Here is a 56,012-nt window from a genome sequence, read left to right as displayed (position 1 = left end):
TGTCAATCTTAGCTGCAGATATGTGTGGTTGAATTCCTGATTCCAAGTGCGGTGGAACCAGGCTTTGGCAGTTTGGGAAAACAGGGTTTCATTAAGTAGAGGGTTAAATTACACAATTGTATGCTGGATTGGACTGGATTTGAGCGTAATTCTAGTGGATAAATTGCAGTGAAAGTTTAATGCGGCGTTGTTCAAGGGAAGGTTCGTTAGCCAGCTCTGCATATAGACTGGGTCTGGGCACCTGAGAGGTCCGGAAAGCTCCCAGGCAGAGCCTCCTCATGCCTTGGTGGTGGATAGGAATCTATTTTTTCTAAATTGCGCTTTTTGCAGGCTCCACCCATAAATGCTCACCGGAGCCGTAGTCTGGGGTTTAGAGCGAACCAGAAGATCTGTACAAGTGAAGGAGTGTAATCTGGATCCCTCCTCACTCTGTATTTGAAACGACTTTTAGTAAATCCAGAGCCTTCAAGCACTTTGTTTTTCAAATATTTTATGTGTTGTGTAAGAATGTCGGGTTGACCGTCGAATATGAGTCCCAGGAATTTGGCCTCTTCTACTACCTTGATGGGAGAGATAGTACCCATCTAAAGACAGGTCGGATCTTTGTGTGGTTTGTATTTACGTAGTGACAAAAGTGAACTACAATTTGTTTTCATGATTTTGAAAACTGAAAGCCATTTCCTGGCCATTTGGCCCATTTTTTGATTTTGTTAAGACAGAGTTGTAGCTGCCTTTTCTATTGCGTATGGCATGTTCTTACCATTGGCATGAAATATTGAAATCGAAAGCGACACATCAACACAACTGTTCAAGACGTTCATGAGGCTGTTAATTTTGATGCTAAAAAGGGATGCTGCCATGAGATAGTTAAAATTGACTGATTTCAGGTGCATTCAGGTTATGCATAGTAGGGTGTTGTCGGAAGTATTTGTCTGCCTTCTTCCTATTTCTCATGGCTTGTTTGCAGTTTGTATCTAACCATGGTTTGCATATGTGCGGGTTTGTGTGAGGACTTAGAAATGGTTTCGTCTCCGATAGTATGTAACATAACAGAAACTAGTTCCATTGAATCGGAACATTTTCTGAAGTTGTCCGGCATAAGTTTTTCAGACCAGAGAGTTTAAATAATGGGCAATTGGCCTTAGTGTAAAATTCCATCTTGTTGAAGGTGGTTCATCCGGCCTGATTGTTAGGAGTAAGAATAGTTGGGAAGTGGTCACTCTTGGCCAAAGGTCATCGTGGACCGACCATTCAAACTCGTTTAAGAGATTAGAATCCATAAGTGATAGATCAAGTACAGAGTATGTTCCAGGTGGCTGGATGGAGATAAGTGTGGCGTTGAGCCATCGTTGAAGATTTATGATCATTATTGGAGAGAAAATCTTCAAGGACTTTTCCTTTATATTTGTATCAGTACTACCCCATAGAGGGTTATGGCCGTTCAAGTCGCCCATGATTATACAGGGCTTTGGGAGTCGATCATACAAGTTCTGAAGATATTATAGGCGGACAGTTGAGGAGAGAGAAGAAGATGAGTGAACATAGTGTAAACCCTATGTCCAGAGTCAGCGTGTGACAGCAACAGTTTGTAAGTTGGTGCTAAGTGCAACAGGGCTATGGAGGATGCCCTGCCTCACCAGGATAGGAGTGCCTCCTATAGCCTTTCCTCCTTCCTGGCACAATGCCATTATCATCCCTATACCAAAACCTGGCCGGGATCATACTGATCCCTCAAACTACTGTCCCATATCACTAACTAGCTGTGTTTGTAAAACCAACAATCGATTAATCTGGTACTTGGAGACCAATTACCTCCTTAGTGACCTCCAATGTGGTTTCCGAAAGAACAGAAGTACCATTGACCATCTGGTGCGTTTGGAATCTTTTATAAAAAGTCCATTGTAAAACAAACAGCATACTGTATCTATCTTTTTATTTAGATTAGACAGCATACGATACAACGTGGCAACATTGTATCTTAATGGATTTACATGAGTTTGGATTGAGGGGTCAGATTACCCTCAGTCTATATCTCAGTTTTTAAACAAATAGACACTCTCAAGTACGGGTAGGTTCCACATTATCTGATTATTTCCACCAGGATCAGTGTCCCTCAAGGCAGCATCCTGTCTGTCACCTCTTTTAGCATCAACCTTAACAGCCTCTCACTCAAAGTCTTGAACAGTTGTGTTGATGGGTCCCTTTTCGTGGACGATTTTAATATTTCATGTCGTGGTAAGAACATGCACGCAATAGAAAGGTAGCTATAATTCTGTCTTAACAAAATCCAAAAATGGGCCAATGAAAATGCCTTTAAGTTTTCAAAATACAAAACAAATTGTATTCACTTTTGGCGTAAATACAAACAACACAAGGATCCAGACCTGTCTTTAGATGGTACTCTCATCATGGTAGTAGAAGAGGCCAAATTCCTGGGACTCATATTCGACCGTCACCTGACATTCTTACAACACATAAAATATTTGAAAACAAAGTGCTTGAAGGCTCTGGACTAAAAGTCGTTTCAAATACAGAGTGTGGAGGGGATCAGACTACCCCTCCTCTTCTTGTACAGATCTTTGGTTCGCTCTAAACTAGACTATGGCTCCATTGTTTATGGTGGAGCTGGCAAAAGCAATTTAGAAAAAATAGATTCTATCCACCACCAAGGCATGAGGCTCTGCCTGGGAGCTTTTAGGACCTCTCAGGTAGACAATCTATATGCAGAGGCTAACGAACCTTCCCTTGAACAACGCCGCATTAAACTTTCACTGCAATATATCACTAAATTACGTTCACATCAGTCCAATCCAGCATATTATGTTTTCAACCTTCTCTATGAAAACCTGTTTCCCAAACTGCCAAGCCTGGTTCCACCACTTGGAATCAGAATTCAACCACACATATCTGCAGCTTAAATTGATCTCAATAGGATAGCACCTTACCGACTCTGTCTTCACTCACACCCTGGCAGATGGTGAAACCACAGGTCGACCTTGGTCTCCTCACCAAAACTCAAAAAGTCTGAAAACAAATCCTTTGGTGTTCCAGCACGAATACAACTAGTTACGTTCCAAGTATGACACCCATAGATCCATTTTCACAGACGGTTCCAAGGATAGCTGTCGCCAGTGCTACAGTCATTGATCTAAGAGAACTGTCTCCTCTAGGCTTCCCTGACAACAGTTCCATTTTCACTGCCGAGGCCAAAGCTATCTTTTCAGCTCTGACCTACATTAAACAGCAGAATCATTCCAAAAACTTCATCGTTTTCACAGATTCATTATCCTGCCTTCAAGCACTTGAAAATGTTACTTCAAGTCATCCAATCATTCTGGACATTTTAGAACTTTACAACGACCTTTCTACTGGCCAATGTGACATCGTCCTCTGCTGGTTGCCGGGTCACGTTGGCATAGCAGGTATCACAAAGCCGATGCTGTGCTAAAGCAGCTCTTGACAAGCCCCCATCTCCACTGATCCTGATCCCGTACAGTGATTTCAAACCCATTATCAAAAGCTATACTCGGGACTCACACAAAAGAGGTTGACACTCAAGTAGGGAAATATACTGTATTAACTTCAGAAGCCAACAATTAAAGATTATACCTACTTGGGTTGTCAATCAAGACGTGATGAGGGTAATTTTACGACGATGTCGTATTGGCTACAATCGGTTTTACACATGACTATCTGCTATATATGGGGATGGACCCCCGTAAAGTGTCTCTTGGCGATGAGGTTTTTGCACCATCAAGCATATTCTGCTTGATTGTGTGGACTTATATCGTCTGCAAGGGACTCACATTATGATGCAACAAATCTAAAAGATCTGTTCTCCCGCACAGAGTGCTCATCTGATAGTGAACTACCTGAGGGAAGTTGATCTGTATCATAAATTGTAACTTTGTAATGTGACTATCAAATTGCCTGCCTTTAGATTTAGTGCTCTGCCTTTTCTGTCTATAAATGACAATGTAATGAATATATGTTTTTATTTTATTAATGCAGACTTGTTCTCGTCACTATATGGCTGGAATAATGCCGATGTGACCTAAAGCCCAACTCAACCCAACTCACTGAAGATCAATTATAACCCGAACCTTCACGCGTCTTCTTTCCCCTGTAAGATTAAGCACAACAGAAGCGCTCAAAATATCTTTTAGTATAAAAGTTCAAGGAAGAAACACAAATTGTAACTAGAATTTTTGTTTTAAAAATTGAAGTCATGACTTAATATTTGAACCATATTGTGACTGTAACATTTGTACCCATTAACCCTCTACCGCATACCCTGGGTCTTGGAGGCCTGTCTAGGTGTACCTTCATGTATACAAACACTTCAATGTTAGAAGCATGTTAATGTAGCTTCATGTATTCCTCTAAAAGGTGAAAATCGTTCATTCATCAAAACTAATGGCAGTAGATGTCAAAAGTTTCAGAATCATCTAACAAATTGTTTGCTTTAAATATAAGAAAGAGGTATACCCTGGGCCTCCCACGTGTATGTTGTTTTTCAAAGAACCAGATGATGTAATTGCGTCAGTAGCACTTCGCAATGAGCAAGTCACAATGAGGGGGGAAGGGAGGGTGTGTGTGTGTGTGTGTGTTAAGGTAAAAGTAACGTAGAGGAAAGTGATATTTACCTTTCTGACGACAGTTCATCCGATAGTGATTTTGTTCCTTTAGACTCTTCCGGTGATTCCAGATTCTGAATCTACAGAAACATCTGATGATGATTCAATGCATTCGTCTCAATCAGAAGACCAAGTATTTGTTCTTGGAAAAGACAGGCAAAGATAGTTGAAAACTCCTCCTCTTGTCGTACTACTCTACGTAATATAAAGAGTAACAAATGGTGACAACGTTATCCGTGAAGAAGACATGTTCACAAAATATCTTACAGAAAAACTGTTGGACACCATTGTGAAATTTACTAACATCAAAGGAAAGAATGTAATTACAGTTTAGGGAACAGACGATGCATAATGAAAAGATACAGAAAGGGCACAAATTTTCGCACTCATAGGAATTCTACTGACATGTGGACATCTGAAACAAAACATGGTAGACACCAATGTTTTATGGGATAAAAAGTATGGAGTTCCTACTGTGAGGGGTACCATATCTCAAACAGATTCAAGTCTCTGATGAGTACATTGAGTTTGATGACAAGGAAGCAAGAAGTTTCAGACGTGCAAAAGACAAATTGGCCCTAATCAGAGATGTGTGGGATGATTTTGAAAATACTCTGAGAAATCATTATATTCCGGGTGAAAACCTCACTGTTGACAAGCAGCTTGTACCGTTCCGTGATCAATGTTCCTCCATCCAGTACATGCCAGCAAAACCAGACAAGTATAGACTTAAGATTTTCTGGATAGTAGATTCTAACAACAGCTACCCCCTCAGAGGAATTCCATATCTTGGGAAAGAGGGTCGAACCGTTCATGTTGAATTGGGAAAAACAGATGACGCTGAATCTGTGCCGTCCATTCTTTGGGTCCAGCCGAAATATAACTGCTGACTACTTCTAGTCCGCTAGAGTAAGCGCTTCACTTGCCTCCAGAGTTCATTTCAAAGCCAAGAAAGGAAGAGATGTGAACACATCAATCTTTGGATTCCTGGGCTCTCCTACTCTCCACTCAGTACTACAAACAACACAACAGTTATATGGTATGTCATGTGCGGTGCACTCTTGTTTATTTCCACTAAACTCCATCATCATCATCATCATCATCATCATTGCCATCAACATTAACTCTACATCATACAAACTCAATCAACATATCATAATGATCATTGTAATATATACAACTTATGACACTGTCATTCGTGTGATATACAAACAGGATCACGTATTATCAGCTCACACCTTATACAAATGCTCGACGTTTTATCTCGTCAGCGCTCACAATATGCCAATACTCACACGTATTATCATGGCTCGTCAGCACGCACAATATGCCAATACTCACACGTATTATCACGGCTCGACAGCACGCACAATATGCCAATACTCACACGTATTATCATGGCTCGTCAGCACGCACAATATGCCAATACTCACACGTATTATCATGGCTCGTCAGCACGCACAATATGCCAATACTCACACGTATTATCATGGCTCGTCAGCACATACAATATACATATTCTCACACGTATTATCATGGCTCGTCAGCACATACAATATGCCAGTACTCACACGTATTATCATGGCTCGTCAGCACATACAATATACACATTCTCACACGTATTAACATGGCTCGTTGACACGTACAATATGCCTGTACACAACATCAAACAGTGAAAGCAAAATCACTGAACACAAATGAACACATTTCATTCAGATGATAAAAAACATACCATAAACCGACCACAGGTTAATACTAGACTCGAGCGCACCGCAACTGAGAATGCACTTCGAACTCCCGCCTTTCCTTATAAACCCATAACAGAGCCATCTAGCGGACATTCTTACATCAACAAGTAGTACTTTCCTACGCAAGGAGAAAATAATTTCAATCTTATTCGTTCCTCAAACGAAAGAAATTATATTTCTCCTACTCTCCACTCAGTACTACAAACAACACAACAGTTATATGGTATGTCATGTGCGGTGCACTCTTGAGACCAAAAGAACGGGGGCTTAAAGACCCAAAGAAAGAGACACTTTCAATCTGTTTTCTACACTGTCCTTTACATAGCCATCTTTAGCCCCTTCGCTCCTCCACCGTCCATGCCGTTTGAAAAGCCTATCAGGAATTCCCCGATTTGCAGCAACACTCGCCCCACCTGATCTCAAACTGTGCAAACCATAGCATTTAATGTCAGGCACATATGGTTTAAAGGCCTCAATAAACACTTCTCGTAGCCGAGTATATGACATTGATTTGTTATCTGATCTAAAACAATAACTTTCTTTTGTTTTGCACATATTCCTAAACACAAAGGAATCAGAGTCAGCGTTTTTGCAAAATGAAGATATTTCCAAATACCTTTCCAAGCACTTTACAGGACACATTTTTGTATTGGTTCTACCAATAACCAGCCAGGCTCCATCCCGATACACATCTGTTTTGAACTCTCGATGAAAACTGTCATATAAGCATCATAGAAGATGAGATCGTCATATTTCACATTCAGTAATTCAGAGGAACGTAAGAAACCAGCAAAAGCAAGAAGACACATAGATACAGTTCTCAAATTATATACACTAGGCTCACGCATTTTATCATCAAACATCTTTTCAAGCAATTCTAACGTGATAGGCTCCTTCTTCTTCACGGGTTTCGATAATTTTCGCTTGGCTGCTTCTAGTACATTAACAACTAGGGCATTATCAGTAGGAGACGATAGCCCAATAATATTATGAAAGTGCCTAATGCTATAAAAGGCATTTTGCACCGGCGAATAAGATTCTGATCTTTGTATCACGGATAAAAGATATACAGCACTATGCAAGGGACTTAACGGTAACACGGTTGGCATACCGTTAGTAATCGCCCATTCTTTCCATGCACGGAATCCATACTCGTACTTTTTTGCACGTGGACGACGCTCTAGCATGAGACAAAAGAACCGGCACATCTCCAGCTAGCTGTCTCACACTCGGGGGGTAGCGTCCCTATCTCCTCGGAAAACACGTGCAAAAATACATCTGTAAACACAAAATTCAATATTGAACACAAAGCGCCAACATTTGGAAATTTAAATTGCTCATACCAAACAAACCATTTCCTTGTCTACTCGGCACATATGCCTCTTTACAAGTGGGTAAATACACAATGTCCTTCACTTGTGAAATGAACGAACCCCCGGGACACAATAAAGGCCAAAAGTTTGCAGAATACCATTGAGGTACTATCAATGTGGCTTTACAGTGGCCTCTAGCCAAATGTTTTAACACCCTGGCCACTAAATACACTGGCGGTACTATCCAGTTATTTCCTTCCGTCCAGCTCATAGTAAATGCATCGACTCCTCGTGAACCCGGATTCCAAAACCTTGAATAAAACCTGGCGACTTTGTTGTTATAATATGAAGCAAACAGGTCTACCTCATATGGGCCCCACATGGAACTAAGGTGTTGAAAAACATAGTCAGCTATACCCCAATCGTCTGTGTCTATGATTTTACTGAGGTAATCAGCTCTCTCGTTCTCAGAGCGAGGTAACCACTGCATTTCTAAGTGAATCTGGCATTCAATACACAAGTGGAATATCTTCAAAGCAATGTTCTGCAAATGCTTCTTCATAGATCCTTTGGATACAATAATGTCAACATTCTTGTTGTCGGTAAACCATTTGACTCTCTGCGATTTCAACTTGGACACAATACTCTGCATAACCATATACACAGCCTTTATCTCTCGATAGGTAGAGCTCGCTTTAGCCTCATCAGGAGACCACTGACCATGTGACTGAACGTCACCAAATTGAACACAGTATCCACCATACCCGACATTACTTGCATCACTATATACAACCCGTGTAACAGTATTCTGCTCTATCAAACACTTCTCAGTATAGTTGTTTATGTTGCTTAACCAAAACTGAAGCTGTTGGATGCTTAGTTCAGAGAGAAGTACACTGTCATTCCATGATACAATATCAACAGTTTGCATGGACAACGACCTCGTCATAAGCTGAGCAACAGATCCGAGCACAATACTCATGCTTATTATCTGCCCCACTACAGAAGCAACTTTTCTAACTGGTACAGTCCCGTTAACCGACAACAATCCTTCAACACACTGCATAAGTTTGTCCACTTTCCTCTGTGGTATAGACAAAGCCATTAAACGTGTATCAATGATAAGCCCCAACCATTCTAAACATTGGCACGGCTCCCACAGTGATTTTTCTACCTTAGGCACGAAGCCCGAAGAAATGATATCCTGCTTTACAATATTCGCAACATCTGCGGTATTGTATTTAGAGTCACAGGCAAGGAGGCCATCATCTAAGAAGGTAACGATGTTATAACCCTTACTCCTCCAATGCTTTACTAACTGCCGAATTACCTTTGTAAATACATATGGTGCTGAGGACAACCCAAAAGGTAGTACAAGAAACTTATAAAACTTTCTAACCGTGCCTTCCTTCCATGCAAATCCCAAAAAACTGAGTATGATCTTCAAGTATATCTAAATGATGGTAGGCAGAATGAATATCGAATTTAACAATCCAATCATTTTTCTGTATATATAACAAAGCTGTCCTCCAGTCTTCATATTTGACCGATTCCTTCCATATATGTGTATTCACCACCGAGAGATCCAGGATCAATCTCTTTTTACCTGAAGACTGAACGGAAACAGAGAGGGGGTTTACGACTGTAGGTTTTTTGAGAGCATTCAACAACCAAACCTTTTCGTACCAAATCAGCTATAGCCCCCGCTACAAAATCTTTATGCATTATTGCTGACTTATTGTTGTTTAAATCCATATCAGGTGGAGTAGAATAAAAGGGAATCTTGTAACCATTTTCTAGAATGTCAAGCACAAAGTTGGAGCAACCTATATTTCTCCAAAATTGTACACTGTCCTTTAATCTATTCTTCACTATGATTTCGGCATGGCCCTGCTCGTATTCAAAATAATCATGAGTCAGCGCGATCTGACCTACTTCATCAAAAACACCATACTTAACTTTGGTGTGCTCACTAGTATTGTCCTCCACTCCCTGAAGTGCGTCCCGCTGTGGATGATTGCTGCTGTCCGCTTGTAAAGGGACAATGACGTCGCCAGTGTTCAAAGCTTCCACACGAGAAACATGCCCCGCTGGAAGAACTCCTCCGAAAGGGCTGATTGACGCTAGGTACAGATTCAGCAGAAGTAACAGTAGCAGAAGCTGCACGACCACCTCGAGGCCTGCTGTAGGGACTCCGTGTGAAACGCGCATTCCTTGCCTTGAATTTCCGAACAGCTTTACTCTCAGCCCTTGAAATTCGCTTGTCGTCGTCTGAGTCAGATGCAAGATCTCGGGAAACATAATTTTTCACAGTTTCCCATCCACCATCAGAAGTGTCGGCAATCCTTATCAGTTTATTACGCTGCTGAATACGTAGTACTTCTGTATCTACCAGATCTGAGGCGTAATCCAACTTATTGTATTCAAGAGCAAACTTAATCTGCTCCAAGCTATCCAAAGTCTCAGAATTGAAACTATGTTGAATTTTATTACCTTCTTTTTTCCAAACTATGTCCTTAGCAGCCTTCAACTTCGTGAGTTCTTTAGACGTCTTTAGAAATTCGCCACGAAAACTCTCCAATCTATTTTCCACAGACTTAGCAATTTCTGCTTTAGATTGGTCCAACTTCAACCAAATCTCGTCTAGCTTGTCAGAGATAGGTTTGTTTTGATCCATGTTATAACTGATAGGTTAATACTAGACTCGAGCGCACCGCAACTGAGAATGCACTTCGAACTCCCGCCTTTCCTTATAAACCCATAACAGAGCCATCTAGCGGACATTCTTACATCAACAAGTAGTACTTTCCTACGCAAGGAGAAAATAATTTCAATCTTATTCGTTCCTCAAACGAAAGAAATTATATTTCTCCCTACAGGGAGGCTCAATACTCACCACAGGAAGGCTCTATACTCGCTACAGGAAGGCTCACCACAGGAAGGCTCTATACTCACTACAGGAAGGCTCTATACTCACTACAGGGAGGCTCAATACTCACCACAGGAAGGCTCTATACTCACCGCAGGGAGGCTCTATACTCACTACAGGGAGGCTCAATACTCACCACAGGGAGGCTCTATACTCACTACAGGGAGGCTCAATACTCACCACAGGAAGGCTCTATACTCGGTACAGGAAGGCTCTATACTCACTACAGGGAGGCTCAATACTCACCACAGGAAGGCTCTATACTCACCACAGGAAGGCTCTATACTCGGTACAGGAAAGCTCTATACTCACCACAGGTAGGTTCTATACTCACCACAGGGAGGTTCTATACTCACCACTTGAAGGCTCTATACTCACCAAAGTGAAAGCTCTATACTCACCACAGGGAGGCTCTATACTCACCACAGGAAGGCTCTGTAATCACCACAGGGAGGATCTATACTCACAACAGGGAGGCTCTATACTCAATACAGGGAGGCTCTATACTGGCTACAGGGAGGCTCTATACTCACCACAGGAAGGCTCTGTAATCACCACAGGGAGGATCTATACTCACAACAGGGAGGCTCTATACTCAATACAGGGAGGCTCTATACTGGCTACAGGGAGGCTCTATACTCACCACAGGAAGGCTATATACTCACCACAGGAAGGCTCTATACTCACGAAAGGGAGGCTCTATACTCAGCTCAGGGAAGCTCTATACTCACCACAGGAAGGCTCTATACTCACCACAGGGAAGCTCTATACTCACCACAGGAAGGCTCTATACTCTGCTCAGGGAAGCTCTATACTCACCACAGGACGGCTCTATACTCACCACAGGGAGGCTCTATACTCAGGGAAGCTTTATACTCACCCCAGTGCATTCTTCGCATACATGGCAAACCCTGTCAGCACAGCTACGCTCATCACCATGAGAGACCCCCTCAAGATCCACGTCTCCATGTCCACGCCAGGCTGACTTGTGACCACTGGAACAGCAAATACTGATCTCTTGCTCTCACTATAACCATCTGTTATTACCACTCTTCTTTACTACTTTTAGCGCGACGGGCAGCTTAGTGGTTCGATCGTCAAGCCGGGTTCGATTCCGCACATGGGGGCAATGTGTGCAATGTGTGAAGCCCATTTCAGGTGTCCCTCCCGCGATACTGCTGGAGTTTTTTTCAAAGCAGCTAAAACCCATGCTCATTCATTGATACTACCACCAACATTTCCTGCTGGAAGCTCTACAGCAGGTGCTTGTTGTTAGGGGCCTTTAACGGGATCGGTCGGTCAGGATGGTTGACGTGGTTGATGACTGTAGTCGTATCCTAAATGGTCATGCTATCAACCACTGGCCCAGACAGGCCGCCATCATACGATATTTCAAACAAACTTCCTAGGAACCGGATCCAACTCTGCGTTAATCATTTCATAACTTGACTGGTTTGTTTGCTCTGCGACCAACACTACTCAACCCTATCATTACGGCAGCCTTCAAATAAATGGATAGTCGCCACATCCACTATAGTGAGTGAGTATGGTTTTACACCGCTTCTAGCAATATTCCAGCAACATCACGGCAGGGGGATACCAGAAATGGGCTTGTACCCATGTGGGGAATCGAACCCGGGCCATGGGCGTGACGAGCGAACGCTTGAACCATTACTCTACCACAGTGACCCCACATCAACTATACTAACCAACGCCGTCGGGGCGGTGGGGTAGTCTAGTGGTTAAAGCGTACGCTCGTCACGCCGAAGACCCGGATTCGATTCCCCACATGGGTACAATGTGCGAAGCCTATTTGTGGTGTCCCTCGCCGTGATATTGCTCGAATAATTATTGCTGAAGCTGGGTAAAACTTACTGACTTTTCTACAAAACGGTAGACTTACCTGGGTCATTTGACTCAATATTGATGGTGACCGTGGCGGTGGTGGAACGAGGAGTGTCACCAGTATCAGAAGCAGCGACGGCAACCTCGTAGTAGGACACGCTATCTGCATCCAACTTTGACGACGTGTACAACCCACCGACGCCGTCACTTTCCCGCATCGTCAACACACCCGGCTCTTGAATGCCATTACCTTGTAGTAACAAGAAAACACAGTCATCCAAACACAAGCGCTGTAAAGGAAGATAGTCGTAAGTGCCATACATTAACATTAATTTACGACTATCTTAGCGCTAAGAGAGCTTCGAAAATCTAGGCCCAGGGTATCTATTTTGAATGTATGCGAGTGAGTGAATATTGCATGGCGGCGCATCAGCAATTTTGCAGCTATTCGCAGCAACGTGTATGTGAAAGAAACGGTAATATCTAAAATACTTTTTTTAAATCGCACATCAAAAGGTGGGGAAATGGTTGTGTGTTGTTTCATACACTGCACTGACGTCCAACTCTTGGGTGAACAATCCAGTTTGAGGATATCCACACCAACCTCATGATTGGCCACAACCTTCACAGACATCACAGTGCATCCCGATGGAACAGTGTCTGCTCTGTGGAACATTACGCTATCTTTCATTACATGTTTGCTATAAGCGAAGCCAGTTGTGGTGTCATCTCCTTTCTAAAAATGATAACGCTGGAGTAGTGTTTCAACACGGGAAAGACACTGATACTGTTTGTTCACTACGGCTTACGGTCTAAAACACCGTTCAACCTCGGAACCTAGTGCTGTTTTTGAACAGCTGAACCAAGGCGTCAAATATCTTTTAGTGACTTACGGCTTGACCCCACTTCTGGCAGTCAACAAAAAAACGATTGAGCCAGTATTGGTTTGCGCCGCTCTTAACATCATTCCAGGGTGTGACACCAGAAATTAACTTTAGAAATTACCAAAAGATACATGATAACAAACCAGTGTGCTATATTAATTATCTAAATACCTACAGGAGCATAGTCGGAGTAGGTGTGGAAAGGCGGGTATTGTGGAGTAGCCCAGTGGTTCAAGCATCGGCTTGTCAAGACCACGAGCCGACTTCGACTCCCTGTATGGACACAAAGTGGACCGCCTACTTCTGGAGTCCCTCCCTACTCCTTAGGTCGTGAAGCTGCTAAAAGCGGCGTCAAACCATACTCACTCACTCACTATTACTTGCATATCAGTCTGATTGTCAATTCATGTTATATTTTCCAAAACGGCCCTAGCAAACCTACTCGAGGTAATTGACAGTATCTCGTAGACGATCCTTCCGTCTTTCCCATCATCTCCGTCCTCGGCGGTGAAATTGGCCACCAAGGAACCAAACGGAACCGACTCCATAACCGTCACGTTGGGGAATTTTCCGTTGACGTCAACGGCGGGTTCCATCCACTCAGGCGTGAACTCATTTGTTGGATCCACCTAAATGGCAATATATATCGCTTTCTATTTGTCATTACAAGAAATCAAGCCAAAAGCCACATGTCGTCAATTTTGGAGTGAGTGAGTGAGATTAGTTTTAAGCCGCACTCAGCAATATTACAGCTATATGGCGGCGGTCTGTAAATAGTCGAATCTGGACCAGACAATCCAGTGATCAACAGCATGAACATCGACCTACACAACTGGGAACCGATGACATGTGTCAACCAAGTCAGCCAGCCTGACCCCCCGATCCCGTTAGTCGCCTCTTACGACAAGCATGGGTTACTGAAGACCAGTTCTAACCCGGATCTTCACCGGTCATGAATTTTGGACGTAGGACAAAAGTTGCAAATGCTGTGGCGCTATAGGTGACAATGCGTAGTGATGCATAAATCGTGAACCCGTGTATAGCAAACAACATGCGGTATCAAAAAGTGATGTGCGGAAATGGCTATCAGCAATTGTGAAAAAATGCATAATTTATTCAATTTCAAGTTTTCGACGTTTTAAAATTCGATCGGAAGTCTGCGAGCCCGATTGTTACATACATAAAACTTGCATTTTATTGATACATTCTTTCGTAGGGACTGCTTTTAAAATGAGAAAATTTTCAGGTATGTGAAGGTCAAATTTGGTTGCTGGTTCGTTACGTAAAATGGAAGGAAAATGTTATAACGCTATTCTGCACATGAAGCATCTGCATCCTATAACAATATATTACAAAAGGCTCAGTTATGAGAGAAAATAACTCTTATCAAAATGGTTGCCGAGGTGGGATTGTCAACAGATACAACAAATTGATCCTGAAAAGAATGAAGCCTTTAAAAGCAGAACACTGTTGATTGTGCATCCATAATGCACGTACGTACGCACGCACGCGCACATGCACGAACACACACACACACACACACACACACACACATATATATATATATCGCTATTGTTCCATATATTCAGTCTGTTCAGACTTTGATTATTGAGTAGAAAATTGTATCAGACTTCTGAAAATGTTTCACATATCAAGTCTATGCAGTTATAAATGTCGCCAAACAAGTATTCTCTATAAAATTTCAACTTTTAACTATGAATTCTGAATTATTCCATTCTTTACATAGAGAACTTTCTTAAGATAAAACAGTGAAATGATGTCTGATATTCATTGTCTCTGTTTAGTGTTTGTTCTGTGTTACCGTCACGGTGACTAATGCCGTTCCCGTCAACGCTTGTCCGTCCACTGGAGTATCTATGGCAACCACCGTCAACGTATGCTTATAGTCGGTATTGGCAAGGGCTTCATAGTCGATGTTGGAAGGGTTGGCGTAGAGCGTTGTTCCAGTGATGTTGTACATGCTGCCGACGTTGGTGGGCGATAGGATGTTGATACTGTACTCTCCGTTGACACCCGCGTCCTCATCGGTAACGACAAAGTCAAACAGGGCCTGACCTGATGATTGGATTGAAAACAATCGTCCTTAAATCTTCGGCAAAACAGCATCTTTTAGAAAATACATACCCCAACCAAACCCAATATCGTCATGGAGAGAAAACAAATTAATAGTAATGCAAATAATCTAAACACCCTGTCCCAACCACCCAACAACATAACATAGACGGAACTAAAGTACACCTTCGGGTAAAAGAACATACTGACTGACTGACCGAGTTTGGTTTTACGCCGCTTTTAGTAATATTCCAGCAACATCACGGCGGGGGACACCAGAAATGGGCTTCACACATTGTACCCATGTGGGGATCCGAACCCGGGTTTTCGGCGTGACGAGCAAACGCTTTAACCACTAGGCTACCCCACCGCCCCAAAAGAACATACACGTCAATGGTTCTTAGTGAACAGATTTAAACAATTCATAAATGGCTATTCATTGGTAATGCATTTGATAGGGGCATGCTAGATGCCCTTTGGATGTATGTCTTGGACACTGTATTTAGCCGGGTACGTTTTTATAACGTTTGAAGTTTCCTTGTCCAGACCAATTTTTAAAACTTCTTTGGGAGGCTCTTGGAAGTTAAACTGATAAGATAAGATAAACTGACGTATTAAAATTACCCCAAGGCACCAACTGTGGACTTTCTTTTGCGCATCAGTTTATATGAATGAACAGCTTCTTTATTGCACTAGGGTGACATTTAGGTGTAGGTTCTAACTTGGCTGATGACGGTGTTAGATCATACACCGAAACGTTGCTCCTATTGTAATAAAGAAGATGTGACTCAATGTATCTTATCCTTCCATGTCATGAATGTTTACTCTCTGTTGCAGCTTGTAACACAAAACAAAATCAAACAATTCAAAATCCCAAATATAAAATAAATATTTACCAATACATACCATTCTAACAAATAGAAAACAAGTGCAATAGCACACAGAGATGTTACATTCCTGTGTATGCTTTGGTAACATCAGTTACACAAATAATTATGTTTTCAGCAACCGAAAAGATAAACAATGCTCGTGAATATTTCATTTTGACACTTCAAGAATAGGTTCTATTTCTGCAATAAGTGTTGTTCCGATGATCGAAAAAAATCGAAAATCGATCGAAAGAAGGATTAAAAATGATTATCGATTGTAAACAAAATATTTTTGATTAATCGGAATTTTGTTGATTTTGTATAACACCCTTGAATTAAGTAACCATTTAATTTGATGAATATTCACGAACAAACATGCGCTCAACAGCGTAAAGCTATGCGCATTGTAAAATTTTAACCACTTTTATTGTTTAATTACAATTCCAGTGTCTTTCTTGCATGCGTGCATTTCATTGCATGACAGTATTAGTTATAAAAAAACGATTGACGATTACATTAAAAATGTATATATACTCTCCCAAAAAGGAAACGCATCATGAAAATAACAATTTCATGTTGCAATAAATTAAAACGTGATTCATTTTACAAAAGGTTTTGCTCTGTTTATGAGTCCTATGGTGTTTATGTTTTGAAACATCCGTAAAATACCCGTAGTTAACAGCATGATTTTCAATTTCGGCGTGTAGTGTCACAGAATACATACATGCAATGCACGTGAAAGTTGGGGATCAGATAGTCTCAATGATGGGTATAAAATGTTGATCGCTGTCTGTCGTTTATTTACTGTATTTGGAATATTGTTGACGAACGCAAAATGCCACGTCTAAGTGAAGCCAGCCGTCATATCGTCATTGGTTTGCTTGAAGCTGGCCAGTCTCAACGTGCAGTTGCCCGACGCATGAATGTTCACCAAAGCACCATTTCACGGCTCTGGGAGAGATATCGCCGGCAGAATGCGATAGCGATAGCGACCACTGCGGCGCAGGATCGCTACATCCGGGTATATCACCTGCGTCATCGAACAGCTACGGCGACCAGTACCGCTTGACAAATACACGGTATGAGGAGGATTTCTGCACAGACCGTCAGGAACAGGTTGAGAAAGGCTGGTTCACGTGCCAGAAGACCTTATTTTGGCCCTGTGCTTCGACAACAACATCGTAGACATCGAGTTCAATGGTGCGCCAACGTTCAGGCCTGGAACCTACCGAATTGGGGTAGAATCTGGTTCAGTGATGAATCACGATTTCTATTGGAACGACGCGATGGAAGAATGCGGGTGTACAGACGTCGATGTGAACATTTCGCCGACGCTTGCGTTCCCCAGGTGGACAGATTCGGCCGGGGAATTGTGTTATGATGTGGGTAGCGATCACCTGCCGTAGGAGAAGTGATTTGCTGATGATCCAGGGCAACCTGACAGCTCAACGGTACTGTGACGAAATCCTGCGCCCACACCTACTTCCAATCATTGATCGCCAGAGGGAGTTGTTTCAACAGGACAGTGCCAGGCCCCACACAGCACGTCACACTAGAGACTTCCTCCAGAACCACAACATCAATGTGCTCCCCTGGCCCTCAAGATCACCGGACTTAAACCCGATCGAACATCTGTGGGATGCCCTGGACAGACGGGTGCGACGCCGTAACCCTCAGCCCCAGACACTTCAGCAACTCGCACAGGCACTACAGGCAGAGTGGGCTGCGATTGGGCAACACGAGATTCTGAGACTTATTCGTTCGATGCCAAGGCGATGCCGTGCAGTTCTGGATGCCCACGGTGGTCACACGAGGTATTGACTTCAGCGCCACCACACGTCTCCATGTGACACTCAAACCGACTTTCCTCGAGTTGGTGCCAAAGACGGATAAGTCTGCATTCCCAGTGTGCAATTTCGCTATATTTCATTGACTCATAAAGCCTACAAGATGTTTCAAAATAAACATAAAAATACAGTTGAAATTCCTATATGCGTTTCGTTTTGGGGAGAGTATATTTCGATTATAATCGAAGTCCTCCGATAATCGATAGTGGATTTGGTTTCCGATTCCCAACACTGTCTGCAATGAACTATTTAAAAATATAAAGCTACTGATGAGTAACCGCTTCATGCCTGTCACGTATTTTCCTGAGACTCCCAACGGTATATATACACAGAACAGGATTCCATATTGTATCATATGACAGAGTTAACTATTCGTACCCCGTACAAGTACCTGGGACGTATACATACCGGCCAAGTCACCTTCTGTAACAGATGCAGTGTACGACGGATTGGCAAACAGTGGCGCGTTGTCGTTAATATCCCAGATGGTAAACCGAAGATCCGAGTTAGTTGATTGTCCCCCTTGATCTGTCACGGTCAAGGTCACGTCTTCAAGCACAGTCATGCCGCCTTCGTAATCGATGGACTCATTAATAGATAACTCTCCTGTTTCTTCATTGACGGACAGCATATGTGCATTAGTACCTAATAAAAAAATATGAAATTATAGGAAACTTTCAAAAATATTCAAATATGCTCCGGTTACATAAGTGAGATAACGCTGTATCTTCAGCGCACCCAGCAACTTGCGCATACTTTTCTATATAGGTATCGTTCACTTCCTTCCATATTTCATACAACTAGTGTAAAACGTCGGCTCCTTCTGTGTAGTCCGATTACAACTATGATTGTGAAGCACCTACCGGAGAGGGTGTACTTGAAAACGTCTCCGAGGTCGGCGTCATCGATGATGAAGACATCTCCAAGCACGGTGCCAATGAGCTGCCCCTCTGGTATGGAGAAACCCGGCGCCGTGATGGAGGGCGGTTCGTCCATGACGTTACCGACATTTACGACGAATGATACGTAGGTGGTGTGAATGCCGTCACCAGCGCTGTTAACGGTATGTAATTGAGCTTTACGTCACAGTTTGTTTTATTTGATATATGTTTCTTTAATACTATGGTGGTCTTTGACAAACATCGTTTTAATATACGTCTTGTTTTGGTGCATGGAATAATATGGTTAAACTACGTTTCAATGCATACAACTAAACGCTGATTATCTGAGAAAATCTGAAATTACATTCTAAGTGAATGTACCCTTGATTTATGAATCAACTTTCTGTATCTTTGAAAAAGAGTGAGTGAGTTAGGTTTTACACCGCTTTAGCAATATTTGAACAATATCACGGCGGGGGACACCAGAAATGGGCTTCACACATTGTACCAACGTGGGGAATAGAACCCGGGCCATCTGCGAGACGAGCAAACGCGTTAACCACTAGGCTACCCCACCGCCCCCCTTTGAAAAAGAAATTATCCCTATCAAATGTGGAGTGGTATATATTTGTAACTGCTCCACTTACCTAATGATGGTGGAGTGGTATCTGTCAGTCTCAAAATCTAATTTTTTCAGTATAATAACCTCCTCTCCTCGAACCTCGAACAGGTCACTAGTGCCTTCTAACGCAAACGACACGTCGTCTCCATCAGGATCGGTCGCCGCTAACGTGAAGATGGCGGAATCGGCGGTGACGTTTTCATACACCACTATTTGGTACTTTGTGTCTGAGAACACTGGAGCCATGTCGTTCACGTTGTTGACGTACACTTGAACAGAGGCAGTCACGTCTTTTGGAGCGGTGCCGAGGTCTACAGCGCGGATTGAAATGTCGTAGCGGTTGATGCCGCCCTCAGCATCAAGTCCAGACTTGACTTGAAGGTCGCCTGTGTCGTAACCGATGACAAATGTCCCCAGAGCGTCGGATCCGTCATCTTGGACAAAAATATGCTTACTACTATAATGTTGCTTCTCACTAGGACATATCTATCTTGAAATTACATATTGTAACATTTTGGATATTCCGGAATGATGTAATACATTAAGAAAGAGACCAGGGTAAAAACTATGACATGTTGGTAATTTTAGTTGTTTAACACCTCAGTCAAGCTCTATGAGGAAGACTTGTAAATAACAGATTATGGTCCAGGCAAACCGGTAACTGATATTATCAGCAATACCCAGCCAGACGATAATCTCTTACCGAGACAGTTTTTTAGAAAATGTTTGAAGACAATAATTTGAACAGATTCTTTTGGATTCAGGTATAACAAAATGAGTATTTGTTTGCTGGACAGGCTGGACAAATATTCGGCTCCTTCTTTTGGATAATAAAATATCTGCAAGTTCACTGTAAGTACATTTACATCGTTATTTTGAACAATGGTCAGCCAGAAGCAGCTGGGCAACCATGGACTATTCGGATTGTAACAGAAATCTATAAATTATGAGATAAATTACATACCAACTGTAACTGAAGTAATCTCATACACAACCACTCCGTCGTCGGCCAGATCGTCATCAGTCGCCGTCACTGTCGTTATTGCCGTCCCCGGAGCAGCGTCTTCGTCAACTGTGACGTTATTGAGGTACCCATTGGCGTCAGGTACAGGGTCACTCCACACAGGGTCGAACTCGTTCTCTGGTTTGACCATCACCTTCACTATCGCTGTCCCCGTGTTGGCCTCCCCCTGGTCTGGTGTGTCCACTGCCGTGATGACCAAGGTGTACATGTAGTCATTGTCCTTTAACGACTCGTAGTCTAACGGGGTGCTGCTCGTCAATAACTGCTTTCCAGACATCTTGAACTTCGGGTCCGTGTCATCTCCGCTGCCTATGGACACGCTGAAAATGGCGTTGTTACCGTCGTCATCGTCAGTGCACGTCAGGACAAGTAGGACAGCATCTGTTAACAGAAAACAAGACATACATGAGAATAAAATGAGATTTCGCCCGTCTGAGTTCTCCAAATATAACATATGTTGCGTACAATATGAAAATATATACACTATTACCGGGTCATACAAAAGGTTGACAATACTTGTGTATAAACATTCTGTAAATTCTGCACACATATCATAAATAAATAGAGCTGATATAGCTGAGTCATAGTGAGTGAGTTTAGTTTTACGCCGCTTTTAGCAATATTCCAGCAATATCACGGCGATGACACCAGAAATGGGCTTCACACATTCTACCCGTGTAGGGGATCGAACCCTGGTTCTCGGCGTGACGAACGAAAGCTCAACCACGGCTGCCCCACTGTGGTGTAGCCGTTGTTAGCGTTCGCTCGTCATCAAACATGAACAACTAAATGTGACCCCACTCTGAAAACAACAATATAAGGTTGTAATAAAGCAATAAAAATAAAATAAAACAAATACTAAAAAACCCGAAAAAGCACCATACAATATATATTGTAACCCTGCCTCCATATCCCTCAGTGTTTTAACACACCATACCCCGTCAAACACAGTGTCATGTTGTCTGAATGTGTGAAGCCCATTTCTGGTGTCCCCCGCCGTGATGTTGCTAGAATATTGCTAAAAGCGGTGTAAAACCAAACTCAGTCAGTCAGTCATGTTGTCTGAAGTGAATGATGAGTGTTCAAGATTCATGAACACACCTTCTGCAGTGTTTTCTGTGACTTCCGTTACGAAGACAGCTGGATCGCACACAGGAGGTAGATCATTGATGTCCTCTACTGTGATGGTGAAGTCCTTGGTGGCCTGGAGTCCGGCCTGGTCAGTGACGGTCAGTGTGAGGGACAGCGCAGTTTTCCCATCAGCTCCCTCCCTGTCAACGGTCTGGCTAACAGAGAGCTCGCCAGTGGCTGGGTCTATGGACAAGTAGCTACTGTCCGTACCTGCAGCAGATCGAGCAGAAAGCTGAGTATCAAGAGTATTATAATATGTCCTCAACTTATTGTGCAAAGCGTGGGCATGACAATATCAGTAGAAGTGAAACGGTCGGTGGCAATGGCTCCGTGAAATGGTCAGTTGCGTGCCATCGCACCCAGATTGCTTGGATTGTTGCTCACAATGATTGTCTCTTGCACAGGTATATGTCTGGAATATTGCGGCATTAAACAATGAGAATATACTACTACTACTAATAATAATAATAATAAGTGCATGCATAATGCGCTAAACTCCATTCACTACATGAATGCTTATAGCGCTAACAGATATAATCTGATAATTATTACCCCGGATAACCCAAACTGCCTGTGAGGCATTAGAAGGTTAATAGTCACATAGGTTAATAGAAGGTTAATAGTCACCGGGTACCCATTTTCTGCTGGGGGAATAAGCGAACAATTAATAACATTAAGACAATAATAGAGAATATTTGATGTAGAGGTATGATACATGCAGAATAAAATATAATGGTTTTAAATTAGTTTCTGGTTGGGATTGCTTGCGCGATCAATAGATCCGATCCTGGTCTAAGAGAGAAAGATATATATTCAGTATGGCATTGATGGTACTGCGGATGACTAATTGTGTATTGCCTGTATTCAGCAGTACTGGGTGACTCACCACTGAGGGAGAAAGTAAGTGTGTCTCCAGCATCAGCATCCGTGACGGCATACTCTCCATCCACCCCTGTCCCCACAACCTGGCCTTCCGCCATCGACGCTGTCCCTTCCAAGGTTATCACAGGAGCTTCATCTATGACGTCATTGACGCTGACGTGTACGGTGAAATCCGTGGTGAAAGTGCCATCAGATGCACTGAGGGCAATAAAACATGTGCATTTCAATTATATTTGTTTTTGTGATACCGTTTTAAATATATTCTGAAATTGGTTTGAATCTTAATTGCGATTAAATATGATATTTAGGTAGTCATTAGGACATATTTTAATAAGCTTTACTAAATCGAATTGTTATTACTTGGGTGATGTTAGGAACAAGTTCACTGATATTGATGTTGATATTGGTAACGTGAAACTATTGCCACCATGACGGTGTTAAAACTAATAACATAGTATGGTGATAGACCATAGAAGCTATAAGTACATTTCCATTGGCAACAAATGCATTATGTACAGGGAACTAGGACTGTATTGCATTTCAAAGTGTGTCAATGTTCCGTTAAAACACTTCAGAGCGAAACAGACCATATATTCATGCTGACTCTGACATTAAAAGAATATGCCGACAAGTCAATGGTTATACTTTGTCAATATAGTAAAGCGTTACATTTGCTTCCCCTGAACTAATAGATGACCCCAAGGTTCAGCAATAAGGTTCAAGAAAACGTGGACAATATAACCAACATTATCGAATTGCCAATAATGTTATTCTACCATGACTTCAGTAAATACTGGATTGTGATTGGTTAAACAAGTCATTGTTTACTCACGCTACGCGTTCGGTTTTAAATCTGGTTTTATTTTATGAGTCACCCCAGCACAGTGGAGTTGCCTCCCTTGCGCCACTACGCTGTAGGTGTTGTATGTTGTGTTTGGTGTAAGTATATATTTCAGAGGATTATTGAGGTTAAGAATTTTTACTCACCGTACGACTAAGATATGAATAGCTTCCTCCTCGAAATTCAGAGCGGCCTTCACTTTTACGTCATATCCGTCACACAGGAACAGATCATCTCGTCCACTGGCGATAGACAACGTCACAGCGTCACCATCGTGGTCAACAACTGCAAGAGACATCACCACAACGTCTACAGCTGCGTCTTCATCGACGGATGTTTCGAAATCAGTCTGGTCAAACGCAGGTGCGATGTCGTTGACATTCTCTAGCGATACAGTAATGGTTCCCTGTGTCTCACGCGGTGTCTGACCATTGTCCGAAGCCTTGACCACGACTGTGTAGCTGGACACCCCTCCAGTAGCGGAATCCACGTCAAGTTTGCCTGCCACCAACAACCCTCCTGTCGCTGCATCCATAGAGAATCTGTCTGCTCCATCTGTTCCAGATGCTACAGGAAGTAAATAATGAGTGAGTGAGTGAGTGAGTGAGTTAGGTATAATGATGTTAATTGTTATCAACATAGAAGCTAAACAGATCACCACAGGTCCTATGACTGTATGCTAATATGTATGTTAATGAGGACATATTTCTTATCCAAGCTATTTCCAGACATTTTGACACCGACGGGCAAGGGTATGGTGTTGACAGCTTATGGATAATAACAGGAGTGAACCGCCTGGGATTCGATGTCACGATCACCAGATCATGACTCGGCCAAGGGAGGCAACAATTTCGTCGTCGCATACGTCAACTAATGAGTGGTTAAATGATACCCGACTTATGTGTGTGTAATCGTGGTTAACGACGCTGCCTATTGCCATGGCATTGACACAGACTTCACCGGCCGTCGTCTCGTAGTTGAAATATTGCCTACTACGGAGTAATCAATATTCACTTAATCAGTCTCCAGACGTAAAATGTTCTTTCTTACCCCCTTGCAAGAAACCTAACTGAGATAGTTGGTGTCAAACATATGTGTGAGTATACATAAGTATCTTCTTACTTACGAATATGCGCGTTTGTTTACAAACAAGAGAAAATCCGGTCACGTGATATGCAAATTAGCCTGTGGCAGTGATGTTATGCTAAGTCATCGCTGCGCCGGAGTGTGGATGAACTGAGGTCAGATTATGACGGACTACTTTCCTGAGCGTATTTCATTGAGGGCGGTGGGGAAGCCTTGTGGTTAACGCGTTTGCTCGTCACTCCGAAGACCCGGGTTCGATTCCCGACACGAGTAGAATATGTGAAGCTCGTTTCTGGTGTCCCCCGACTGTGATATTGCTGGAATATTGCTAAAAGCGGTGTAAAACCAAATTCACTCACTCAGTGTATGCTTACTCGGTGTGGAGACACCATGAGTATATTCGGAATTCTGTATGTATACCCCTCCTTATACTCTGTAAGTGTACAGCATGCTCGGTATGCATACCCACCCGTGAAGATCCAATATTTCATTGATTAGTTTCTCTTGCTTTAGTTGAAACCGTTACGTCTGGCTTGAACGTTTATGGTTCTAGAGTGTTAAATACAACTGATAATACATATGGCAATAGTCTCTATATCGCTACAGTAAATTATAATTACAAGTAGATATCATCACACCGCTATCTACCAACACAGGTTTCAAGAACACAATTTACCAGCGGTTACAGATACAATACTGTATGAAACTTCTCCATCATTGCCGAGATCGTCATCAACAGCAGTGAAAGTCACTGCAACATCGCCAGGAGCTAGATCCTCTTTCACGGAGATGGCGACGAATGTTCCACTTCCATCTGAAGCAGGTCCTGTCCACACAGGGTCGAACTCGTTCTCTGGCTTGACCGTCACCTTCACTATCGCTGTCCCCGTGTTTGCCTCCCCCTGGTCTGGTGTGTCCACTGCTGTGATGACCAGGGTGTACATGTAGCCAGATGTTTCAAGACTATCGTAGTCAACGAGGTTAACGTCCGTCTGGAGTTGCTGACCAGATATCTTGAACTTTGTCTGAGAGTCGTCCCCATCTCCAACACCCATGACAAAGACAGCATTGTTGCCAGAGTCACCATCAGAGCAGACCAAGTCCAACAAGGACGTGTCTGGAAACAGAGACACCAATATTAAACTTATACCCAGGACAACACATTATGCAACATTTTAAAGGGCATGTTATTGCATTCCACTTCTACATTTTATTGACCACTCTACATATCAGGTTCCATAACCAATTTCTTTGAAGAGTACTGGAGACGACTTCAAAGGACTGGAGACGACTTCAGACTACACGCTCGGAGTCTCGACTTAATACCACTATACGCCCGGCGCCTTCAATCGGGAAGGAGTATAAAATCGTTATTAAATCGTAGTTCATACTCAATTGTAAAGAGGATACAATGCCTGACTTCACGTCTACCATTACTTTAGGTATAATACTGAAGCTCCGTTCGGAGACCGTTTACTAGTGAAGCTATCGCGATAAAAGATATCATGACTTACTGACTGACTGAGTTTGGTTTTACGCCGCTTTTAGCAATATTCCAGCAACATCACGGCGGGGGACAACAGAAATGGGCTTCACACATTGTACCCATGTGGGGATTCGAACCCGGGTCTTCGGCGTGACGAGCCAACGCTTTAACCATTAGGCTACCCCACCGACCCCAAAAAGATAGCATGACTTCTATGATGATGATTAAGCCTATATAGCTGTAAACACCACACATTACTGCATACTGAAATCGCTGTTCTTTCTATGAGTACATGCATAGAGACTTCCCGAAACAGTAATGATCCATTGAAAAGTCGATCCTGGTCAATATGCCTGAGCATATATCAGTATTTATCCCATAAACGTTACCCGTAGCAGTATTTTCTGTGATTTCAATGCTGTATTCTGCTGGGTCAAATACGGGGGCGTGGTCATTGATGTCGACAACTGTGACGGTAAAGTCCTTTGTGTCCTGGAGCCCGGCTTGGTCCGTGACCGTCAGTGTGAGTCCGGTCAGTTCTGTGACGCCACCCACCCCGTCTCTGTCGACATGCTCCGCTACTGACAGGTCGCCGGTTGCGGAGTCGATATTCAGGTAGTGACTATCTGCACCTATAGTAGATAATACAACGACATACATGTCACCTGGCTTGGTGATGTGGGTTTATATTGTTTCTTTCGTTTGTTGCTTAACGCCGCACTCGGCAAAGTTCGAACTATATGACGGTTTGCAATACGGCGAGCATGACTCTATGCAATTCGGATACGATGTGCCTTCCAATAGTTATAGGAAACAGTTCTGTCTGGGTGGCCATGGGTTAACGTAAAATAATGAAAGCCAGAAGTGACAAAGGCTTGAGAGTGGTAGGAGCAAGTTTGGGTTGAAAATGTTGGTTTGAAGTGAGTGAGTTTGGTTTTACGACGCTTTTAGCAATATTCCAGCAATATCACGGCGGGGGACACCAGAAATGAGCTTCATGTTGGTTTGAAAAGTAATTCAATTATTTGTCGGCTTGATGCGTGAGTGTAGGAATGGAGGGGGCTCCTGGCGGTGGTTGTGGTCGGCAGTGCTCGGTGGTTGGGTTAAAGACATGAAAATGGGTATTTTAATAATTGTAATCCAACACCTAATAATATAAAATGGCTAACCATCACATATTTCTACACATGTCAAACCTGAAATGTATATTTATCATTTGAACACATTTTGCGACCATTTAGCAAAGTGATCAGGTTCTCCCAGACTACAGAGTTGCGTCCCTTTCCCGAACTCTCTGATCTCCAAACACTCAGTCACAATACACGTCCTTATTTCAATGGACGTACGTACGTACCTGTTAATGCAAATAATAGCACATCCTGTTGATCTGGATCGGTGACACGAAACCCTCCTTGTACTCCTGTAGCTATAGCTTGACCCTCGGACATGGTTCCTGAGGTGTCTATGGCGATGACAGGAGCTTCGTCTACCACGTCCAGCACCGTGACGTGCAGTGACACTCGGGACTCCAACGTGCCATCAGTCGCCCTGAAACAGACATCGAAAGTAAAGCAGCTCGACGTAGTGAGTGACATGTGTTTTATAGCCGCTTTGATGAATATTCCAGCTGTATTATGGAGGGTCAGTGTGATGTGGAGGGAAACACCAGATAATGCCGGTAAACACAGATCAGGAGTCGCACCTACCATCCTAGGTTTCTGGCTTACCCGGGGGAAGGAACCTAAACAACAAGATGCCTTCGTCCAGGATATCAGTGTCGAAGATAACCCTTTGTTGTACGTTGTGTTGTATAGTACAGTACTGTTATGTATAAACCTTTCAATTAATTAAAGTCAAAAATACCATTCACCATCCACCCACCCATCCAAACACGCAGGGACAGTGGGGTAGCCTAGTGGTTAAAGCGTTCGTTCGTCACGCTGAAGACCCGGGTTCGATTCCCCAAATGGGTACAAATCTCACAATGTGTTAAGCCCATTCCTGGTGTCCCAAGCCGTGATATTTGCGGGAATATTGCTAAAAGCGGAGTAAAACAATACTCACTCACTCAAACACGCACCCCCAGTCCCCCGCTAATATGACCATATTATCATTAAGCAGCTTTAAACACTTACCCAACATACACACCTAAAATGTTCCTGAGTATAAGCAACTTACATGATGTATAAAAGATGACTCTGGGCGGATTCGTAATCGACCAATGCAGCCTTGACCTTCACATCACTTCCATCAATCTTGAATATGTCATCCCTCCCAGACGTAATTGACAGTGTCACAGAATCGCCATCAAAATCGTCAGTGTTAATAGTTATCACGACACTGTCAACAACACTGTCTTCACTGAGGTCTGTCTGGTACTCTGCCTGATCAAACACTGGAGCGTTGTCGTTGACGTTGTCGAGGGAGACAGTGATGGTTCCTTCCACAGAGCGTGGCGTGGCGCCGTTGTCCGATGACTTCACTACAATGGCGTAACTCGCCTCACCGTTTGTTCCTGCGTCAACGTCTAAGTCATCAGCCACAATGAGTTCTCCTGTGTGGGCATCTATGATGAATATGTCCGGTACAGATGCACCTGAAGCTGTAGGAAGAATACCGATAAAATATCAGATGCAAGTATTGAAACAATTGCATCTGGAATGTCCCATTTCTATACCTCCATTCACAGTGTCCTGCCAACGATTTGCATCGGCTAAACCACTCGCTTATGAATTTTGGTAGCTGTTCCTATCACCTTCAACACTGACGTTTTTAAGTCATTGTCCATTTTTACAGCTACACTATAAGTTGTTCACTGGTCACGAGGGGGACATGGGTTGATCTACCCTCTATGTTTGTTTATGTACATCAACCCATGGGCTCCGAGGGACCAGTGAACAACGTATTTATCTTACCGAACACCTCAATGTTAATTATGAACTGTTTAAAGCACAGGTATTGGATCATAATAAGGAGTCCCAGAGTTAGGCAACAGCTTAAACACTACTAACACGAAGTACCAAACGAATTCCCACAGTTCGGCATTTCCAGTGGGTAACATAGAAAATGTTACTCGCTTGTAAACGGGGAACATTAATTTGCTCAGCCAATCAGAAAACGACGTTTATGTGTGACGTAAGATAAAAAAGCATAACACCATCACGAACAACATGTAATCATCACATTGTTAATCACATTGTCACCATTGTCAGATCAATGTAGTTTTTGGCGTTCGTTCAGACACATGTGACCCTTCAAAACTGATACTTGGTATAGATTTAGACGCTATAGATTTAGACGATAATAAACATCTTGGTATTATAATGTCAGGATCAGGAAGAAACACCACGTTTTATTGAAAACGACATTTCCTATTATCTAACAGAAACATGGTTCCAATGTCTGCATTTGTCTATTTGATGTGAAATTATTGTCAAAATACTTTTTGTACTTTGTTACAATTGTAATAATGTGTTGTTTGATGTTGCGTGTTCATTGTAAGATTTGAGGTTTTAAGGGGATTCCGAGGTGCCATGAATCCTAAATATCATGTTTTTCAGAAGAAAGGATAGCTGAGGCAACCAGAATCAACCCAGGCAGTGATATAAGGGACCGTTCATAACTTATGGCTAGGTGTGTGTGTGTGTGTGTGTGTGTGTGTGTGTGTGTGTGTGTGTGTGTGTGTGTGGTGATTTCATGGGTGGGTGGGGGGTGTCTTAAATTTTGTACACGTTCCTAGGTGGGGTCAGCAATTTTGTACGTAAAATATTTAGAAATTTTGCTTTTAAAATATGGGAAGGGGGAGCATTGCTTTTTGTACATGACATGCAGGGGGATCACTTACTTTGTACATACATTTTAAGGGGTCATTCACATTGTACATGCTTCTCCACAAAATCACTAAATCCCCGATCATCCGGTCCCCCTGGTCTACCCCCGGCCATGAATTATGAACACCCTAATACTGCAGGAGAGAATAGTTTGACAAAGAACATATGCATTTGATTATATCTGTAATATAGGACAAAATAATGTAGTTTCGCAGAATAAATATATATGATAATATACCTGCAGTGATGGAGACAACTGAGTACGTGACCACCCCGTCGTCACTGTGGTCGTCATCAGTGGCTGTGAAAGTCGTGATCACAAACCCTGGTCCTTCATCCTCACTAACACTCACTCCTGTAAATGTTCCACCTCCATCTGAAGCAGGTCCTGTCCACACAGGGTCGAACTCGTTCTCTGGCTTGACCGTCACCCTCACTATCACTGTCCCCGTGTTGGGCTCTCCCTGGTCTGGTGTGTCCACTGCTGTGATGACCAGGGTGTACATGTAGTCTACTGCTTCTAAAGCCTCGTAGTCAAGGTTAGTAGAGTCCGTGAGGAGTTTAGAGTTTGAAACTTTAAACTTATTAGGGGTATCATCCCCACTCGCTAAGGTTAAGCCAAACTGGGCGTTGCTGCCGATATCGCTGTCAACACATATAAAATCCAGGACCTCGGTATCTGAAAGTGAAATGTAAGGCATGTGAAAAGGGTTATACTGTAGTTGTAAGGCATGTGAAAAGGGTGATGGTGTAGTTGAATCTAAACGGTTTTCAGTGTATATGTTGGGGGGATATTCAATTAATTACAGCGCCATGATAAAACATGGCCTTGAAGAACGTCTCATGTCCTACGAGTCAAATTAATAGAAGAATGTTTAATATATCACGAGTCAAACTGATAGAAGGACGTTTCATGTTTTAAGGATCAAGTTGATAGAAGAACGTTTCATATATCACGAGTCAAATTGATAGAAGAACGTTTCATATATTACGAGTCAAGTTGATGGAAGAACGTTTCATGTTTTAAGGATGAAGTTGATAGAAGAACACGTTTCATATATCACGAGTCAAGTTGATTGAAGAACGTTTCATGTTTTAAGGGTCAAGTTGATAGAAGAACGCTTTATGTCTCACGAGTCAAGTTAATCCTGCTATGGAATTACACCCTCCTTGGCAACAGTGAGCAGGTGAACAACTAGTTTCGTCGCCTTTAGCAATTAGACAGCAATATCATGGCGAGGACAGAATGAAATTCGCGTTACAGGCTGTGCCCATGTGAATGTAAATGAAGTTAGCCCTTCGGCGAGGCAAGCTAGCACTGTCGTCTCTGACTAACACAGAAGTGACCCTTGGTCTGCACGCAATGCTGAGACAACATATGTTTGTATAGGAGACCTAACTGGTGCTCCAGGTGATTCTCATATATACTCAAAGAAGGCTATGATTTCCAATATTTGCACTAAGGTATACATTTGCATTACCTCCAGCCATATTTTCCGTGACCTCGACTTCCAACACAGACGGGTCACAAACTGGATGTTGATCATTGATGTCCTCAACCGTGATCGTGAAGTCTTGTATTGCTTGTAGTCCAGCCAGGTCAGTTACGGTCAAGGTGAGAAACAGTTCCGTTTTAGCATTGGTTCCTTCTCTATCAACATTGGCAGCAACTGACAAGTCGCCAGACGATGAGTCGATGGTAAGGTAGGGACTGTCAACACCTGAAGGAATGGACAGAAGAACATCCACACATCAACGGCGGGGAACACATGTTTGTACAAACAAGCGCAGCAAATCATTTGGTCAGCAACGAACATTAAATCAAGATGTAAAGGATTATTGGGTTAGGTCCTAATTTATGGCTGGGGGTGATGATGATTTTAAGAGGGGATCACCCACTTTGTTCTAGGGTGGTGGTGGGTGGGGTGTGTGTGTCAATTTTGTGTGAGTGGGGGGTGTCAATTTGTACGTAAATTTAGGGGGGGGGTCTCATTCACATTGTACATGCTGCTCCATAAAGATCATCATCACCCCTTAGCCATAAAGTATTAACGGTCCCTCAACATGGTGTGAAGTACAATGAAAGCAGATTACCTTTGGGTTATTAAAGGACAACGGAAGGAGTGAGTGAGTATGTATTTACGCCGCTTTTAGCAATAGTCCAGCAACATCACGGCGGGGGACACCAAAAATGGGCTTCAAACATTGTACCCATGTGGGGAATCGAACCCGGGTCTTCAGCGTAACGAGCCGACGCTTTAACCATTAGGCTACCCCACCGCCCCGACAACGGAAGGAAGTCAAGTAAGGAGAAACTAGTTCGCAAAATACGTCCATCCAGCTTATAAAAGTTAACATCCTCGATGTCTGTTGTGGAGATTGATCGGAACGTATACCCTGGAGATATCGAGGATGAAAAGTTAATTATCTACGGTTTTTAAAAGCGGAGGATAAAAAAAAAGAAAACTAATTTTTATGAGTAGAGGAACATACGTTGATGTCAACATCTCAACAAACAGATTACCATAGAGACAATAATGGACATAAATCTTTCACCATGAGAAAAAAGAAAATAGTTTGGTGGATTTGTCTGGATTTATATTGCATGAGACCCACCACTTAAGACATAAGTAAGGACATCGTGTTCATCAGCATCCGTAACGACGTAACCTCCCTCTACAGGAGTCCCAACTGTCTGCTCCTCCGCCATGGAAGACGTGGTTGCTATGGTGATGACGGGCGTCTCGTCTGTTGCATCTGTTATGTCGATCTTGACAGTCACATCAGTTTCATGTACTCCATCAGATGCCCTGATTCATGACCAAAACGTACATTTGTAATTGATCCAGATGGAAATAATTATTTTCTTAGAATGTCTGTTTATCATACGTAAATGTCGAATGAAATATATTTCAGTGAGTGAGTATAATTTTACGCCACTTTTAGAAATATTCCAGCAATATCAACAGAAACGGCCTTTACACATTGTACCCTTGAGGGGAATCAAACCCAGATCTTCAGAGTGCCGAGCTACCCTACCGCCCCAGGAAAGCTTTAGATATATCAGCATCATTGTATGCTTTATACTGAAACAACTAACCTTATTATAAGAATGTGAACTTTGTCTGTTTCAAAATCTAGGGTAGCTTTGACGACGATGTCGTTTCCGTCGCACTCGAACAGGTCATCCCTACCAGTAGAGATGGACAGGGTGACATCATCACCGTCAAAGTCGACGTTGTTGAGGGAAATCACAGCTGTCCCAACATCACTGTCCTCGGCGACGCTGGTGTTGTATTCACTTTGGTCAAAGACAGGGGCATTGTCGTTGACGTTGGTCAGTGTAATGGTGATTGTGCCTGCTATGTCTCTAGGGGTACCTCCACTGTCTGCTGCCTTTACTGAGACTGTATAGCTGGACTCACCGTTGGTGCCAGTGTCGTAGTCTAATGGTCCCGTGACAATTAACTCTCCGGTGTGGCTGTCTACTGAGAAGATGTTGTCAGCAGAAGCTCCAGAAGCTGTTAAAAGTCAAACATTCAGCAAACGTCAAACAAACCACTCATAGCAAACACAAACGCGAATAGGATTTCTCCATTACCAAATCCTCTGATAACAGTTTGATTTAAATAAGTTTGTACTTAAAGATTTCAGCGTGTAGAAAAAATGAATACAATTCCATAAGCAAAGAAAGCAAGGAAAGACCATTAGAAGCATGCCTTTCTGAATCAATATCAAACTATCACTCGTCATAAAACACATGCAAAGGCACATCAAGCGTTCAACGGAAAATGCTATATATATGTTTTGTATCTGTATATGCGCCCTGACTTTTGTGTATAGTATTCCATTTGAAGGATCGATATTTTACATTGATTTCCGCCAACCAGGTGTACAGATAAGACATCTCAATCTATATTTCACCTACCATCTATTGCACCTGCGTTATCCGTAATTTATAAACATCGCCCTTCCCATTGCGAACAAACACAACAAACATCCATATACAATGGAAGTGTTAATTTCAGGAACATAATAACGGAAGACAGGACACGGTAGAAAGATGGATCCTCATGCAAATAAATAAATAAAATTTGATGTTTAGATATAGTAAAGTTGAGACCACAAACGTATTACGCGACCTGCTGCTAAATCATTAATAGATATTAAGTACTTCTGCGGATAATCGAGAAGGATTTCTTCAGTTGACATTTACCTGAATTTGTTCCTGTGATGGTGTAAGTGATGAGGCCATCGTCTGCCTTGTCATTGTCAGTAGCGCTAAATGTTGTCAGAACAGAACCAACGGCTGTATCTTCAGATATGACAATATCATGAAAACTACCACTTCCGCTTGAAGCCGGCGCTATCCAAACAGGGTCAAATTCATTTTCAGGTACAACAGTCACCTGCAATGACATAGGATTCATAGGCTTTAACTTTCATGTAAAACGTGGGCACCATCGGGACATGACATTGTCAGCGTCATACCGTTCAGAATGTTTTATATGATCTATGCAGCCGTTCCCACACTGTATGTAAATGCATATCTTCCAGGATCATCCCGCCATATAGCTGGAATATTGCTGAGTGCAGCGTAAAACTTAACTCACTCACTCCAGGATCATCATGTGATTTATGTTTGTGAAGCTTGGTTCTAATTCGTGATGTCAAAACTACACGAAGCCATAGATAAAAGCAAAGGTTTGTATTTTTTTCTTTGTTGTAATAATGAACATATGCTTGGGATGATAACCAATGCACTAAATATTTCCATTAAGTATTATTGGATGCCACAGCTGTAGATTGTATGATGACGTCCTGTAAGTAAGCATGGCCGTGTTTCACAAAGCAAAGCTAGCTCTCAGACAATCGTAAGTCCATGTTAAAGTATGGGAGTTATGATCACCTTCGCGCTACGATCGCTTTGAAGAACGGCCCGTGGTATACCTTGTGGGAAGCCCACTTCTCATTCACCTTGGTAAAGCGTTACGTGTTTTAGTGAGTGAGTGAGTGAGTATGGTTTTACGCCGCTTTTAGCAATAGTCCAGCAACATCACGGCGGGGGACACCAGAAATGGGCTTCACACATTGTACCCATGTGGGGAATCGAACCCGGGTCTTCAGCGTGACGAGCGAACGCTTTAACCTTAAGGCTATCCCACCGCCCCGTTACGTGTTTTACGCTGTAATGGGTAAGCTCATTATTACGCGTGACCCCAATTTATGATCTCTGGGGCATATACTGCTGTGTTTGTTTGTTTGTTGTATAACGCTGTAGTCAGCAATATTCCAGCTATATGACTGCGGTCTGTACTCGAGTCAGGACTAGAAAATCCAGTCATCATCAGAATGAGCATCGATCGATCATGGGATACGATTATATGTGTCAACCATGTCACCCGATCTCGTTAGTCGCAACATTCGACAAGCATAAAGCATGGGTGGGTGAAGATCAATTCTAACCCGGATCTTCACGGGTTATCCTGCTCTGAACTCCCCTACAAGGACAACCTATATATACATATTAGCTAAGACCTTGACGATTGCTGTTCCTGTCATGGGATTGCCATCATCGGGTGTGTCTACTGCAGTAATGATGAGGGTATACATATAGTTTGAGGCTTCCAGACTCTCAAAGTCAACAGCATTAGAATCCGATAGTAGTTTCAGATCAGCCATCTTGAACTTCCGAACTGTATCGTCCCCGCTGGCTATTGACGTTGTGAATACAGCATTGTTGCCAGCGTCTTCGTCAGTGCAGGTGAGCTGCAGCAGGTCAGAGTCTGAAGTGTATGATAATGATATATGAGATAATTACTAGTGTTGTGTGAACCTACGACTGAACCTTATAAACCAGTCCCTGTCGGATTTAATCTTGGATCCAAAAGAAATCGATTCTGTGGATGCATGCAAAGCAAACAGTAGGTCAGTTTGAAGCGTATTCAACTGACTAATATGGTATATGATGGGGTGGGTGAGGGACAGTAGCGTCACCGCCTGTCAACATGAAGTTCAGCTGGAGAGGACTTCCAGAAGTTGGGCAGGTTTTGAACGATTACCCATGATGATCCCAAATAACACACAATGGAGCAAACAGTACAAACTTCAGACCCAAAACACTCTAGGCACATGCTGCTATATCTGTTACACAAGGGTTGCCATACTGATATAATCCGATTTAAATATTTGCCAGATACTTCCTAGGACAACCTAGGGTCCTCTTGAGTTGCTTCCAGGGACATAATGATGGGTGGGTATGGGGATAACACTCACCAACAGCAGTGTTTTCAGTGACCTGGATCTCGTACACAGATGGGTTGAATGTTGGCGGGAGGTCGTTGATGTCTTCAACTGTGATAATGAAGTCCTGGGTGGCCTGGAGTCCGGCCTGGTCAGTGACGGTCAGTGTGAGGGACAGGGCTGATTTAGCATTGGCCCCTTCTCTGTTGATGTTCTGGGCAACTGTCAGCTCACCTGTGGCTGAATCAATGCTGAGGTAGGCGCTGTCAGCTCCTGTGAAGGACATACTTATCACTAACCCACTTCAATTACACAAATATTTCATCAGTTGGTTTTACTATCAGTTGAGAAACCTCGAATCTTTCTCAGGATGATTTGAAAGAACGTGGCATCGATACTTGCAGATAGTTTATTTAATTCAAAACATATATTTGTGAATAAAATCTGAATTATCCATTGTAATATTGTTTCTCTTTATATGTAGGTAAAATAATTCAATAAATTCGATATTAGATCCACGTATGTCCTCATACTATTTGGAGGTTGAGTGGAGGAGTTATATTGCAACAATATGTTGTATATTGATATGAGTTATATTGCAACAATACGTGACGAGAAGCAAGACGAATTAGATTAACACACAACAAATGCGGGTTTCGAACTTGGCTTGATGAGCAGACACGTGAAACCATCGTCTCCTGTCACAAGTGCATGACAAGATATGTCTTGCATTCAGAATGATCAACTATTTAGTTGCACTAACCACTGAGAGTGTAGGAGTGGACATCCTGTTTATCAGCATCCGTGATGATGTACCCTCCATCTACTCCAGTACCGATTGTTTGTTCCTCTGCTACGGAACTTGTGGTTGCCATGGTGATAACAGGTGCTTCGTCGATGACGTCAGTGATGTCTACTTGAAGTGAGACCTCGACATCAAACTTTCCATCACTAGCTCTAAAAACATAAACACGCTTTCTAAAATATTTCGTACATCATATGTTTTGTTTATGCTTACAGTTTAAGATATTGCCTGTATATTGTCAACTGTAACATATGATAATGTTCAGCCAAACTGTTAAACTTACTTAATTAAAAGTACATAGAAGGTATCTGTTTCGAAATCCAGAGCAGCCTTGACCTTGACGTCATGACCGTCACAAGTGAATAGATCATCGCGTCCACTCGCGATTGTCAACGTCACAGCGTCACCGTCGTGGTCCTGAATGTTGAATGTGATGACAACTGTATCCACAGCACTGTCTTCACCGAGGTCTGCCTGGTACTCTGTCTGATCAAACACTGGAGCGTTGTCGTTGACGTTGTCGAGGGAGACAGTGATGGTTCCTTCCACAGAGCGCGGCGTGGCGCCGTTGTCCGATGCCTTCACTACAATGGTGTAACTCGCCTCCCCGTTGGTTCCTACGTCAACGTCTAAAGGGCCTGCCACCAGTAAATCTCCTGTGTGGCCAATGACTGAAAACTTATCAGTAACTGTTCCACCTGAAGCTGAATCAGAAATTTGTAGAGTTGCACATTTCAGAAGTAATTGTAAAAAAGCCGCGTTATGTTTCTGGTACTTCTCTACCCTTAAAGTTCGGAGGTGTAATTTGTGACTCTCTTAAATTTTGACATATAACTTAACATTCATCTTTAGGTGCATGGATGAGCATTCTATGGACGTTCAATAGAATACCAGTAATTTAACAAATAAGAAAGTGAAGCATGGGCTGGGCTCTAAGCGCAGGACGATATACAAGGCGACAAACGTTGTCGGGTAGTGAGGTTAGATGGTTTGGGTGATGCCTGTAATGGTATCTGAATGATGTAGATCGCTTCCAAGGATGTCAGTCACAAGGGTATCTGGTACAGACCGCCGTAATACATATTGAACATTACCGAATGCTCCGTAAACAGAACCAAACTTATCGCACCTGCCTGAGATGAAAGAAGAAAAAATGACTATATGCACAAAACTAACAAATCCTACCGGGTACCCATGTATTGCGGTAATGCTGATTCTGCGTTACCATTTTCATGAGTTGTGTTTCAGGATAAAAATGATATTTACTCAAATGATCAGTTCGTTTCTAACAGATCAAAAGATCTCATTACCTGCAGTGACTGAGACGATGCTGTAGGTGACGACACCATCATTCCCATGGTCATCATCAGTGGCAGAGAACGTCGCCACAACACTACCAGCAGCAACGTCTTCTTCCACGCTTATCCCGCTAAATGTTCCACTTCCATCTGAAGCAGGTGCTGTCCACACAGGGTCGAACTCGTTCTCTGGTTTGACCGTCACCTTCACTATCGCTGTCCCCGTGTTGGCCTCCCCCTGGTCTGGTGTGTCCACCGCTGTGATGACCAGGGTGTACGACTCCACCGACTCGTAGTCCAACAGGTTATCCGTCTGAAGCTGCTGACCATTCATCTTGAACTTTGTAGATGTGTCATCACCATGTTGAACAAGGACATTAAATAATGCATTGTTTCCATCGTCACCGTCCGTGCATGTCAGGTCCAACAAGGACGTGTCTGAAAACCAATTTAAAAATTGTCCAAAAAGTAAGTGAGGCAGGCCTCAAAAAGTGTTTCAGCTATAGCACGACGGAATTGTGTCACAAACCAGCGTACGTTAAATCACATGTAATGAACGGATTTATGCAAACTATTTGCGAAGGTGAAGCCTTTAGCTTTGCAAGTGTTTACGTTTCTGTTGCTGATTGTACTAGTCCTAGTAAGATATCACACAAATATATGTAGAAAAATATTGCACAAGAATTGTTTTGAGTGAGTGAGTTTAGTTTTACGCCGCTTTTAGCAATATTCCATCGATATCACGGCGGGGGACACCTCAAATGAGCTTCACACATTGTACACATGTTAGGAATCGAACCCGGGTTTTCTGCGTCACGAGCGAACGCTTTCACCATTAGGCTACCCCAACGCCCCTAATTTTTATGAAGAAACATACCGGGAGCGGTATTTTCTATGACTTCAACAGCATACTCTGTCGGGCTGAACACGGGAGGGAGATCGTTTATGTCCACAAGTGGGATGGTGAAATCCTTGGTAGCAGTAAGTCCAGTCTGGTCAGTGACAGTTAAGGTTAGAGACACTTCACTTTTCCCTGTATCTCGGTCAATATTCTGTGCCACAGTTAACTCTCCCGTCGTTGAATCAATGGTGAAATAGCCACTATCGGAACCTGCGGATGAAGCAAACTTATTGACTATCAGAACCGTGAGTGGCGGAGATATTCTATGATGTGTTACACTACAAGTTCCTGGTCCGTATATGATGCTTATTGCAGATGTAACTCTTTGGGAATTCCGGAATGGAGTACGTCCCAAACAGCCCCTGCTGGTCGTTAGTGGTGACTAAATGGCTCGGATGGTCAGTCCTGGTTGATAGTAAGTTGGTCAACGTATCCGATTGCATCGATAGGTTTTCACAGTATAAATCACTGGATAGTGTGGTCCAGACAATATACTTGTACTTACATCTCACGTCCATAATCACACACGCTGGAGGCACCAATTCCCATGTGGTACAAAAGATGTACATATCAGGATGATGAAGGAATTGACAGTTCAAATACCGAAATGAATTGATGAAAAAATTCACTTTTCAATTGCATAAAATGCCTTACAGTTGACATCGGGCTGCACATATGGACTACAGATACAAGTTGAAAAAACCTAATAGTGCCACAATATTTTGCCATCTTAGATACTCGATGGAGCTAGATATCTGTAGCTGTTTGCCAAGGGTACACTTGCTCGCTGGTTGATGTAGAGAGAAAGACGTGTATCTTATACAGATGCACCCAAATAAACGTTAAGTGCAAGACCATACCAGACAGAGAATACGTCACGACGTCTCCAGCATCGGCATCTGTGACAACATATCCTCCATCCACTGCTGACCCTGTCGTTTGTTCCTCTGCCATTGAGCTTGTTGTAACGGTGATGACAGGTGCTTCGTCAGAGACGTCGGAAACATTGATCTCTAGTGATACATCAGTGTCGTATTTACCATCGTTAGCCCTGTAACAATGCATTGGAATGAGCTGATTAATCTACGGTTACCAATGATGAAAGACACCGAACAAATTCTGTGATAACTGAATTCTGTGATAAACATGACACGAAGGTCTCTATATACAGCTAGTATGATCTAAAGAACACCTTCAATGGTAGAAGGATATAGGTATTCAGTATTACCTTATTACAAGAACGTGGGTTGTGTCCGTTTCAAAATCCAGCGCACCCTTGACCTTGACGTCATATCCATCACACGAGAACAGGTCATCTCTTCCACTGACTACAGACAATGTCACAGCATCACCGTCATGGTCCTCGACGTTGAAGGTGATGACAACTGTATCCATAGCGCTGTCTTCACTGAGGCTTTTTTGGAAGGTGTGCTGGTCAAATGTAGGTGCATTGTCATTGGTGTTCAGCAACGTCACGGTGATGCTCCCATCCACAGTGCGTGGAGTCACCCCCTTGTCTGAAGCCCTAACACTGATAGTGTAACTAGCCTCTCCATTAGTAGCAGTGTCTACGTCAAGCTCTCCAGCCACCATCAGCTCTCCTGATACAGCATCTATTGTGAACTTGTCGGATCCATCTCCGCCTGACGCTGGTAATAGAATGGAAGTGAAATAAAAGAGTATGATTATATTGTTTTGCCATATTGAGCTGTATTCTTACCCACTGGTTTGGTAGGCTACACTTACCTTTCCACAAACAACTATTAATTAAGTATTGATTAGGGCCGCTCATCGGATTCAGGGAAGCGTACAAACGACTCTGCTTTTGAGAAATTTCTTAGGACTTTGGAAAAACGTTTCGTCACTCGTATTTAAGTAAGTGAGTATAGTGCTACGCCGCATTTAGCAATATAATGACGGGAACACTAGAAATGAGGTTCATATATAGTTCCAAGTTTGAAATATACCACTTAGCTACACACGTGGCATGGAGAAATCTGTATCATGGTCGAACGCAGAGTGCAACATAAAAGAACACAATATAAAGAAAAAACACATATAAAATACCTTATCAAACAGCGTTATGTCGGAGTTGAAGGGACAAACGTAAATACTTCGAGTTATACGATTTTCAACAGAGCCGCAAAATGACTAGGAATCTAAAGGAACAAGGTTTACTTTGAAACAACCGTAGATTACGCGAGCACAGTCAAACAGCACCCTAGTGTTCAAGTTGAAGGAACCTACGTAAATACTTCGAATTATACGAGGCTCGACAGAATCGCAAAATGATTAAATGAGAAATTCACAGGACCAAGTTTTACTTATAGACAACCGTACATTCGACACAAACGGTGTTTGAGTGTGTATGATAAAGAATCGGTCACAGCAGCACTTGCTACATGACGTTTAATGTTACTAACCGCTCACTACTGACACAATGCTGTAGGTGACATCTCCATCGTCACCTAAGTCACTGTCAGTCGCCTGGTAGGCTGATATGACTGCACCTGGAGCTGAGTCTTCATCTACATCTACAGCACCAATGCCATTACTTGGGGATGTCCAGACAGGGTCAAACTCATTTTCAGGTTTCACTGTGACCCTTACAATTGCTGTTCCCGTGTTGGGTGCCCCCTGGTCAGGCTTGTCCACTGCTGTGATGACCAGGGTGTACATGTAGCCTGATGCTTCTAGAGCTTCATAGTCAGCAGGGTTGGAGTCTGTAAGAAGCTGAAGTCCGGACATCTTGAAGATACCGGCCCCACCGTCTCCACTGGCAACCGTGACGTCATACAGAGCGTTGTTACCAGTATCCCCATCGGAACACGTCAGATCCAACAACGAGAGATCTAATACATTTGAAATAGCTCTGGTAAGTTCGATCATAGGGTTTTTAATTACATGCTAGTTCGGTCTTGTTTAAATCGCTGTTACATAGATAATAGTGTACAGAATATATTAACAAATTCACACAAAGATATCTTTTCAGAGAACCACGAGCCAGGTTTCTAGCATGCCAAAGGGATACAACCTTGCAAAGCGAATCGCAGCGCCTTATACCACGGGACCAGGCTCACATCCTAGTTTCTACTGTCAAGCTAAATGCATACAACATTATACACATTTATAACACGTGGTTCGCGTGTCTCAGTATTTGCAATGAAGAACACCATTGCCCACCTGCAGCACTGTTTTCAGGTATCTCTACGCTGAACTCTGATGTGTCGAAGACTGGTGTCAAATCATTGATGTCCTCTACAGTGATGGAGAAAGCCTGAGTGTCCTGTAGTCCTCCCTGGTCAGTTACGGTCAAGGTGAGGTCCAACTGAGTCTTGCCGCTGCTTCCATCTCTGTCGATATGTTGTGCTACGGACAGCTCCCCAGTGCTGGGGTCAATGTTTAGGTAGCTGCTGTCAGCACCTTGCGAGAAGAAGAATAAGGTGACTATTTGTCCGTAAATATACACAATAAGTATCCATTGCTATTAATAACGTGCGTTCCATGATAAATGCAAATGTGTATTACTTGTACCGTGTGTTCGTCTGTATGGCATGTGTTACAGTATAGTATTGCAACAACAGTCATGATATATCTGTGTTTAATTGATTTGCCTTTGCATGTATGCGTGACGAGTTATGCCGGTGGGGCAGCGTATGCTCACCTTCAGACGAATAACTGATATCATCAGTATCTGATGGTGATTCATAAACACACCTGTTGAAATATTTTGAATTGGACAATGGACTCTTTCGCAAAATATATTATTAGGATGTTTGGAAATATCTTTAATGCGTTTTATCTATTCAGTGAAATCCTGAACTACGAACTAATTTTAACTCAGTATGTGTTTAAGAGGCTTTAACGTCTGGTTCATGCGAATTCCGCATCTGTGGTCAGATATAGTCACACCGATTGTCTTGAACTAAGAATAAAAGAAAAAACCCATGTATATATGCTATGATTATCACACTTCCCGTGAAATCACAAAATGTTCAACGTTTTCTCATACCACTTAGAGCATATGTGATTGTGTCGTTTGCATCACCATCAGTGGCAGCATATCCGCCATACACTCCTGTTCCTATTGCTTGTTCTTCTGCCATGGATGCAGCGGCAACAACCACAATAACAGGTGTCTCGTCGCTTGCATCCTGGACGTTGATTTGGAGGGGAACATCTGCATTAAAGACCCCGTCACTAGCCCTACAAACAAAAGAATGTCACATGTTGTGTTTTTACCTTTTCAAAATTCAATGTGCTCCTTTGACAGAATTCCACAATCGATGCGAGAGGGGGGAGATAGGGAGAGCGAGAGAGAGAGAGGTAGAGAGAGAGAGGAAGTGAGGGAGAGAGGAAGTGAGGGAAAATCTAACGTTAATTCAGCAGTATTTCAGCCATATCGTGCGACTGAAAGTGAGTGAGAGAGAGATGAAGAGAGGGGGTAGACATAGGGGATATAGAGAGAGCGAGCGAAAGAGGAATAAAGAGGAGTGGGGAGAAAGAGAGGTGAGGTAGAGAGGGAAGAGAGAAAATGAATAACAAATACCTGATAGTAATAACATGGTACGTGTCTGTTTCGTAGTCCAGAGGGGCCTTGACCTTGACCTCATTTCCAACACACTCAAACAGATCATCCCGTCCACTGGCTACAGACAGAGTCACTGCATCACCATCAAAGTCTTCAGTGTTGAGGGCGATCACTGTTGTACCAACTGCACTAGCTTCACTCACACTAGCTGTGTAGTCGGTTTGGTCAAAGGTCGGGGCGTTGTCGTTGACGTTTGTTAATGTAACAACGATGCTGCCATCCAGGGTCCGGGCTGTTGCTCCTTTGTCCGACGCCCTGACCAATACAGTGTAGCTGCTTTCTCCGTTAGTCCCTGTGTCCACATCCAGCTCTCCTGCCACCATCAGTTCTCCTGTAGAGGAGGCTATGGAGAACTTGTCTGGTGCTGAAGCTCCTGATGCTGTTAGAATACAATGAAAGAGTCACCTCATGGAAGGCGTTCATAACGATGTGAATAATGTTGGACTCATCCATTTGGCTTTCACAAAGAGAATAGAAGATTTTGAATTAATATTCACTTTTAAACCGGTTATAACACAGGGTTATAAAATTTAAGGGTACACATATTTTAGTTCGCGAGTAGAGCATTCCTTACCTGCAGTCACAGACGCAATGGTGTAGATGACGTCACCGTCGTCGCCGAGATCAGCATCAGTTGCAGTGAAGGATGTAACGACAGTCCCTGGTGCATCACCTTCACTGACTGTAGCCCCTGCAAAGTTACCGCTGCCATCGGGAACTGGATTACTCCACACAGGGTCGAACTCGTTCTGTGGTTTTACCGTCACCTTCACTATCGCTGTCCCCGTGTTGGCCTCCCCCTGGTCTGGTGTGTCCACTGCTGTGATGACCAAGGTGTACATGTAGCCTGATGATCCGAGAGCTTCATAGTCGGCAGGGGTAGAGTCCGTGAGAAGCTGAAGTCCGGACATCTTGAAGATACCTGCTCCACCATCTCCACTGGCAACCGTGACGTCATATAGAGCGTTGTTTCCTGTATCTCCATCAGAACACGTCAGATCCAGCAACGACACATCTGGAATAAAATGGTAAATCACCAACTCTGACGCCAGATGACACCATTTGACATTTGACCCCAGAAAATGTCGTTTTCCATCAATTTACAAATTCGACTGTGGATATAAAAGGCCAAAATGGTGTTAAGAATTAGTTGAAACAATGAAACAGATCATTGAAAATCTTTACGTTTCGCATTCCTTGCCAAATATTATTGGCGTATATGTGACAGTGAATGGATGGATGATATGTATTCCCCTGTGGGAAATACTCCGCACAGCTTGAGAGCGAAAAACGTGCTCAGTATGTTCCCATGTGCGGAATCAAATGTAGCCATGCTTTAAAATACAAGTCTATTGCACCTGGTAAACTGTAATATCAGCTATATTTTCGGCACCATCAGCTCTTTTCGGCTAGTTTGCTGTCTTGATTCTACGGAACGACTGCTTACCAGCGGCTGAATTTTCTGTAAGTTCCGCAGTGAACTCTGAAGGATTAAAGACGGGTGGCAAGTCATTGATGTCCTCTACCGTGATGGAGAAGGCCTGAGTGGCCTGTTGACCTCCCTGGTCAGTGACGGTCAAGGTGAGGTCCAGCTGGGTCTTGCCACTGCTCCCTTCTCGGTTGACATTCTGGGCAACTGACAACTCCCCAGTGGCAGAATCAATACTTAGGTAACCACTGTCAGCTCCTGTTGTAAAGAGTGATCAACACTATAATGTGTATCGTCCTTACATTAGAACCACTTTATCTGTCCCCTCTTAGGCCGACAATTCTATTTTACATCATATACTTGAGACTGCACCTTAGCAGAATCAACACTGAGATAACCGATGTCAGTTCCTTTTGTAAAGAGTGAAGAACATGTCCTGTGGCTCAGACTTTTGTAAGTTGCCCTTACGTTATTTCCGCTATATGTACATGTGTCCCTTTCAAAAACCGACATTTTAGATAAAAATCAAATACTGTAGATTACACCCTAGCAGAATCAAAACGTTGGTAAATGCTGTCAGCTCCTGTTGTAAAACGATCAAGTAACTAATAGCTATATCCATACGTGACGCTTTTCCAGAGTGTTGTTAAGGTGCTGTTGTAATTGCGAATTAAATTATTAAATACAAATACTGGTTACAATTACCCGGGTAAATTTAACAACTGAAATATCCAGTTATGTATTATATCGTTATTACATTATATGTACAGTATAAAACAACCATTGTTATATTTAATTCTGAATTACAATGTGTTGATGGGCACCTAGTCTAGTCCCTCCTTTTAGAGACAAAACCAAAGTTACCAGTGGATCTCGTTGCTATTATCGTTCAGACACGTTTGCTTTGCGTGTAGTTGTACATGACTGCTATGTCAGTAATGTACCACACAGTAATGCGCCAGCAGGTATATATTGTATTACGATAAATAAGTTGCACAACTATTTCCACAATCATAACAAATCTGTTTTAAAGGCAAAATAATTTTACGATCATGGCTATTTCATAAGAATAAGTCTTTCTTTATACCTGACAGGGCATATGTATGAGTATCTCCAGCATCAGGGTCGGTGACCAGGTACCCCCCATACACTCCAGTTCCTAGAGCCTGTTCTTCTGCCATGGTGGCTGTTGCTGCCATGGTGATGACAGGATCTTCATCACTGACATCCTGGACCTTGACTTGGACGGGAACATCAGTCTCAAAGACACCATCACTGGCTCTGGAAGTGGATGTCATGCTTCAGGTTAAAGAAAGATGAATGGTCTTAAAACATTTAAACCGTGCAGACAAAGATATGCCATTTTGTCCATTCAGTCTCCAAGAGCGAAAGGCATTTGTTTTTGTAATATCCGCAACCGCCGTTAACACTGACTGGTCTATTAACAAATATGAAACTTTTCACATTAAGTCTTTGAAAAGGCGGTGGGTAGCCTAGTAGTTAAAGCTATCGCTCGTCACGCCGAAGACCCGGATTTGATTCCCTACATGGGTACATTGTATGAAGCCCATTCCTTGTGACTCCCGACGTGATGTTGATGGAGTATTGTTACAACCGGCGAAAGACTCGCCCCCTCAATCTTTGAAAATGCAAATTCAGACTTAATGGTGCATAATTGAAATTATTTATAGCAAAACATGCCTTGGCACAAAACGATTTGTGACATAATTATAATAAAAGATCAAAGTAACTCCCCGAATATTCCAGGTGCATTGGATATTAGGCATCATTAAGTCAAGAAACATATGAATGATTTGCAGTGATACTAAAATGAGTGAGTGAGTTTAGTTTAACTCAGCAATATTCCAGCTATATGGCGGCGATCTGTATATAATCGAGTCTGGACCAGACAATCCAGTGATCAACATCATGAGCATCGATCTGCACAATTGGAACCGATGACATGTGTCAACCAAGTCAGCGAGCCTGACCACCCGATCCCGCCTCGTACGACAAGCATGGGTTACTGAAGGCTCATTCTAACCCGGACCTTCACGAGTGCACTGACACTAAAAGACATCCAACATGCATACCGTATTATCAACACGTGATTAGCGTCGGTCTCAAAATCCAAAGCTGCTTTGATCTTCACACTATTCCCCACACACTCAAACAGATCATCTCGTCCACTTGCGACTGCCAGCGTTACCGCATCACCATCATGATCATCAGTTGTGAGGGTAATTACAACTGTTCCAACGCTGGCATCCTCATCCACATCTACACTGTAGTCAGTCTGATCATAAAAAGGGGCGTTGTCATTGACATTCGTGAGTGTGATAGCTATAGACCCGTCCACATGACGAGATGATGTTCCACCATCTGAAGCTCTGACCCCTATAGTGTAACTGGATTCTCCGTTCGTCCCCGTGTCTACGTCCAACGCTCCTGCAACCGTCAACTCCCCTGTTGTGGGGTCGACAGAGAACTTGTCTGTTGCGGTAGCTCCGGAAGCTGTAATAGTACACATGCATGATCAAATGTCAGGCTTGGATCTTGCTTGATGCACGTCATCCCAAATACTCAATCGATGTTTAAGATCACAAACAACAAAGAAAATAAATGATATTTCCTCTACATGATACTAATTTTTGTTTTGTTTTTGATGATCTTTTATGACATAAAAATGACTTTAGAACGTCACGCTTCATTTAACCATACATCGATGTTTCTTTCACAAATTTTAGTAGTGTGAGCGTAATTGTAAATCACATAAATACGTTGTCATATAAGAGAATAAAATATCTACTGAGATGAAACTAGCGCCCCCTCGTTAGTGTTCCGTTATGTCATTTTTGTCGGTTTAGGCAAGCTCAGTGAATTGTCAGACCATTGGTCCTAATCGGAGCGAATTTAGGATTCGAAGACTTGCAACGTCATACAAGTGGATCCCCTTCGCCTACCTCCTGTTACCGACGTGATACTGTATGTGATCCCCCCATCCACTCCAAGATCAGCATCAGTCGCCTGGAATGTTATGATCACGTATCCCGGAGCTTCTCCTTCACTGACTGTATCTCCTACAAAGGTTCCACTTCCATCTGAAGCAGGTCCTGTCCACACAGGGTCGAACTCGTTCTCTGGTTTGACCGTCACCTTCACTATCGCTGTCCCCGTGTTGGGTGCCCCCTGGTCAGGCTTGTCCACTGCTGTGATGACCAAGGTGTACATGTAGCCTGATGACCAAAGAGCTTCATAGTCAGCGGGGGTGGAGTCCGTGAGAAGCTGAAGTCCGGACATCTTGAAGATACCTGCTCCACCATCTCCACTGGCAACCGTGACGTCAAACAGAGCGTTGTTACCCGTGTCCCCGTCAGAACAGGTCAGATCAGCCAGTGCAGTGTCTATGAGAATGAAAAATGAGTGTTTTAACTTTAAGGATAATGCATGCACACTGCACTCTTCTCTGCCTTTCATTTGCAATCATTCATTTCGGACCTATGATTGTTTACAGAAGCTACAATTCTCGTGAGTTTCAGTTCTCGTGGTGAACGTTAACCATATCATGTTGTGCATGTATAATAACAGAAAGGAGCCAATAAGGAAGCTGAAAAATATTAATTAGTATCCAGAATCTGTCTTAAGTTCACCAGACCGGGATCCTTGTCTTTAACACTTAACGTCCATCACCTTACTATTTCAGGAAAATAAGACTGTAACTGACACAATGGAACAGAGCAGAACTTACTTTCAGCCGAATTTTCTGTGACTTCAACTTCGTATACATTTAGGATGAAAACAGGGAAGAGGTCATTGATGTCGTCGACAGAGATGGTTATTGTTTCTGATGCTTGGTTGGAGACTGTGTCAGTCACTGTTACTGTGAAGACCACTTGTGTCAGTCCGCTGTCGTAATCCACGTTCTGGGCGATAGTCAGTTCCCCTGTGCTGGAGTCAATGGTCAGATAGGTGCTCCCGGATCCTAGATAACCACAATGAGATCATAAAGTTCGAGGGGTGGATTAGTTGGTACAGCACAGCGTTCGCGCGAGAGACTGCGATCGATTGCTCACAATGTTAAATGTTGGGTATCATCCTCCTGTTCCTAAGTCTAACAGGGACATGGTAAGAAGGATAAGGAAAGGGGGTGCGGACAGGGGAGGGGCGTGGAGGAGATGTGGGAGCGGAGGAAAAATGGAATGGGCTCCAAAATGACCAAGTGTATTAGTTTAACACTCAAAGATAAAAATAAAAAGAGATGTGAGGTGAGGTGAAATTGGGTTTAACGTCGTGCTTGAGAATATTTTGCTCATATGACGACGTGCATGCGTGTGTATGTGTATGTGCGGCTGCTTGTACTAGCCCAGACTGAAGCTGGTTTTATAGTGCTAGCCCACTGAGATACCATGCCGCAGTGAAGCATGAATACCCCACTCAGACACATTATACTGACTCCGAGCCGAGCAGTCCTTGCTGTACCCATTAATGCCGAGCGCCAGGCAGGGACCAACAAGTACCATATTTTAACGTCTTTTGGTATGAAGCGGTCGGGGATCGAACCCGCGACCTTCCGCTCTCCGGGCGGACACTCTAACCAGTACACCACGGAGGCGGTCCAATAAGAGAGGTATCCTTTCACACGGAACCTAGTGGATGCATCGAAAGCCTCCTATAGCCTTTACTATTTTGTTTGTTTGTTTATATCCGCAATCAGCAATATCCTAGCTATATGCCTGCGCTCTGTAAGCGATCGAGTCCGGACCAGGCAATCCAGTGATCAACAGCATGAGCATCGATACCGTTTACTGACATGTCATTAAATACTGTATATGATATGTGTAACTCTACAAGTCACAGATGGCGAGGTAGTCTGGTTGACACGCAGTAAGTCGTCTAGTGGTTGGTCTATTTCAAGTTACTTAGAAGTTTATGTATATATTGCTAAAGGGGCTATATAATCAAACCTAGCTCGCTTACCACTTATGGCGTATGTCAGTGTATCCGAAGCATCTGGGTCGGAGGCGACAAATCCCCCAGACACCCGAGTTCCAATGGTTTGTTCTTCTGCCATTGAGGTGCTGGATACAAGTGTGATTGCAGGGATCTCATCAACAATGTCCTGGACATTCACAACTAGCGGAACGTCGGACCAATAAGTGCCGTCACTGACCCTGGTAAAATATATATCGAGAATCATGTACTGGAGTGAGTGAGTGAGTGAGTGAGTGAGTGAGTCGATGGATGGAAGATACACGTTTGAAGGTCCTAAGTCTTCGGTGACAGCATTTAGCGTGGATATGATACTGATGAAACATGATTCATATTTGGGGAGAATCTACGATTCAAACTTATCACCTAAGGATCCTGGAGTGACTGATGCCTATATGGCTTCCGATCGCTTGACCATTGGAGCCCCATCTCCACAGCAAGAATGATAAAGACGTTTACTACTTTTGTGAAACTAATATGCAAGGTGACAGTGTTGACAAACCAAGAATCATTATCAAGGACAATCAATGATTTTATGTCAAAGGGACACAACTCGTCACAGACTACTGCATCTCTAAAGACAAGGCCAGCCATGCACCCTTCATTTCCTCTCAAATAATAGCGACGAACATTACGAACTGACTAAGGAAGGGATGATCACTTATAGAGCGAAGTGAATAAGGCAATATGCGTCTTTCACTTATATATTCTAGGAATGCGTGCGAGCATTATTTAAGTAAGAACAAAACCTGTAAATAAAAGTCCATTGACTACCAATCACGGCGTTGCACGATCTGTGTATGGGATGACGAGTTATTGGTAATAGCTGTCGCATAGAACCAAACGTGCTACTTTATGAAACTAAGAACTATGAATCCTTAAAATGCGCAGGTTTACTTGTAAAGCTAGGGTACATTATGTTTAACCGACCCGCCGTTTAACCCTGGCCTCTGTTATGATATCAATTATGATGTGGAAGTTAGGGATACCATCACCTGATGAACGAGTAAGAATATACTCCCAAATGTCGTGTTCTCAGAAGATGTCCATACCATTTTCCCCATTTTGGTGTATCACTTCTAACCCGATTCAAATTTTAAAGAGAATAATTAGAAACCAACCTGAGGACGAGAACATGGTATTGGTTGGCTTCATAATCCAGGGACGAAGCCACGTCTACAGAACTCCCCTGGACCTCAAACAGGCCATCGTCGTTCCCACTCTGTATCGTCAGGGTCAGGGAATCTCCATCATGGTCAGCTGTAGTAGGTGCAAGCACAGTGACAGCACTGCCTTCATCAACGTCGACTGCGTACTCACTCTGGTCGAAGAAGGGAGTGTTGTCATTGACTTCTGTGACGGCCACAGAAAATGAACCTGTTACGGACTTGGGAGTTGCGCCGTTGTCGGAGACACTGAAGGAGACGGTGTAGCTGCTGACGCCACCGGTAACAGCATCTGCATCAAGTTGACCGCCGACCTTTACTTCTCCGGTACTGGCGTCCACGGTGAAGAGTCCCGTTCCAGAGGCTGACAAACAGGATGATTTGAATTTCAGGACATTTTAGCAGCGTTCATTTTAATCTTTGTAATGTTTGACTATAGTTTTGTATATATAACTTGTGAGAATTAGTGTACCTTGTACAGGTTTCCACTTACAATGCTTTCGATTTTTGTATGCAATGGAAATTTGTATATCAATTTTAAGATTTGTATATCTTTCTAGTTGGGTAGTATTGTTTCAGATTTTTCTTAACAACAAGATTTAAAGAATTAAATATACATGCAGTTGAAACAGAACAATTGATAAATTTGGGTTCAACGCTCCTTTGAATATTTTCCTGTAAGATACGTATTGGAGGAAAAGCAGGTGATCTTGGTGCTAAAAGTTGTTGAAACCATCGAGCACATGTGATTCTGGCACACCACGATTCATAATCAGGGCGACTTTGGGATTCGAACATCGCCGTACATAGTATTACGGTAGCGTGAACGACAGAGCCATCCGTCGTCCTGTAAAACCCTAACCCTCCCCTCTTCGTGACTAAACAAAAATTATTATCAATAATAACAGTGGATATTTGTAAATCGCCAGTGTCCACCCACTGATGCATGCTCATGGCGCATTAAAAGTATTCACAGAAGAAGGGAAAAGGACAGTTGAAGGCTTTAGTAAAAAGGAGAGTCTTCAGTGCCTTCTTAAAAGAGTCATGGGTCGGGGCGATTTTGATTTGGAGCGGTAGACAGTTCCATAAGAGTGGGGCAACATGCTGAAACTTTTCTTTCCAAAAGAGGAGAGCCGAGGTTCGGGAACTATCAGGAGATGTTGATCCTGGGTACGCAGAGTTCTGGAAGGCACATACTGTGGGTTAGGAGAGATGAGAGATATGACGGGGCAAGGTTGTTGAGCCACAAGTCTGTGCACAGAACTCTGAAGTCAACTCGGTATTGAACAGGAAGCCAGTGCAAAGGTTTTTAATTTGCACTGGCTCCATGTAAGTGGAGTGGGGTGCAAGTTCAAGTGTCAAGATTTGCGAGATATTCAAAAGTGTTCGTGTAATGCTTTATGTAATGGAGCAGTTAACTGTAACTCATATCCTTATGTAGCCATCGGGCTTCTGTACCAAAGAGAACACCTATTGGTAGGGAGTGTGTGTTTCATGTCAACTGATATGATTGACAAGACACAACACCAGATGTGTCTGTTTCTAGCTCAATAGGTTCATTGTTCACACCCGACAGTACATCAAGATAATATGGACTTGTTGTTTAGCCAGGAAGACCTACGGGTATCGTGAGACGACCTGCACACGCGAAGGAAAGACGTGTTGTGCTTTACAAGACAGTTAGTCAGCAACCTAAATATAGTTTTATAGTTTGAAGCTGTCCAAGAATTATGGCAATGTGCGTACAGTCACCTTCATATAGAGAAAGCCTTTCTCACTCTTCAGTCACGCTGTCTGGTCTTGGCAGCTTACTTGTCGACACAACTATTTGTTTATGTGGTATGATTACATTCATTTCTTTCGCAAGTAATAGAATAGAATAGATACAAAGTCGTTTTGAGATAATTTTCAATTTCAACGTGTTGAACATGTCAAATGCTCATTAAGAAAAGGAAAAAAGTATGGATGTATATAAAAATGTGGCTGAGATGCAAGATACAAGTTTAAGCGACTTTATGCATGTAATTTGGGAAATTCAAATCCTAGGTAATGTCATTAACATTTCTGAGTATTACATAGTGAATATGTTGGCGGGATATCGACTTGACTGACCCATTCAATTTGATCGTTGTCAGTATAGACATTGAAAACAAATGTGTGCATTAATGAAGACCATGTATCAAGAAATGTAGGTTTGTTAATGGCTACAATCAGGTGATATAGATATAGTGATTACCACAATCAGGTGATATAGGCATAGTGATGACTACAACCAGGTGATATAGACATGGTGATGACTACAACCAGCTGATATAGGCATAGTGATGACCACAACCAGCTGATATAGACATAGTGATGACCACAACCAGGTGATATAGGCATTGTGATGACCACAACCAGCTGATATCGACGTGGTGGTGGTCACAACCAGGTGATATAGGCATAGTGATAACTACAACCAGGTGATATAGGCATAGCGATGCATACAACCAGGTGATATAGACATGGTGATGACTACAGCCAGGTGATATATACCTGGTAATGACTACAACCAGCTGATATAGGCAAAGTGATGACAACAACCAGGTGATATAGACCTGGTGATGACCACAACCAGCTGATATAGACATGGTGATGACTACAACCATTTGATATAGACCTGGTGATGACTACAGCCAGCTGATATAGACATGGTGATGACCACAACCAAATGATATCGGCATAGTGATGACTACAACCAGGTGATATAGACATGGTGATGACTACAACCAGCTGATATAGGCATAGTGATGACCACAACCAGCTGATATAGACATGGTGATGACTACAACCAGCTGATATAGGCATAGTGATGACTACAACCAGGTGATATAGACATGGTGATGACTACAACCAGGTGATGCAGACCTGGTGATGACTACAACCAGGTGATATAGACCTGGTGATGACTACAACCAGATGATATAGGCATAATGATGACTACAACTAGATGATATAGGCATAGTGATGACTACATCCAGGTGATCTAGGCATAGTGATGACTACAACCAGATGTTATAGGCATAGTGATGACTACAACCAGATGTTATAGGCATAGTGCAGACTACAACCAGGTGATATAGGCATAGTTATGACTAAAACCAGGTGATATGGGCATAGTGATGACTACAACCAGGTGATATAGACCTGGTGATGGCCACAACCAGGTGACATAGACCTGGTAATGACTACAACCATTTGATATAGACCTGGTGGTGACCACAAGCAGGTGATATAGACCTGGTGATGATTACAACCAGCTGATATAGACCTAGTGATGACTATAACCAGCTGATACAGGCATAGTGGTGACCAGAACCAGGTGATATAGGCATAGTGATGACAACATCCAGGTGATCTAGGCATAGTGATGACTACAACCAGGTGATATAGACCTGGTGATGACCACAACCAGGTGATATATATAAAAGCGGCTTAAAAACCATACTCGCACACTCACTCATGCTAACCGATGATGTCACAATGGTCTACAAAACACTGTGATACAAATTCCATATGTCCTTTAACTAACCCAATTTTGGATGATAAACTGGTTTAAAACCTGTATGTATACCATGGAATGTGACTTACTTGGCGTCACAGAGTCAATGGCGTATGTGAGAGCGCCATCTTGGCCCAGGTCCTCATCAGCTGCCAGGATGGTGGTGATGACGGTCAGTTCATCCGTGTTTTCAGGGATGCTGCCTGCTGACGGAGTAGAGATCAGATAGGGGGTGTGCTCGTTGACAGGTGCAATCTGTGTGAACATAGGTACAGTCAGCAAGAGGTGTTGTCGTATATAGCAATACTATTTACAGAGTCGAACCACCGACATTCCGCCCTCTGGGAAGACGCTCTACCCACTAGACCATGATGGCAGAGAAGTTGTGAAATATATGATTTATCGTTTATACACTCGCCTATGTTTTTAAAGCTTCAAACCAAGTGTTAAACCGGTATCACCCCATTATTATTTTGGGGAAGAATTTGATAAAAAAGTTCCATGTTTGTTGTCAGAGTTGGTGATATGGCTTAAATTCCGCTTTGTAAAAGTAATTCAGTTTTAGCAAGGTGGATCAGTTCTTAGTGGGCGACATTCCCTTTTAGACAAACCCAACATAGCGAAATTTCTAAAACGGGATTCGAACCCGCCCCACCATAGGAATGCAACCCTTCACAGCGAATTGTTTTACTATTGACTGTTCGGGTACATGTAAGCCCGTAGTCAGCCAGCTGATGATTATCAGGTTGCCAGACGCTTGTCTCGATTGTGTCTAGTCCAAATGTGCCTGATATATTGCCGATGTTTAGCAATATCATTAACTGTAATTTTGATAATACAACCCGTATAATTGAGCCTCATAGGTCTTCAGCAAACCATGTTTGTCGTGAGACGTGGTCGTTTGTAAGGCTCGCTGACTTGGTTCAAGCATATCATCGATCGTATCCGATTGTGTAGATCGATGCCCGTGATGGCATCACTTGATTGCCTGACCCGTCTCAACGGCCAGCCGTAATATATCTGTAATGTCTCTGAGTGCGGTGTTTAATATTACACAAACTACAACGTGTCTTCACCAACCTCAACCAGTATCCCACCAACCTAGTCAAGAGGACCATCTC

The 56,012-nt window shown here is 42.9% G+C and overlaps 1 protein-coding gene across 1 annotated transcript; it reads right to left on the bottom strand.

Annotated features, from left to right (window-relative positions):
- Positions 1-11,503: 11,503 nt before the first annotated feature.
- On the bottom strand, positions 11,504-55,158 carry LOC124273623 (protocadherin Fat 4-like). Its single transcript, XM_046708904.1, has 41 exons — positions 54,981-55,158; positions 51,306-51,714; positions 50,173-50,366; positions 48,944-49,177; positions 48,159-48,599; positions 47,289-47,709; positions 46,283-46,476; positions 45,214-45,453; positions 44,341-44,781; positions 43,725-44,145; positions 43,188-43,381; positions 42,359-42,598; positions 41,599-42,027; positions 40,404-40,824; positions 40,036-40,226; positions 39,152-39,385; positions 38,287-38,712; positions 37,260-37,680; positions 36,935-37,128; positions 36,205-36,444; positions 35,467-35,714; positions 34,145-34,337; positions 33,029-33,449; positions 32,545-32,738; positions 31,410-31,649; positions 30,167-30,607; positions 28,277-28,700; positions 27,453-27,646; positions 26,488-26,730; positions 25,289-25,729; positions 23,673-24,051; positions 22,690-22,883; positions 21,774-22,013; positions 20,613-21,053; positions 19,674-20,082; positions 19,009-19,199; positions 18,554-18,790; positions 15,179-15,432; positions 13,799-13,985; positions 12,531-12,722; positions 11,504-11,622 (listed from the first exon to the last, which is right to left on the bottom strand). Exons 1-41 carry the CDS (start codon positions 55,156-55,158, stop codon positions 11,504-11,506), a joined length of 12,045 nt encoding a protein of 4,014 aa, XP_046564860.1.
- Between the last annotated feature and the right edge of the window lie 854 nt (positions 55,159-56,012).

This window comes from Haliotis rubra, unplaced genomic scaffold, assembly GCF_003918875.1.
Source record: "Haliotis rubra isolate DU_JTF1 unplaced genomic scaffold, ASM391887v1 Scf1035, whole genome shotgun sequence".
Lineage (NCBI taxonomy): Eukaryota > Metazoa > Mollusca > Gastropoda > Lepetellida > Haliotidae > Haliotis > Haliotis rubra.
The sequence above is the reverse complement of the archived record's forward strand: the minus strand, read 5'-3'. Positions and strand labels throughout refer to the sequence as shown.

Coding starts and splice junctions, on each gene's coding strand:
- LOC124273623 (XM_046708904.1), bottom strand. CDS start 55,158: ATGTTCACACAGATTGCACCTGTCAACGAGCACACCCCCTATCTGATC. Junction 51,715..54,980: donor CATTGACTCTGTGACGCCAA/GTAAGTCACATT, acceptor CCTGTTTGTCAG/CCTCTGGAACGGGACTCTTC. Junction 15,433..18,553: donor TACAGAAGGTGACTTGGCCG/GTATGTATACGT, acceptor TCCAATCATCAG/GTCAGGCCCTGTTTGACTTT.